General features: G+C 39.4%; 1 protein-coding gene across 1 annotated transcript; it reads left to right on the forward strand.

The window, feature by feature from the left end:
- The first annotated feature begins 12,982 nt into the window (after positions 1-12,982).
- Positions 12,983-32,285, forward strand: gpr37b (G protein-coupled receptor 37b). The gene is made up of 2 exons (XM_063501136.1): positions 12,983-14,708; positions 26,596-32,285. Exons 1-2 carry the CDS (start codon positions 13,647-13,649, stop codon positions 27,412-27,414), a joined length of 1,881 nt encoding a protein of 626 aa, XP_063357206.1. The 5' UTR covers positions 12,983-13,646; the 3' UTR covers positions 27,415-32,285.
- Positions 32,286-72,089: the final 39,804 nt, after the last annotated feature.

Consider the following 72,089-nt stretch of genomic DNA (forward strand, 5'->3'; position numbering starts at 1 on the left):
GAGCAGAGACCCGAGGCGGTGAACTGAACTTCAGGTAAGAAGTTATGACCTGCAGTCTATCTGGGTCAGATATAAACCAAGTTTAGTTTATTTTCGTTATGCTGACTTTTTACAGTCAGTTACAATAACTCGTACTGCGTACTAGCTAGCATGACGTTGTTTATATACTGCTGGTCGGGTGCTATGATATTATTGATGTTGAACTTGTTTTATCTTATTTTATTTATAAGGTTAATTATTAGAGTTTCCAACCGTCCCGTAAAAAGCGGAATCTTCTCGTATTCAGAGTATTACGCGTTTCGTATTGAGGTGAAAAGGAACACAGTTTGTCTCGGACTTCAGCTAGGATGGAAAAAGACACGAAGGTGGATTTATTCTGTCGTTACGCTGCACAGCTGCCTCTTCTCCTCTCATTCTCTCCCCCTCCCTCTCCTGTTGCTACTTCAATCATTAACCTGATCAATGATCAGCTGATCGGCTTTTCTCTCTTGTTTGTTTATCGCCCACTTTGCGCCAGAAAGAGGAAACCGCCGAATGTCACGCTAAACAACAGCAGCACGTTTAAGCTTGATCAGCTGTTGTTAGAATTTATTTAATATTAATTTCTAGTATCAGCTGATGTTTGCTGGAGCCAAACCTGGAGCTGTAAAAGCTGCTGGTCATGATGTCGGTTTGTATATCTGGTGAGAGGGAAACATGAAGATGAAACCAGGAGATGACCTTACTGAATCATCAGAGCTGAACAGGTGATGGAGAAACAGGTTTACCTTTTAGGTGACATGGATGAGTTGAAGGGAAGTTATGAACTGTTTCTGAGAGACAAATAACACCAGGATCCTTTTCTAAGTAGCTGACAGCTGGTAACTGTGCAGGGGCGGGTCTAGCAAAGTTTTGCCAGGGGGGCAGGTAGGGCATTAACAGGGAAAGGGGGGCACAAAGAAATACTTTTCTTTCTTATTCTCATTTAAAATGTCTCGCTTTTAACAAATAATTATCTGAATCTTACAACAAACGTTTTCATCTGATGTAAAATGTATAGAAATCCATTATTGTACATAGTAATTTTTTTAGGGTCCCATCATAATTTCTTCAGAAGTAGCTAAGTACTGCATATGATGCCAGTATTTTCCCACATTTTCTAGATTCTGTACCAGTACTGTGTGTAAAATGCCATCAAAAAGTCAATTAAGTTTTATTCTTTCTCACCTGTCTTTCACTTTCCTTTCACTTTTTAAAGAAAATGAAAATATATCTAAATCTGTCATCAGTAATCAGTAATGATCATGTCTCACCTCTAGTCTTCTCTGTCTTAATTTCAGGTTTTCACCATGTGTTGTAGATAGTTCAGGAGGTTAACTCGACCAAGCAGTCTACTTTCGGGTACTGTTTAGAATACCAGAATAGGGAGGATGGTGTAGGTTTAAGTTTATTAGACTGATACATATATACCAACAAGACGGTGTACATCACTGTGACAACAGCGTTTGTTTTCATTCAAAGGATTTATGGTTTTTCCTATAATACCTGGGGGGCCGGTCTGTAGTCAAAATGCCCGGGCCGATTTTTTGTCCCAGTCCAGCCCTGTCCACCAGTACAATCTGGAAAGCATCTGATTGGCAACAGCTTCATTTTTCAGCATAACAATGATTCCAAACACACTGCTACAATAAAACTATATGGGGATAGAAAAACACACAATGGAATAAAATCAATCATGGATTGGCTTCCCCAGAGTCTGGACCTCAACATTCCTGATGAGGCATACAACTCCAAACAAGTGTCAGGGCTCTGTGTGCAGGCAGGCGGAGATGAGGATCCAAACACAGGACTCGTGGAGCCAAAATTGCAACTGAAAACCACAGCTTTATTGCTGGCAATGAACAAAACATGAACAGAACAATGACCTATGAGACCGGAAACACACAGGCACAATCTGAGGGGCGTGACACTGACACAAACAAACACGGGGCTTAAATACACTGAGGAAGTCATCAAGGAATTAGAGACAGAAGGGCCTAACGAGACAGAGGAAGCAAAACTAGAAACACTGACGTGAGACATAAACCTTCAAAATAAAGCGAGAACAATTCACAAAGACACAGACCTACACTAAACATGAGACACAAAACCTAAGAACTAATCCCTTAACAAGAATAAACTGAAACATAGATTTATAATAATAATCAACAAAGCACAACAAGAGAATCGGAAAACAATCCATAATGCAAAATTAAACCAAAACATAAGAACTCAAAATGCTGGGTCAAAATGACCCAGAACCATGACAACAAGAGTTTTAAATGTACTCCAAGAACCCTGGAGAACTATTCCTGAAGACTACTTAAAGAAATTACAAGAAAGCTTGCCTAGGAGAGTTCAGGGTTTATTGAAGAATAAAGGTGGTCATACCAAATATGAACTTTGAGGACTGTTAGAACTATACAAAGGTTTTTGACTTGTATACTGTATTTCCATGTATGTTTGCATGTTTCAATCGCTGCACCCATTTCCCATGTAACTAGGTGAATATGAAGAAATGAAGGGTGGCTTAAAGACTTGTCAGTACCTTCATCGTACACAATCTCAGTACACCCATTGTGATTAGTTATATTTTTGAAATGATTATGCAGAAAACAGATGATCAGTCTTTCACAATCACTCCCTCATCTTCTGTCATTGCTTTTCTTTCTGTAGCACAGTGACATCTGCTGACCAGGCGTGAAACAACACATTGAGGAAAATATCAAAATTTGCACTTTTCATGTAGCTGCACACAAAAAGCACCTTTGCTTTCTTCAGTGTCAGGCGGACCAGCAGGTGACAGAGCAGGAAGGATGACGAGCGGAAGAAGAGCACCAGGTGTGTGGCATGGTGACCTGAGCCACATGAAAGATCACCTCTGAAAAACATGAATAATGAGAAAAATACAGGAATTCAAAGCATTAGGTGACTGAACTGTGAAGGAAAAGACACTGGCTGCATGTACACACACATATTTGCAGGACACAAGGGAATGTGCCAGTCTTTCAGTGAAACCTCTCATTTCAGACTGCAATTTTGATTGGCTCCAAAAGGGCATCAAGGAAAGGTGGCGATGGGGAAACTGATTATGGCTACATTAGATTATATGACATATAAGACAGCAAACTGTACCCAAGTAATAAAGGCAGGGACATGTGAGATGAATAAGAATTTCACTTTTGGAAAAAAGGTTTCAATTTAAATTCTAATTTCCGAAGAAACATTCAGATGCACATGGCGGACAGCAAAAGTGAAGTTTAAACTCAAAGACGTGGTTTCTTTATTACCAAGGAAAAGATCAGTTTACATTATTAGATTTTTTTACATTATTTTAGCATTTATCTCCCAGCAAATTGAATTAAAAAACAAAAAAAAAACAATTGCTCTATCACATCACTGCTAAATCAAAACACAACAAATGGGTTAAGTGTCTGCTTTAAAGTGCTGCTGAAAAATGTGGGAATGCATTTAACACTTTAAAGCCTAAACCATGAAATAATTGCCAAAAAGTCCTTTTTTATAACTGGACTGCTTATTGAACCTTCTGACAAACACACACACACACACGTCTGGTTTGCTATCCTCGTGGGGACATCCCATTGACATAATGGTGTCCCTAGCCCCTTACCCTAACCCTAACCATTAAAAATGAATGCCTAACCCTGACCCTTACCCTAAACCTAACCATAACCTAATTGTAACCCTGACAGTATAACCGCATTTTGAGTGTGAAAATTGCTTTCAACCCCGAGGGGACCTGGATTTTGGTCCCCACGGTGCAGAAAGTCCCCACCAGGATAGTAAAAGTCAGATTTTGGTCCCCACTAGGATAGTACGAACCCGTACACACACACACACACGTGTGTGTGTGTGTGTGTGTGTGTGTATATGACATTATCAGTGTGATATTTTTTTTTCACCCCATGAGTTGCAAAAAAAGAGGAAGCCATATGGAGAGAATATAATGCAAATTAAAATTCATATGCAAATTAAATTAAAATTATATATATTTGCATATGAATTTTAATTTGCATTATATTTTCTACATATGGCTTTCTCTTTTTTTGCAAATTATGGGGTGCAAAAATCACACTGCTGATGTAGAAGTTTGTATGAATCATATATGAAAGTGAATGAGGTTATATGGCTATTTTTTGGCTTTTTTCTCCCTCTGCATGTGTGGCTACATGCATGTATGGAATAGTATGAAACGTGGTTTAAAAAAAATGGTCTAATTTTTTCCTTTGTGAAAATATGTCTGTACTTCCCATATTTGTTGGTTTTTTTGTTTTTTTTAAAGATTATATTATAAGATATAATAGATTATAACTTATAATTATATGAGTAGTTTGGCTCCAACATCACTGCAAAGCATATGCAGGGATAAAACTACAGTGTAAATTTAAAGACAAGTACAGAAGAGAGAAGACTGATGAAGATAACTGCTCTGCAAAACCAACTTATCTTCTAATTGATAGCGGTTTTGAGCGTAATTCAACCACCTGTCACTTATCTCCTGCAAACCCTCCAGCATATTCGCAGGAGAACAACGAAGACACAAATGATGTAGTGGCTTGCCTTCTGCATTCGCTTATACAATTGTTAGACACTCCTCATGACAAACCACTTATCATTGATTTCTGCTTTGCTTTCAGTGCCATCAGGTGATTAAACTCCTTAAAGCACTTTAAGGATCTCAGAGGTTTCCTTCAGCAAACCTCAAGCACTAAATGTTGATAACATGTTGTCAACCACCAAAGCCGATGTCATTACCTCTTGTGGATTGTGTGCATAGCCCATTTCTTTATGCCCTCTATACAATATCCTCTGACAGCCCATATATCACTGCCTGAAATGTAATAACGCCTGTCAACAGTTGATACCTCACTTCAATAAAGATTTAATTTCCCTTTTCTAGTGTTTCAAGTGTATTCTTGTTGAGCCAGGCAGTCTGTACTTGATCACAAAACTTCACCTGGACTCACATCACCGAAAAAGCCTGGCTCTAGCAACCCTGACTCTGACCACAGAGGAACCAGCTCCTAAAGAACACACTCCTTATTAATCCAACTGCTTCAATTTCCATGACATGAAGTGGTGTTACTGTAAGAGTTTTCTACTTGCAAACCAGTCAACGGAGGCATTCTTTGAAAGAAGCATGCTTTTAATGGCTCAAGATCAGTGTCACACAAATACACACATCCAGGTTAGACTTCTATTAAAGAAGGCTGTACCCATCACAGAGTCTGTGTCAAGTGAGTGGTGGCTTTGACTCAGAAGAAGAATAAAACTGAACAGCCATAGGTCCTTTTGACTTTAGCAAATTAGAAAAAAAATATTAGAAAATTATTGTTCATTCTAATTTAATAAGACTTGAAAATAGCAGGACCATAAACTTAACATGAAAGTGGAAATGTAGGTCATAGATAAAGTGAGTCACAAGCTGTTTTGCCCATCAGCTTTTACACTTGTTTTTTGCAACCTGAGAAGATGCCCCCTGCTGGCTATTAAATAAAATGCATGCACAAGGATTCACTTAACTGAAGTTATTTCGATCCTTTGATTACAGTCTATGGTCTACTATATCTACAAAGTTGCATTTAGTAAATCTTGTTTTACTGTTTATTTAACACACAGCAGCCTTAAGAAACACATTTTGGTTTTATGATCCGTTTTTGAGCAACATGCATAGAAAATTGTGAACATGTCATGTGTGTCAATAGTAGGTTGGAAGAATTGATTGCTGGACTCGATAATGATGTGGTAGAGTGAAACCACAAGTGGTCTAAATTGTCATTATGACACAGTGAAAGCTGAAAATGAAATTGATTTCATCTCTTACTGGGAAAAAAAAACATGCAGCAAGCAACAGGCATTCCTAAAAGGTGCAGTTTCTACAACTTCAAATCAAATCATTGACAAAATAAAAGGAAATCTCTCGTATTTAGTGTCTAAAATGATTTCATGTACTTATTATGCAACCCTTCTCTAGGAAGTCATCGTCAATGGGGTGTTAGTTAATTAAATATTAGGTTCAAGAAGTCAATTGCTGCATCTTGCCTCCCTGTGAGGCTCATTCATCTACTTCCAGTGTATTAGGTACAGTACCAGTAAGAAGAGACAATTTACTGTAATTGTATCTCGGTATGGGGTCATTTACTGCAATCATATAGCAGAGTGTTTAGTTAATGTAGCCTGCAAACAATGGATATCCTGCAGCTACTGTGCTGCAAGAGGAACTTTTTGCTTTTTTTGCAGCCTGTGGCCTTATGTTTAAATGTTTGTGTGTAAATGGATGTGAAAGCACACTGGTTTATGTGGATAAAGTCTGAAGTTCTTTTTTGATCCATCTGTTTTATCAAGATGCATTCAAAACTCATCCATATAAAAAATTTTCTCACTCTTTTGCTCTTTTTCCACGATGAGATAATCACTATGAATACTTTATAAGATCACATTTCCACCTAATGGAGTCATAATGGAGTCAATTGTGTTCTCGGTCAGAAATGGAGGGAGAACGTGAGACTAATCACAAAGGTGAAAGAAAGAATGGAGCGAACTTTAGTCCCAGATAAAAAGAAACACATTAAGATGAAATTATGAAAATGATTGGAAATACGCTAGGGTAATTTGTCTGCTCCTGCATTAGAAAGAGCAACTCTTGGATAAAAAGAAGAGGAAGACACGGCAAAATAAGAAGTAAAAGAGACTCTGTCAAAAAATGAGGACAAAAGAATATTGAAAGAGGGAAATGAGGGAATGAAAGAAAGCAGGCAAAATTAAATATAGCAGGGCAGGGAGAGGAAATTAGATGAACTCTGAACACCAAAAGAAAAGGCATGCACACACACTAAGGCTGTTTTCACACATGAAAATGTAAGGTTGTCCTTTCTCACATGTAGCACACAGCAGGAGTCCCTGTCAGGTGCATTCTCACTACTGGAAAAACCAATTTCTGGCACAGGTGAGGGTGGAATGTACACGAGGCAAGACGCAAGATGAAAACAAACAAGAAGAACGAGTTTCAGCTATGAGCTCTCACCCATGCCAGTCATCATAGCTGAAATGTGTTTGTCTCACCCAGCTCATGAGATTTTACTCACATAACCACCAATCCATTTTATCCCCAGAGCAATGGCCTCACAGAGAAATCTGCACAGGCTGCCACAACACTGATGGAAAAGAAACCCTACCTGAGCCTCAAGCCAGCTTCAGAGCACCAAGTCAGCTGCTCATAAGTTGTCGATTGCACACAGTCGTATCCAGCGCTCACTGGCAACTGAACTGAACTGAGCAGAAAGTGGCCAGTCACAGAGATGTTTACTCTAGGAGCATTTACCAGGTCTCCAAGAGCAAGGCTACTGGAAACCAGCTGAACTCATCAAATAAGCTGAAACTGACCAATCTTACTCCAAGGAGTTTGCAAAGAAAAGCGTCTGGACTTCTTTAAGTTGCTTGAAGACGTTTCACCTCTCATCCGAGAAGCTTCTTCAGTTCTAAGGTCAAATGGCCGAGAGTCCCAGATTTAAACCCAGTGGGAGTATCCCCCCAAAGAGGGACAAAGGACCCCCTGGTGATCCTCTAATCACATGAGCCAAGGTGTGAAAGCGGGTGTGGGACCTAATCAGCCAGGGTTTCGGGTGAGCTCATTGTGAAACCTGGCCCCACCCTGTCATGTGAATTCCTGAGGTCAGATGGCCCAGGATGTGAGTGGGCATTAAGGCGTCTGGGGAGGGAACTCAGAACTGGATTATAGATGGCAGACAGTTGGTGTCGTAAACCACCGCCTCTGTTCAAAGATGGTCGCTCACAGTGGACATAGATGGCCTCTTTGACTACGATGACCTGGATGACTGAGAACCTTCACAGACATATGACCAATCTTACCACATACAACTGCAGGACTGCAAGAATATTGAAGAAACAGACATCATCTTCCTTTTATTTTAGTCTAAAGCAACACAATTTACTTATTTACCTGCTTGGCTGAGAAAAAGGAGTGCCAGAGACGTACTGATAAAAGTTCTGATGATGACACACAACATCACACTACTCTTCAAAGAAGACAAATAGGTCTCTTTTACCCCTCCTTAAAAGACAAGAGCAAGATGAGACGTTGAGTCTAGAGATATCTTATAAGACCAGGTGTAACTAAAAAAATAAATCATCACACTCAAAACATATTCATTCCCAAAATTCTAACATTAAAATAATTTGATTGCAAGTCAAATTTGAATGGTTTTTTTTCTTTACATAAGTACAATGTAGAGTGTTAAATTTAATATAATAATACTATAACAGTGCTTCCTGCACACAGTGGTGGCATGGTGGTTAGCACTGTTACCTCACAGCTACAGTGTTCTGGGTTGAATCCACCATCTGTCTGGGTTCCTTCCAGGTACTCTGGCTTCCTCCCAGAGTCAAAAGAAACAAAGTTAGTGGGGTTTATATATTCAGACTTATTGCTTCATATTTATGAAGGCCGAGACGTTTTTTGTTTTGTTTTTTGTTTTTTTTAGTGCATTTCTGGTTCTGATTGCAATACTGTGATTTACCTGATGATAGACCTGCCTCTCCATCCCTGCCTGTAAGCAAGCTACGCTCCGGCTAAGTGGATAAGAGACTCCACAGAAATAGCACATCAGTATGCTTGGTGGGTTGTTTTTTTTTTTTAATATACAGTACAAAACAAGAGAAAAATGATCTAAAGAACGTATTTACCAGTTACCTGTGTTTCTGCAATTCTGTTTAACACCACTAGATGGCAGCATTAAGCTATACATTAACTCGTGCTGAGGGTCTCTTAGTTTATCATGATTACAACCTGGCAGAAATCCTCACTAAGAGCATCCTGATGATGTGATGACACTATGAGAAGCTAATGTTATTCATCAGAATGAGACAAAGCTTAAAGCACAATAATGACTTTAGTGAAAAGCTCTCGAAACAACAGCCTATCGAGTTATGCTCTAATCAGCATGATAAAAGCCTTACCTTGCACAAGAGCAAATCACGACATAAGTATGCAAAGTCAAATGTTGTTAAAAGGCAATTTCCTTGAATGGCACTCCACTCTCCTACAGCTTGAGTTCATAAAGATAATTTCACAGTAGTGTGGTTTTACATATTGAAGCTAAAGGCTACCAGCCTAATAAAGTCTTCCAACATCTTACTGACTCACTGAGCTACTCATTTAGAACAATGGCTCTTCCAAAGTGCACTACACAGAAGTGGAGGTGTAACTTATTCAGATTAGTATGGAAACTGTTTACACCCTCTGGACCCTCCTTCACTCTAATCAAACCAAATCAAACTAAATGTTTCTATAATTCATTGGAGCGTCGATGCACTGTGGGATTTGTCCATGTGTTCTACTTTGTACATTTGTATGTGAGCGGATTTTGTAATTAACTCCATGAAATCTTCATGGCCCTCGCATGTTCGTCTGACTGACTTCATGCCTTACTAAACTCCAGACTCCCCTCTGTGCATGAGTGCATGGCTCCCGCTGCTGATGTGCGCACTGAAGCCTTCATTTGTATTTCATGTGTGTACAGGCACGCTGTGTGCCCTTTAATGTCCCTCTGCGTCTGAACCATTGATCGTTTCCATGCATGACTACATCTGTGAGAGAACCTCTCGTCTTTATCTCCACCCACACACGGCATCTTGCGGAGTCTCCGTGGACCACATGCACAGCAGATATGAAGCGTTGCTTTCTAGCTTATTAAAATAGTTGTGGGGTGGTGGTGTTCTCAAGGTCGCGCACACTGCTTAATTTGAAGTATTTAACTCGTGAAGCCTGACAGATGCTGAGCATTTACTGTGTTATTAACTTTGTGCACATTTTAACTGAAAATGCTTCAATTAATCCTAATAAACCCATGTGTTAAAAAGCATGTTTACAAGGAAATGTATGATGCATAAAGTGAATAAGAAATCCTGTCCTCCTCTTCACTGCATGTCTTTGAGCAAACCGCATTACTCCCAGCTGATTTAATACTGTATAATATTTGACTCACTTTCGCTACACGGATTATTAAACAACCAAAACTCTTTTTTTTTTAATAAATCCAACTCAATGTCAAATGAGGACTCTGGCATCAGCAACTCATGTGATCAATCCTGAGCATTCTACCCCCCAAGTGAAACTTGGACGAGTGTGCGATTATGTGTGCGTGCATGCTCCCCTGGATGGAATTGGCTCCACTCACCTATTTGATGTAGAAGGTCACCTGCTAGATGTCCGCTGTGTTTGCCAATTTGCTTTCCACTCTCTCAGATCCTCTTGAAAACAACATATGTTTTTTGGGGAAAACACAAACAGAGAGTAAGCATGACTGTAGATATGTAAATATTCAGAACCATATGCTTGTTTGGGAACTGGACAACACCGGTTCCGAAAAAAGTTGGGAAGCTGTGTAAAATGTAAATAAAAAAACAGGATGCAATGATTTGCAAACCTCATCAATCCATATTTTATTCACAATAGAACAGAGAAAACATATCAAAGGAAAAAGGGAAAAATAAGGCCAAATTAGTTGGGACTGCAATCACTGTATTGTGGTTTTATTTAAATTTTACACACCATCTTAACTTTTTGGGGGGTAGTACATTTGCACACACTTTCTTATCTAAAATCTCTAAATGTGCCATTTATTTCCATGCTCACATATCTGTGTGTACTCATATGTGAGCATTCTTAAGTTTGCCAATGTGTTCTGCATCTTTCACTTTTCCTACAAGGCTGCAATATGCAGTCAGTGTCTGCAGCAGGGTGAGTCCATTAACAGTACTTAGGGTACTTGAGACATAATAGGCTCATTTCATTTACCTCTAAAGGCTCTTGAATTATTGACTGAGCTACTGGACATACTCAATGAAAGGTCATGCTTTTGTGCACGTGTTTGTTTATCAGGGTGTATTTACTTGCCATAGCCGCATAACCCTCAATATTCTGTGACAGACATTTTTTTTAATCAGAAATTGTGATCAAACCCTGAATATAAAAGATGGACGTAGCCAGCATGACGTCACACATTGGTTTGTCAGCTCCCCTTCTGAAGCCTTAGATATGAGCCATCAGCATCTTTGAAACAAAAAGCAAGAAAAAAAAAGCATGATTGTGATTGAGAAATTAAGGAAACCATACTGTAGAAGCTAGTCATTTATCTTCTAATTAAATATGAGCATAATTTACAACATAAACGTTATGCTGTAATAAATAAGATATGTATGTAGTGACCATGAACTCATTAGGTAAATGATTACTGAGGTAAACTTTTTTGTTTTCATTGACTTTATCCATTTAACTAGTGGAGTCGCCCCCTGCTTGCCATCAGAAAGATTCCTACTTTTGCCTTTTTTGGTTTGGTTTCACTCAACAACACTGTTATATGACCACAAACATTTCAGATTACTATTAAAACAGATATTTTCTCGTTATCATTTGAAAGGTTTATCCGTTAGCCTATTTTTAATTATTTAAACTGGGTTTCCATTACTTGCAACACCTTGCTAATTATTAGAGATGGGTGGGGGGATCGATCCAAATATCGTTAGTATCGATACCAGAGTTGGTATCGGTATCACATGGATACTAGTTTGATAGGTTTAATACTTTATTTCAATCCTCAAAGATCAGTATGTAGCTTACTTAACTGTGTTAAATAAACAATTTTTTGGAAATGAAAAAATATACCGCAAACATGTATGTATTTTATTTATAGCCTGTTAATAGCCATTAATATATTTACATTTATTTAGAACCATTGAAACAACAGCACTGCCCCAAAGTGATTTAGAGGCAGACACATTCACACATGAAAAGATGAAAGGTGTGTTTGTTGTATCGACTAATTATTGCAGACATTCAAAAGCGATTTAGTTGTCATTAAAATGTGTTCAGAATTTGCAAACTAATGATGATCCTTTGAAATCATGAAGTATTGGTATAGCACAAGTATACTAAGGAGTTTTCCCTACATTTTATATGTATTTTCCCCAAAAAAATGATGCTGCAGAAGCATACTGCAGCTCATAATTACACTGATTTTGCAGTCACTGCTCTTTATAGCTGTTATGGTCACAATAGCAGTTTCAGTAGTTAACTCAAAATGAAGAAATTGCAAGAGAAGACAGACATATAAGAACAGTCAAGTCGAAGTGGAATTAGAGTGCATTAACACAGCAAGTGGTCTCAAGAAATGTTCCATTAATTAACACTGCAAATCCATGGAGGAAACGTTTCCTCTCGGTTAAGCCACTTCTTACAATATCCGAGTGTTTGGAGTGCTTCTTAAAGCCTCTGAGTAAAGCTTAGGGTCAGAGTCAAATATCATTTTAAAGGCATATTGAATGATTTGTGGTACAGTCGTAAAACAAGTCGCAATCAATGTTTACTGTATATATTGCCCACAGTGATCCGTTCAGGCTTTAGATGAAAGTGAAGTCTGCAGCCCGGTGCACTGAAATTGTGAAGGCTGAATTCGAATGACCCAACGGGCCAAGGTGGAGAGGTGACGATACTGACTGTGAGAGCTGCTTTTAATGGGTAGCAACTTTTATAAGTGAAATTATTTAAAGCATGAATCATTAATCTTCATGAAGTAGTAGGCCTAGTCTGAAAGTGTTTCTTTTTTAACATAACTAAAAAATGCCTCGGGGAGGCGCTTCAGATAAATTGAGCTGGGCGGATCAAAAAGATATCTTAGATGAAAGAGATTTTTCTCTAAAAGTTGGTTTTCTTCTTGAAATAAGTATAGATATTTTACCCAGCGGCAATTTGCTTCCTATTTGAGTCTAAACAAATTCGACTGGAAGGCATCTACTTAAATGCGCGTTGATATCACAGCGCCGCCTATGCGTAAAAATTAAAAACTGGGAAATATATTTATTAGCACGTCTTGTCGGGCGTGGCAGGCTTCTCTGCCGGGGGGTTGCTGTAACCGTAGCCTGCTCCGGGGCTGCTAGATGCTCCATGATGGATGGAGAGTGACAGATCGGGGTTAGCCGCCAGGGGAGTGCATTTTTCTTCCAGCGCACGGTCCTACCCAAGGAGAAAGCGAAGAAGGAAAGATACTGGACGCAAAGGAGGAAAGGAAGAGATACAGGGAGAGAAGAGACCGATTTCTACCCCTCCTCTTTCCTTCTCTCTCTCTTCTCTACTCCCGTGCATCACAGCCTGGTGGGCTTTACCCGGACTGCACCGCATTGACGCTGCTGCTGCTGCCGACCCAACCCAATGAATTAACATCATACACATACTCGCAGGGATCTGGGTTTTCGCACAGCTGAAAACTGGATGCTGTGCTGATTTGTGCGTGCATATGCAACAATTCCCTCTCTCTGGATCCGGACACTGACTCGCTGTCCTGCTAATGCCAAGACTTTGAAAACGAGGAGGAGGAGGCGTTTTGGAGATTATTGCAGCTGCAGTGCAAATAGTGCAGAAGAAGACACTGGGATACTTGCAAGTTTGCAGAGCGAATGTAACCCTGTGCTATTTATTGTACGGTTTCCAACATGGGTGTTGACTAAAAAGAAGATTATCCCCCGAGCTCCATAGAGGTGTGATGATCATGCACTCGTGAAGATTTAAACTGCGCTCAGTAATTTCCTGGATCATGCAGATTCTGCCGCCTAGGACGTTATTCGTGTTACTGGCCCATATACATGTATTGCTATCTTTGAGAAATAATGGAGGAGTTCGGATTAAAGATGAGAGCAACAGCAGCGCATACTCTGGCAAGACTTTCCAGGGGTCTCTCCGGGAGAGTCATCAAAACAAAGCCCGGGACCGTGCGCTCTTGCCCGAGTACGCCACAGGTGCGTCTTCGGCAGAGCTGCAGGCACAGCGGGCAATTATCAGAGGGACCCTTAACTCCACTCACCCCTGGAAGAGGGTAATTGCAGAAGAAATTCGGCGAAATGGACACAGCAAACGCGACTACAATAGGACTCTGACACCCGTGGAGGATCCCAACGCCGTCTCACATTGGGACTCGACGCGCCACCATAATAGGAGGATAAAGTTGAATGGCGGGTTTAGTAGTACGGGGACGCCAGCAGGTGGACACTACAATGCGGCTAAGCCATCTTCAATGGGTTGGGGAGACGGAGGAGGGGGACCCGAGGAGGGCGAGAGGCACAAGAGAGGCACAAAAGATGAACAGAAGAAAGCGTGGAAGAGGGGGAGAAACCGGTTGAACAAAAGCTCTGTAGTTTTGGCTCAACCTCACGCGTCACCGTGGGAACCCATGCCCAAACCGGTGGCCCTCACCTCCACCGAACTGCCCTTTGACCTCTTCACCAGGAGGAGTGAGTTTTTCACTTTCCGAGAGGAAAACCCCTGGGACGCCACGCCGATCACCCCTCCCAGCTCGCAGGATTTCGAGAACGAGATCAAGAACCCCTTTTACCCGGTGACGAGTGAGACTTACGGCGCTTACGCGATCACGTGCGTCTCCGGGGTCATTTTCCTGGTGGGCATAGCGGGAAACATTGCCATCCTGTGCATCGTGTGCCAGAACTACTACATGAAGAGTATCTCCAACTCTCTGCTGGCAAATTTAGCTGTGTGGGATTTTGTGCTCATCTTCTTCTGCCTGCCCATGGTGGTGTTCCACGAACTGACGAAGTCCTGGCTGCTGGGAGAATTTGCCTGCAAAGTGGTGCCCTATGTGGAGGTAATTCTGCCCAGCTTTCATTTGTGTCTTTTTTCTGCTTTAAATTTCTCACAGGTATAGTGGAAATGTTTTGAATTGATCCCTTCAGTGATATCAGATGATGAAGGGGCTCAGTCAGTGTCATTTAGGTGTCATGCTCTTCGTTGCCTGCCTATATAGAGATTTAATTTAAGAGTTTGGTTTCACTTTCAAAGCACTGACAGACCTGAAAGTACACACAGTCACAGGATGACACCTCACCCAATAACAAGGCAATCTGTTTGGCACTTGTGCACCTGCTGCAACTGGAGAGGAATCTCACTTAGCCCTGGAGGCATCAAACACACAAACAAGCACAGATACGCACCAGCATGTTTGACAGCCACTCGCTATCTGCCATTTACTTTGGCTCATACACCACTGCTTTCATCATACATACACCTGAGGAAGGCATTGCATATGCACATATACTCAGTCAGCCTCTTTCCTTGCCTTTTTTGTACCCTCCCCTTCCCACGCACCAGCATTCATAAGCAGTAGTAGTATGCTGATACCTTTCCTTTGTGTTTTTACTGCAATTACACCAGTGTCAGATTCACCCACAAGCGCAATGTCTTTTGTGTAAAACAAGGGATTCCAGCTCAGGCACAGCTTAAGCTTGTTTTGAATGGCTGTTGGCATGACCCGCCTCAAGTGAACTTGAAGGGGGGAGGTTACATATGTGTTTAAAGATGCTTGATTTGAAGACAGAGAAATTGTGGGCAACCCATCTGAGTCATGACTATGTAGGAATTATGTTGTTTGCAGCCAAAGGTAGAAAGAAAGATAAGAGTAAATGTCAGATTGTGTAACCAGGCAAGAAGCCAGAGTCAGTGATCAGAATTTAACTTCAACTCCTCCCTCCAGATGCTACAGAGCCTGCAAACAGGAAGAGCTGTTATCTAATAATATCTTACCAGCCATACAGCAAAAACCTGTTGAGATGTTAAAGATACCTATGCCTGACGTCTAATCTACACTAAGGTTTGGTTGAAAGGCCATCTGTTCAGGTCATTGAAACGGTGTCCCTTTATGTCTAAATTTGGTTTAAAAGTGAAGGTCACTTTTTTTCAACAACTCTACAAACTCCTCACATAATTGGCAGATTTAAACCTAGACTCCTTTTTAGTGACACCACTAAAAAAGTCCCCTTTCCTTCCTAAACTTTCACTTTTAAACAAAAAATAAGCCCTAAGAAGATAAATTTTCACCTTTTACATTTCCACCAAATGTATAGATAGAGAGGTCGCCTTTTTAAAGTGGTCAGATTTAGCCCAGAAAGATATGTTCATAGGCTTGTGGTGCTTGTTGGGTATTGGTATTGGTGAATCTTATATTAGCTTTCTGAAGAGTTTCCGTTGCTTTCATGAAGTTTCCATGCAACTGTAATTGTAAGGGTGTTGAGACAGAGCTGAAGGCCAATTTCTAGAGCAACGCTCGAGTTTACAATGGGCTTCTAAATCCAAGACCAGTTGGTGCTTTTTCTTCATTTTAACTCAAGTGTCAGCTTATGGTCACATATGCTCACTGGCTATTATTTGTTCAGTAAAGTTATAAAGGTAAAGGTCCACTCACACTTTCCTAGAGTCTGACTGATGGAATTTTTAAAGCTGATACCGATATTTGGTGATTTAAAAAATCCGATATTTTGATATATCAGCTGGCGTTTTTATTGCTTCTTGTTTTATTGCTGCTGGCCTCTGTGAGCTACCAAACAAATTTCGTTGTATAACTACAATGACAATAAAGTTCTTTATCTTATCTCATCTATAATAATAAATGCCGATACCAGTATATATCAGCAAAAGGCTAATATAGGCTGATGTATCGGTCAGGCTCTGCACTTTACTAGGCCTACATTTTTTGCAGAAGCTGCAAAAAAATGATCAATAATAAGTAGAGATTATATTTAGCATTGCATACTTACTCTTTAGTGTATAATAACATCCTCATATTTAGTATCAGTCCACTGTGCACCGTGTTGCAAACACCTTGTGACTGCATATGTTTTAATTATTGGGGGATCAAAGAGAAACAGGCCCCCTACCTGTGTTATTGCATATGAGCTTCCCAGGGACCACGGGATAATATTTAATAACCTGACTAACACACATCCACCGCACAGACCAAATGGTTATTTTTAATACGGAATATGTTGTTGTGAAGTAGCTGTACACACCTGTCTCCATGTGTTTATTGCTTCATTTCAAGATGTGTTTTAATATACATATGTATCAGGACATGTGCACAGGGCCCTGTCTGTGTTCCGTGTGTGTATTTGTGCATGCATGTATCAAACAGGCTGTGAGTAATGCAGCCCAGGGCTCAATCTTTCCCTGTGGAACATTCAGCGAAACACACACACTCACCCTATGGAGTGACTTCTTTCTTCACTTAACCCAAATTGAGTCACAGGGGATATTATCATTTGAAATAAGGACACAGTCTCAGTCACTGCATAAATACACAACACAGACAGACACAGAACCCGATTCAGGTATGTATTCAAATCAGGAGATTCTATAGATAATGCATGAGTGTCTGTGCAAAGAGAGGAGCCTCCCGTGGAGCTGCTTTAAGTAAATCTTGTTTTATTCAGTGCTTAGTCGAGTGTGGAATTTCTAAACCTCAAAGAGAAAGCAATTTTGGTGTGAGATGTGAGCAAACACGGCGAGAAATCCTGCACAAAATAAAAATGTGAGCCAGTCTGCCAGCCCACATCATTTCATATACAGTGCCTGTTCACACCCCACACTACCCCTCTTGGCAGTAAGGGGGCAGAGCCCAAAAAAAAGGCAAAACTAATGGACAATAATTGGGGCTTTGCACCTGGCAGTTTATTAGAATAAGACCTGAAACTAGAGTAAAATAACAAATAAATGGAGCAGTAAGCATTGTATAAGCCAGAAGGAAAAAGAAGTCATTTGTCAAGGTTGATTTAAAGCTATGCTTTTGTAACAGAGTGATTTATATACATCTTGTTAACCCCAATTAAAGAGATGCTTGTAAATCATTACAGAAAAAGGCATCCGAGAAGCTACAATGTCACAGAAACATTGATTGAATGTCCAACTCTTTCTGATAATATTGTTACTTTTTAGCATTAGGCACATGGTTTGTTGGACAAAATTCAACAAAAACGCAAGAATCTCACTAACTGAATGACTTACACAAAATTTGTACACTTATATTTATATGGGAAAAAACAGTCATGCAAGTATTGTACAACTGAACCCATATGCAACAGCCTAATGACTTCTCCCATTAGTAGACAGATAGATAATTGGCAATCATCATCATGGGATATACATCTCCCTAAAGATGCATTGTAATTAGTGTTATATTGGCAATCCCAATACTAGTGTAGCCATATAGCATCTGCTTAGAGCCATTAGAACCTGAACTGATTATATTTGCTATGTACAACTTGTGCTTTTATTTACTATATACATTTCTAAGTGTTTTTATGTGAGAACTTTGAGTGTGACAACAGTAACAGGACTTCAGCTCATAAAAAAAGAATCCTTTATGATCTGTCTGTTTATTGCCTGTCTCTACTGCCGTTCATCCAACCTGTTTTCAGTCTTTCATATTTTGACTAAAGCTGATTCTCTGACTATCATGAATTTCCTAACTTTTGGGATACATTAAGTATGTTCTAGCTTATCTAATTCATTGAAAGTTCCTTCTTTCTAACTCTAAGCAGAGTAAGTAAAAATCTATAAGGCCAATATCATCCTTCAGTTTAGGTTTAGTTTAGTTTGTGCCTTGTGTATTTGGCCTCGTTGGTATTTTCTGTAGTCAGGGCTTCAGCAGGCAGACATAGTGAAATAGACTGTTGAAACCGAGCAAGAAAGAGGCTGGAGGAAGAGAGAGTGCAATAGAAAGCTTGAGTATGAGGAGAGAGTGAACAGGGCTGCACGGACCCACCGAGGGCCACAATGCACAGTGTCGAAATTGGCGATAATGGCAGGACATACATCAGCTTGACATATACACACTCACCGTGCACAGACTGAGGCGCAGACCCTCAGGTAACTGAATCAGAATTTGGTCTGCTCTTTATGTCTGCTGTATGAAGTACAGTAGTAGAATACAGGAAGGCATATACAGTCAGTTGCAATTATGATTTTCTTTCTAAAGAAAGAATCCAAAATGATAGCCTTGCTAGTGAAATCAAAAATATTTATCTTCATTTACCATACCGTTATGGGTCGATCTTTAGAGGTCTACCAGAGGTCATGAAAAGAGAATCTCTTACTATTTACAGTTATATGTGTCCAAGCCTATGTCGGTTTAAAATCTATGTAACCATCTAGCCTGTAGACACACACACACATTCACAAAGTCAGTGGGGTGTGGTGTTTCTCCATATGGGTGGGATGGCCTTCTCCCTACTGATCACTGCCTGCGGCTGTTCTCCCCCCTCTCCTCTCTCCGCATCAGCTATCTGTGATTAGAAACAAGCCTTGGGACACGCACACTCACATACACTTAGAGACAGAATGAATATTACATTAATATAAACTGAAATGCAGATGTACACTTACAACGCGTAGACACAAACACAAACTGGATCTCGCGCCCTCTGCATTCTCAGCCTGTCAGGCATGCGAGTAATTGTTAATTGGAGTATACGTATTTGAATTATTCAGAGTATGTAATTAGCAGCTCTTCATTATGCATGATGGTGAGTCCATTCAGCCAGCTCTTTGTCCATGGATGAGTAGATTTGGTGTTTTGTATGTTCAGACAAGTTCAAATAACAGCATGAAGCAAAGATCGGGGTTGCCGTTGGACGCAGTTGCCTAAATTGGTAATTACTCATGTAAATGAAATATTCATTGGGTGATTATCATCATGAATTATGTGGAGTGAAAACAAGCAGCATATCAGCTTTACATCAACATAGAATAGGTCAGCACAAAGTCAGGCTTCATAGAAGAGAATAGAACATGAAAGCTGTTCTGTTTTGTATTGCTTTCAGTGTAACACTTCCAGGCAGGAATCAATGACCTGGAACAGGACTTTTCCAGCCGCCACTGTAGAATGAGAGCATTCTTTTTTTTTTCTTTTTTTTTTGCGTCCAGGGTAAATCTGCCACACGTCAGGATATAATTCAATGAAAGAGAAATTTATTGTCTGGAAGAAACAGTCAGGAAAAAACAGAAAGCAATGATATAGAGCACAGTTGCTCTTAATGTAATTAAAAAAAATACAAAGCAGCCCATTAAGTACTCATTCCCGTTCTTTGTGCATGTGTAATGCACAATGTAGTGTATTGCACATACACAATTTTTATATATTTGTTTCCGAAGCTTTCGAACACGTGTTCTTTCATCACAAGAGCAAAATCACGTAAGCTATTTCATCAGATCTAAGCCATCGCCACAACTACTGAGCAACGTCATCCACAGAGGAGAGCTTTGGAAACATAAATGGACCACGTGCTTTTTTGTTGTTGTTTTTTTTAAGGGTAGAAGTTATATCAACAGAAATTCAAACATCGTCCATGATATTCAGCACCGAGAATGCTGCAGGAGTCCACTATTCATGTAGAAATCCATCTTGGGTAAATGGAGTTCAGCAGCACATTGGGTGCTGCAGACTGCCGTAGTCAGCTGAGGCAGTAAGGCTCTGCTGGAGCTCTCCAGCTGTTACTCAGTGGTGCTCTGTTATAGAAGTTGATGTTAAAACGAGCTAACTGTTTGTGCTGAAAAAGACAAGTAACTAGTCACTCCTTCATTTAGAAAAAAAAGAGGAAATATTAACAAAGATAATTATTTCTTACTGTGTTTAATAAAGAATAAGTAGACCTCCAGCCTTTAGTTGCACTATGGACAGAAGTACTGGAACATCTGCAAGTTAAATCTACAGGAGCTACTCTATTGAAACCCATACCATAAAGTTTTCAGTGCACACTTTTATCATTCCTGATGAATCCTGATGATTTATTGTCGTCACCCCACCGGGCAGCTGGGGAGTGGCATGACAGCACGGCCACACTGGTCCTGACAGACTAGACAGCAGTGTTGGTCAAGTTACTTGAAAAAAGTAATCAGTAACTAATTACTGATTACTTCCCCCCCAAAAGTAATCCCGTTACTTTACTGATTACTTATTTTCAAAAGTAATTAGTTACTTGTTTACTTGGTTACTTTTTAAAAACATGATTTACAACCTGAATAGGTGATAAAGCGATAGATCTTTCAGCCCAATTCTACTTTTTCTGCATAATCCATCATATAAAATGTAATCAAATGGAAAAGTCTCTTTTTAAAACTTGTTTTATTAGTTTTAATCTTTTAACTTTATGCATCAAGCAAAAATTAAATTATATGCAACATTCTCTGACTGAAAGAAATTTGTTTAACATTTAAACCTATTTTCTGCACATTCCAGCACATAAATTAAAATATTTTTTTGTGTTTACACTCAGTCTTTCAAATAAATGCAAGTGAAACACAGCAGAAAATAAATAAAATCAGCGGTCCTGTTGCTCTATTTTCATCTGTATAGCAGGAGTGGGGCAGGCGGATGTTTGCCCTGGTGCAGGTGTGCCGCAGCGGTCAGTGGAAGAATCCGCGAGTTTCTCTGTGAATTTCACATTCCCGTGGCAGCGTACTCGGTTGCTCGGAAGTTTAGGGGATTTTTTTCGCTGTAAAAAGAAGTTTTCTTCCCACGCACTGTACAGCGGACGCCAATGTTTTTGTCATTTTTTACGGAATCAAACTCAAAGTAAGGTCAGTACTTCCACGCGTTAAACGCTGCACGGTCATATGCTCTCCTGCACTCGATATATTATCCATTGTTGATCTGCACACAGCTGTTGCCACGATCGTCGAACTCGCTTATGTCATTGTCATGAGACACTCTCCCAAAAAAAAATCACGGCTTTAGTAACGGTATTATATTTATTGCATTTCCTCCTCCAAACTGTGTTACCCCTTTGGTTTGAGAGGCTGTTACCTGGTAACAGTAGCGTCACCGGCCTTTGCCTGTGTGTTTACAATGATTTTGTCAAGTTAGGGCTAGTTAGGTTTTTTCCTATAATTCAGTTCAGTTTTATTTGTATATCGCCAGATCACAACAGCAGTCAAGGCACTATAGTCCAAAGACGTGCATATTAGATGATTCTACATTAGCATTACATTAGTGTGCCTGAATGATTGTGTGTCTCTTGTTATGTACACCCAACGCAAGTCACCAGTCTGTCTGCCAAAGTCAGCTGGGACAGCTTTCAGTCACCTATAACTTAGGAAATGGATGGACTCATGGAAGATAACAGAAAACAAGCAATAAATATTTAACAGCAGAAGCTATGCCCTTTTTTGTTTTGCTAGCATGAGCAGGTCCACAAGGTTGGATTTTGCTCTCTGTCTGCTATTACCCCCCATATACATCACCCATATAGAAAGATAATTTCAAAAATTCAGCATAAACATGGGCATGAGCAGAGGACCTGCCTTCTAACCCTGATCTATCCGCTGTCTCTGTTGCTCATGCAGCCCACCTGATGGATGGTTGCTGTCATTGGCAGGGTCTCTCTGGTTAGAGTTATGGTCTTCTGGAACCTGCACTGGGTCACACACTCCTGTAAGAGAAAAGCAATGCAGCTGGAATAACCCTTTGTCTCCCTGGCTCATTACTACCAGACTGGTTGTCTATGTGTGTGGTTGTGTTTGCGCATTGTTGTGTTTTGACATTAGCCCATTCATCACTTGATAACACCCATTACCCTCTGACAGTGGCTGTAGTCACAGTATGGCCCCAAATGCTCCACCAGTCCTTGTTAAGAGCCAATTAATAGCTTGAGCCTTTGTACCACCAGCTCACAAGACCTTTAATCAGCAACTTAATGGGCCGTTATTAAAAAACAGCACCAGGGGAAAATGTCTTTCTCACCTGCTGCGCAGATGGACTGCCAGAATTTTAAAAACACGTGTTGTAGATGAAAGGCCTTTTCATGGCTTTGTTTTTTTTTTTTCTGAGCTCTTGAAGTCCAAGGTTGAGAAGCAATTCATGATATCAAGTGGAAAAACTGCATTGACCTCTTTTGCAAATTGTCTATCATCAGGTGGTAACAGGTGGTTTTGATATTATTTGATATTTGGTATTATTTGGTAGGAAGGGGTTCCAATCACAGAACTAAAGGGAATCATAAAGTAAATTTTTGTTTCTATTATTAAATATAGTTGTGGTCAGAAGTCTACATACACCCATCATGTGCATTAAAATGCTAATTTGGGGCTTTTAATAATTTCTTTGAAGTGCTCTTTTCCAGGGTGAAGATGGTTCAGCATGCATCTTTACTGACTTACACAATAAGAAAAGTTTGAATTTATTTTGGATTTTCTCTTGGATTTTTCTCTAATCCACACAGGGCAAAAGTATACAGATGTGTTTGATGTGTGGTTCATTCTCATTGGAATACCCAACTCGGTGCAAGTTTTCTAGCTGATATGAACTTGAACAATTTGGAAGTAGTTGTCCTTTATTATTCCATCCACTTTGGGCAATGTACCAGTACCACTGGCAGCAAAACAGCGCTACCACCACCGTGCTTAACAATTTGTACAGTGTTTTTAGGACTGAACGCCTCATCTCTACTCCGCCAAACAAACCTTTTCTCATTGTGACCAAACAGCTCATTGTTCTCAATTGACTGTAAAACTTTTCTCCAGAAAGCATTTGGCTTGTTTGTTTGAGCAGCTGCAAATTTTAGTCGAGCTTGAAGTTGTCAAGTTTTGGAGTAGGGGCTTCTTTCTTGCTTGGCACCCTCTTAGTCCATGACCATGTACAACTCACTTCACTATGGACAGTGACGCTGGTGTTCCAGCAGTTTCCAGGTTATGGTTCCTGGGTTGTTCCTGATCATCCTAAATTTTGTCTCATTTGAGGTCGACAGTTTGTGCAAAGTGGTTAAACATCTGAAACTTGTACTTGCCTACAATTGTTTGAACTATAATCTTGGAATCTCCAATTATTTATAAATGTATCTAAGAGACTTTTTCAACTTGTGATTTGTCCTTCTTAGATCTTTACTGAGTTCCTCTGCTTGACTGATACTCGGTATCGGAAAGAAAAGAAAGAAAATAACTAAAAATCTCAAGCTATTCCTTTAGAAAGAGACAGGACGTATAAAATCAACAGGAGTGTAAATATATTATTTATTTGGGGGGTTTTGGATCAGAGCATTACTGTTGCAGGATTTCTGTCCCTGAAGCTAACAGACCTGTTATCTTGCCTGCAGGTAAACTGAACATGACAAGGTCAGTGCTGCTGGTTGGGATAAATGCCACATTAACATTGTTAATCATTCTGAGGATGTCGTGGGTTATTTCTTTCTTTCCATCACTCAGTGAGTTAGATTCACTGACGTGTTTCTCTGCCATTGTTCAGCTCTCATTCTCTCTCTTTCCCTTTCATTCTCTGACTCCCTCTTTACTTTCCATTCTTCTTCTGCCTCTGTTTCTCTTTCTCTCATTTGCAATTCCCCCTTCCACAAATACAGTGACAGCTTCACCCCCACCCGCCCTGCATGTTGGACTCTCTCTCTCTCTCATCTCCCCTCCAGTACAAAGCTATGCTTGTTCATCTTGCCCTTGCTCTCCGCCCTGACATGCTGATCAAAGCTCGGTTGCCTTTAAAACCAATTTCAGGCCTGTTGTTCTATTTATGAAATATTCAGCATTTGCAACCACCTGTTCTTGTGTACGGGATGGATATTTGTGTCTGTCAGAAGTGGGTCAGACACAGAGACTAATATGATGTTTCACAATAATAAAGGTAGAAAAAAATGGAGAAAAAACACTGGTTTAAACAGCAGGTTGGTGGGCTCAAAGCCAGAGGTGTGCGCCTGAGATGACCAATTAGGAATATACCATCTCACTGACTTCTGAAACTGAGCATTTAGATGAGTCTGAAGTCTGAACTTTTGGCCTCTGGCTATGTTTAATATGGGCATCCACCACTGTAACCAGTATATGACAGAAAGAAAAAAGAAAAATAATCTATACAACATATTCAAATGTTAAATAGTGGATGGAACCTTTAAATGCAATCAGCTATTATTTGAGTGCAAGAACACCTTTTTGTTCTACATCAAACATTGTGTTTTATGCCTAACATGCATCCCTGCATAGTGTGTACACTCAAGAGTGCAGTAGGGCAACAGCAGAATGCAATTTCAGTAAGTGGCATCCACACACGCATGAATCAAGCGAGCAGAGTCGCTCTGTGCCTGTACTGCAGCAACATTTGAAGGGTGTGCTTTTTTTTTTTTTTTGCATTTTGTTCATGCTGTAGATGAACAGCATGGGGCTGTCAAATCCTGCTTAAATTTCACTGCTATAACAGCTCCAGACTGACGCTCATCTCTATTACAAGAAGCAGACAGTTGTGCTGTATAAAAACTTGCAGGACTAAGTGTAAGATGACATCTGCCAAGTGCGCTCAAAATTTGACAAACCAAACCAACTAATGGATTAATCGGTTCAGAGTTTGACAAGAAATCATACACAAGATGCTCTAAAAGGAACACGTCTTTCACTACATCCTAAATACACTCAGAAACAAATCAGTGCCAGTTGCAATATTTTGGCACAACAAGTAATAAAACCTCCAGGTCCCAAATGCAGTCACATTCATCACAGCTACTGTTCAGAGAGTATACACCTCCATCATGGTTACGACCCTTTATGAGCCTGCTTAGACCTCCATGTGTATCAGGGTCAGCGTGTGTGCGTGTTCCTGTTTGAACATCTATATCTATCCAGGAAGTATGTGTTTAGAACATTAAAGTCAGCTCAATGGGGCCATCTGGGAAGCTGGCTGTTATAATTAAATTTGATATGAAGGGGCAGGAGTGGAAGCAGTGTTGTATGAGGAAGGACAGCGGGTCAGTGGATGTTTAGGCTGCACATGCTCCAGCTGCAGAGGACCATTTTGCAGGGTCCACACTGTGCCAAAACGATGGCTAATCCAACAGATGCTTTCAGGTGTTGGCGAAATTTGACAATTTGACAATTCTCATATCTAAAAGGCAGACGCAGTGCCAAATAAATAGCTCTGGTGTGCAGATTTTGAATGAGAAATTAACAGGAAAGCATAATATTTTTGGAAGTTTGCTAATTAGATTGCTATTAATCACTAGGTGTAAAGATTTGTTTGAACGAGTGACTCCAGCGACGACAGCTTTTTTCAAAATCCTCCCTTGATATGTATGTGTGGTGTCTAACTGTCTGCTTTCAGTTCACACACACACGCATCAAGGGATACTACAGTGTTAATCACAGCTTAGAGCCTTCCACTGTGCCTCTGCTGCCCCACTGCATGTAATTGTGCCACTGTCAGGTGTACCTAACGGCCGGTACCATTACACTTTGTCCTGCTGTCTTTCTATTGGTGGCGGCTGATTTTTCAGCTGGTGGAAGTTGATGTGTTTGTGTGCGATGCAGAGAAACACATTTGTTTACTCAACACGAAGCAGCCCTTCTTCAAGATTCTGAAATATCATTTCTCCATTTGAGATAATTTAGTATCTTTTCTTTGTTATGCTCGATAGCCTGGCAGCCGTGACTATAACTTTGCAGAGTGTCACAGGCGAATCAGAATTGAAAACAGATAAGCCCATCCGCCTGTTGAAATGACTTTAGATAATCACTTGTGTAAGGCCAGTGTTAGCACAAGCTCTTTCATCCTAATTTCCCCCTCATGCATTCTGTGCTGATGCAAAATTTCAAGATATGAGCAACGCTCTTGAGGCAATGCATTTCAGTCAGCTAAGGCCTCTGGATATACGCAGTGTTACGTGTCATGTTAATTTCTTAATAATGTTTAAAGGGCTTCTCTTTGTCTGTTTGCTCAGGTGGCCTCCCTGGGTGTGACCACCTTCACCCTGTGTGCTCTGTGCATCGACCGCTTCCGTGCAGCCACCAATGTCCAGATGTACTACGAGATGATAGAGAACTGCACGTCTACTACTGCCAAGCTAGCCGTCATCTGGATCGGCGCCCTCCTCTTGGCACTCCCGGAGCTCCTCATTCGACAGCTCGTGGCAGAGGACACAGGAATCCCAGATGAGCCCCCTGTGGAACGCTGCATTATCAGGATATCCACTTCACTGCCTGACATGCTCTATGTGCTGGGCCTGACGTACGAGGGTGCTCGGCTGTGGTGGTGCTTTGGCTGCTACTTTTGTCTCCCCACTCTCTTTACAATCGGGTGCTCATTAGTGACGGCGCGCAAGATTCGGCATGCAGAACAGGCCAGCGTGCGCAGCAACAAGAAGCAGATTCGGTTAGAGAGCCAGATGAACTGCACAGTCGTCGCGTTGGCGATCGTCTACGGCGCGTGCGTGGTGCCTGAGAACATCTGCAACATAGTTTCTGCCTACATGGCAGCCGGAGTTCCTGAGCATACCATGTCCGTGCTCCATCTCCTCTCCCAGCTGCTGCTCTTTTGTCGGGCCGCCGTGACGCCGGCACTGCTGCTCCTCTTGTGTCGTCCGCTAGGCAGGGCATTCCTGGACTGCTGCTGTTGCTGCTGCTGCTGTAACCACGCCCCCTCCTCAGCCACAGCAAGTGACGACAATGAACACGAGTGCACTACCGAGCTGGAGCTGTCGCCGTTCAGCACCATCCGCAGGGAGCTGAGTAACTACACACCTGCTGGGTCCAACTGCTAGACTGACATTACCATCAGGGAAGGTGATGTCACTAGCCTGATATCTGCCTGTGGCTAGTATTTCTCAAGACTCGGCTAGGAGAGATTTGCCTTACCTAGTCCACTTACATCTCTAAATGGGTGCATGAAGGAAGTTGGGTGCTCTAAATATGTTCATCCCGTTATTCAAGATCATCAACTTTACGATATTTGTATAACTGTTTTTCCAGGACATTTAAGAAAAGGCAAAGTTGTCTTTCCACTCTTGCCATGGGGTGCTTCTAAAACTTGGTCAGTACTTATTTTTAACAGTCCTGCCTGAAACCTTTAAGACTTACTCACTTCCCTTTTGTAGGCCTTGTTTAGCTAAATGTTTTGGGGCAGTTGTAATGACCTCCTAACCAGTTGAGGCCTGGTTCTTCACAAGTTAAAGAAATAATCTAATTTGGAGTTTTTACACTGTACAGTGTAAATACGTCACAACAAGTAGGGTCTTTCAGTTGTTTGTGATAACAAATGTGGATTTGGCAACCACGAAAAAAAACATGTCCAAGAAAATAATCAATGCTAATCACCTCCCAAATATGTCATAGTTGAAATTATAGAGAGTTAGCTAATTACTCATAAAGTGCACCTTGTATAGTAACTCAGACACAACATCTAAGCAGTATCACCTAAACATGTAGGCTCACACTGCCCATAAGAAGTACAGCTAAGTTTACAACCTACATCAGGTGTCAGTTTATGCTTCGTGTAATGGTGCACATATGGGAACAAGGCTTATGATAATTAAACTAGCAAAGGCCATCTCAGCAGTAATGGTAGTTTGTGAAAGGAAAACACAGGGAGGAGGTTGCACTGGAGAATCCAAATGTACACAGCCACACTTACATTGTATATTGAAAAATATCCGCTTGACTCGAGCGAAGCTGGGCTGGTCTCAGAGTACAACAAACACGGACGTGTGGGAGTGGACTAATTGAAATCAAATTAGCGTTGCATGAAGTGGAATGGGATTGAATGAAACAATGCAGACTGAATTGAATACGAATAGACCGGAAATTAATGGAACGTAACACCGTGAAATGTAACTGAAAGGGACGGACTCAGCACGAAGTGGACTGAGATAGAAGTATCTGCACTACACTGTTGTATGATGTTACGCCTTACACGTTGGGCTGTATATATACTGTACACTTTCTTTGGTGCTCTTATGATGAATGCGCTGTAAACAACAGATCCATAGGTTCGACTTAGAATCACAAGAAATTTAGCTGCATACTTTGTTTCAGGTCAAGAAGACGGATTACAGTTACCTGGGACTCTTGAATAATGTAAAAGATGAACAAAATCAACAAAGAGTATCACCGAGCTGCTACATTCAGTTACTACCTTTATTCAGAGTGACACAACTAAGAATATAGTGGCACTTTCTTTTACAGTGTAGCATTTACTGGTGTTTACAGATGAATCAAAATATTAGTTACTTAACACTGTACAGTTCGGTAGATACAATAAATAACTAGTGCACACATTTTATCATTGTTGTTTTATAACACATAACTAATTATGTAAGATATTAAAAAAGGCAATAATTTTCTGTCAATAATTCAATACTTAAACCATATAACACCATATTATTTTTTAAAAAAAATAAGTGAAACATTGTAAATACTAGGGAACTGTTGTTGAAGCAAGTATACATTTGCACCAACAACTACAAAGGTCATAGTAAATACAAAGCAGCTCTTATTTTTGTTATTTATTTACAGGTTATTTATTTACTATTTCTGAACTGTAAAACAAAGTGCTACTATTAACCCTATGGCAGGACCAGGACTAACTGACCACTGGCTAAACCCACTACCCTGACTGGTAATTGTCCAGTCATACTTCTGCATCTGTAAATAGACACATTTTGAGCTTTGGCAACAGATAAAAGATGGGTGTAGCTACTGTAGTATCACCTGTTGGTTTCTGAATGTTTCTGCCATCGTTACCTTGGTTGCAAAAATCCAGATGTGACAAAGAGGGCAGGTTTGAAACAGAAGGCTCACTGGGCTAATGACTTGTGATTGGCAGCTCGTTAGCTAATGGTTGTGCAGTTTCATACCACAGATAAACCCCCCATTTTTAAACATAGTATGACCAAGATAAAAAAAAAAGAAAAGGTTAATTTTTTACTCAGTATCACTCAGAATGAGTGACTGAGCCCGTAAATTCAACAGGAAAGTGTTACAGAGGTCAAGGCACACAGCTATTTTCCCCCACACTTTTGTAGGGCCGTAAATTTTGCTTTTTTGTATTCACAGATTTATCCCTCTGATGGCCTTCAGACAGGGTTTCAGCCACTTACGCATTAGCTTAATTGTTCTGATATGGAAGCTACATCCATGTTTTATACTATTTATAGTCATGCTCATTATTTAAATGCACTTAAGATAATAAAAAAAGATTTATTTGCCTGCAGTGTGTGTTTTTGGGTTTAGTCTTTTAGCAAGAGCAAGATCAGCTAATAGTTAGGACAGCAGTTTTTCATTAAAATGGTCAAGAAGGAAGCTGAAGACAGCATTTTCAACCAATTAGTGCTACTTACAATAACATTTTAGTTAAGCTAGCTGAGCTAGCTAGCTGCACCAGTTTTAATCTGCTAATTACAGTAGCAGTTGTAAATGGTGAGCCCTGTTACCGTTTCCAACTTGTGACCCATTTGGTGTGACATTTTGTCACGCTGGCTACCCTTTAGCAGTAGTATACAATGAAAGATTGTAAAGAGACATATTTTAACCCAAACCATGAAATTTTCCTAAATTAGGGATGTTTGTGGCTAATTGACAGGTTGCTTAAACATATCATTAATATTATCTTATTAATGAACAACGGCAGTTACATTAATAAAGTGATGTACTTTGAGTGGAAGCTGTAAAGGAGGAAAGGGGAAAGTAAATAAATGACAGCCATCTAACCAGCGCTGTCCTGCAACACTGCAAAAAGATGGGGGGAATAGTTGTATGTAAACCTTGTCAGAATAAACTGAAACTATAACCAAGCAACTGAAGCCAGATGTAACCATATGGAAGAAACCAAGTCTACTGCTGCTAGCGCTGCTAAGGTTAGCCAAGCTCATCAAAGTAATCTGAGTGTGCATGCTGCACAGCTTAGGAACATTTAAAACATGATTTGATTAACGAGGAACGTCATTTTTATATATGATTTCTAAAACACACTCAAATTTTTTGTTTTTGGCTCACGTTTAACTTCATGTGCTCAGTTTAAATGTTTTTAAACATTAGTTGAATAGTCTAATAGGTAGCAAATCAGTCACTAGAAACATCCCTATCCTAAACCTTATTAAACCTTACTAAGTACTTTGGCTCTTAAGCCTAACCAAGATTTAAAAAAAAATAAAAATCTCCTACACAAGACACAAACCACAGTGTCCTGGATGGCTTGTAATGTGTTTTTATAGTTCAGACACACAGTGACATTTGCTCTCTGCAACCTTGTACAATCTCAGAGACGCCAGCAGCTTCGACAAAAAGTTAGTACTTATTGCCAGTAGAAGGTGAAAGCTTGGTAGCAGCTGGTTAAAGAAAATATGAGAAGCTTGTTTATCTCTACCTCTGAAATCAAGAACTCAGTAAACATTTTAATGAAAATTTATTGTTGCAAATGTGATGGGAACCACCAGGACCGTAAGGAGGGCGGGGCCTAGCAACCAGTCAAATGAAAAGTGTCATGACCTCGAATACACTTTGCAGTTTCATTACTTGAGCTTTTAAGGAGAACCAATGAAATGTTTTTCACAGTGTGTAATTTCAAGTGTATTGTACTGTATATCCGTTTTCTTAATCCTACTAATCAGACCTGGGTCAAAACAAGGTTCGAACATCAATCTCATTTATTACTCCTGTCAAATTTATGAATAACTTAATAGATAAAACCCTAAATATATACTATATTATTGAAAGTGTATGCTTTAGAAGTTTAGAAGTTGGGATGGCATCCAGAGAGCGGGAGATGACCAAATAATGTTTGTATCTGTAAAACATCAAAAGTTCCATTTATTTAAATACTGAAAACTAACATTAACCTATGTGACCTGTGTGATGACCCAGGTGTGATGGTCATTGGTATACTGTATATTGCGATGACTCTTTTGCATACGACTGCACTGCCAAACACCTTCTCTTTCTCTCTGTCTGTCTTTTGTGCTCTTGTGGTAGTAGCACTCTATCTCTGGATGTCTCTTTCAGCATGGGGGCCAGTTTACTTTAAGCGCCATCACTACAGGAAGATGAATATTACTAGAAAATTTGAATCAGTTCAGGCCCATTGCCTGTAATGAATAGTTTACAAGTTCCTAGGGATGCTGCCTGCAAATCAATACCCTGCAGCCTGTTTGAGATTTTTTATTATTACATCACTATTATGTATTGTAGGTCAGTGTGTGACCCTTTTTTAGGGCTTTCCACCGTTCAGTTTTTCCCTTTCAAATCAATTTAAAAGCAAATTGGAACATGGTTTGGTATCTTGTTTAATGACTGAAAGTTCCCATTTATCTCCTGCTATCTGATGGCACTTAGATTTAAACTGGTTCCTAAACCTGACTCTCTTTTTTCTGCATATTTCTGGAAGTATAGCTCATAAGTGGCTCAGTGTGTAGTGATGTGGTTGAAACTTGATGAAGTGAGTCTTGTAAATCAGTCAGTGAGACGTTTATTCCGAAGTTTGTGAGTATCCTCTTCACTCTGAGCAAAACGTGTCTGTATTTGATACCTGAAAATGTAAGCACACAACCACTTTTGTCTCAAAGTCTAGTCACTCGTTTCTAATAGCTTTTTATATAGCCAAAAAAAAAAACTGTCCCTTTGTTTATCAAAGAACTTTATCTTGAGAACTATATTAAATTGCTAAATGTACTATTACAGTGGTGTTGATGTATTTTGTTTGTTTTCACAATAGCTGTGAGTGCTGGGAGAGATGTGAAAGCTATAACAAAGCAACAAAGGCTGAAAGGTCCTGTCATTTAATGCGTATAAGATCAAAACACTGAATCCCCATAAAGCAACCTAATACATTCAGGATAAGAAGTATTATAAATTCCCCCAGGGACTTTGGGCCCCTTGCTACAACTCAGCATTGCTGAAACACCACAGCCTACCTGAATATTGCTGTTGGCCATGCCCATCTTTTTGTGGCTGCTTCCAGAAGGATAATATGGCGTGTCACAAAGCTCAAATCATCTCAATCGGGCTTCTTGAACACAACAATGAGTTCAGTGTAACACTTTGGGATGTAGAGGAACAGGAAGTTTGCATTACGTATGTGTGTAGCTGACAAATCTGCATCAACTGCGTGATGCTGTCACATCTATGTTTCCAGCACTTTGCCATTCTATCTTTTGGCTCAGCAGTGGCAGAAGATGGACGATCCCTCGACTTAATCAGCTCTTCTCTTGCAAATGCACTGCCTCACCTCAGAGAGTTTTGGCTTCGGGCATGAATGGGCCCGGAGCCAACAGCTTAAATTGATATGGCAAAGGAGAGCCAAGGTCCTCCACCACACTAATGTCCACTTCAGGGAATTCTTGAAGGGGAAAGTCTTTTACCTCAAATGAGCCCACTGTGCCATAGGTGCCTTGGTATTCTGTGTTGCTCTCTATTTATCTGTGGCCTACAACAACTCCTTCTCAGTCAGCCACTCACCTTATTTTTAGCACTGCTTGAAATTTTGCGATGGCTGGAGTTTGGCACACAGCTTGAAGTGTAGGAATACACTACTAGGAAATAGGGAAATAATTACTCCAAACTCTCCCGCTACTTGGGGTAACTCACAAACTTTGTCTCCTCATGTTCTGATTTCTGTAAGATCCTCCTACTACTGCTGTACTCTAGCAAAAGCTGTCTTCATTTTTCTTCCTCTTCACATAACAGGGGACCATTTAAAATATTCATCAGTGATGTATCACTGTGCTGCAACACATCCTACACACCCTCTCTCCCTCTCTTCTCTCTGTTGCCTTTTCTTTGTCTGTTGCATCCAAAGTGTTATACAACGCTGACGATAGCAGCCGACGTCCCGGGTCTGTGTTTGCGATAAGAACAGAACTGTTTATGCCTCCTGTAACAGAATTAGCTGTCTTGTTGGAACACACGCGGCGATGCCAGAAAGCTTCCAGAACCACCAAAGACGTCTTTGCTCAGTCCCCAAGAGGACGTGAATCACTCCCACTGTTGTGAGGAGGTGGTCGCTTTCATTTTTGCTCTTTATGTAACGCAGTCTCATGTCAAAACAGAAAGCTAGGGGCTGGAGAGATGTGGGAAAGGTAGATGTCTTTCAGTTTGCTAAAAACAGCAGGTTGCTGTGACACTGAACAGGAAGAGAGAAAGGAGAATACAACTCACCTATTCAAATCTGATCTAAATAAATCACTCTAACAGAGCTTTGATGGTGCACAGACAAATTATTAAAATGTCTCAAGCAGTTAAAACATTATTTTAAGTAATTAAAATGCATTTAGAAGATCTCATTTGAAGTCCATTATTATGAAATCAGCAGCTCATTTTGCACTTTGAATCAAATCCACTAAATATCTGTCATTTATCTCTCAAGGCAGACAACAAGAAATTAAATGTCTGGTAAAAAGCAAGAGGAATTGTTCACTTTGAGACGGCTTTTATGTATTGTCCTCCCACCACTATCTATCTCCTCCCTCATCTCACAGAAGAAGCTCTGCAATGCATGTTCATGCGGGTGTGTGTGTCTGTCTACATTACGGGAGGGTTCCTCATCCCAGAAAAGCTGACGGGCGATGTGCCACTCAGCTTGGTAATTTTTCCCCCAAAACAGTTGGCCTCCTGCCAGTGCACTTGCTCAGGCTCAATCAGCCTCAATCAGCAACATACTTTCTAAAGTGTCTGCAGTCCTGGCTGACTGTGAGAGTCGCTCTGTCTGTGTGTGTGTTTGATGTGTGTGTGTGTGTGTGTGTGAATGCCTTTATCTGTCTTTTGTTGTCTCATTATGTCACTGTCTTCAAATGCTTTCCCCCTTCAGTTTCTTACTGTAGCAGAGTTTTTTCATGATCACACAGAAGGTCTGATCCAGTTTTTACAGACTGTTTTTGGTCTCTTTTCAGTTTTTTTTAGTTCTATTTCAGGCTCTAATGGTCCCATTCGGGGCTTGATTATGCAACACAATGAGGTGAAGAAGTATAGTTACACTGTTTACATTGATAGGACAGTTATGCAACACAGAAATGTTTAATGAATAACTGATTATTTTGTGACTTGGAAAATTTTAGATATTTTTCTTTTGATTGTTGGTTTGCCTCTCTTTTTTTGCAACTAAATATAATACACTGTATCATTTTAACCACGTGATAAGTCAGCGCATAATGTTTCAGTCTACTGACATCAATTAAGGGTGACATTATAAGTAGGTTTACATTACAGATTTGTAAGGTTTCTACAGTTTTCTTCCAGTAAGGAAAATTCTCAGTTTACCTCTGGCTGTGGCTGACATCAGACATCAGGATCATTTGATATTACTTGTCAATCCATCCACATATACAACATGGTATATAGCTTTATATTATTGCTTCAGATATAGCTAAATCTTCCTTACAAACAGATAGCAGGAGATCATTTAGTTTGCAATGTTGCAATAAATGTAAAATTAACTTTAGCTTAGAGAGAAATGCACACTGACAATAGAGTAAGATTGTTACCAGTGTTTGTGATGGGTTGTTTATATCTAAGTTCATTATTAGTTTTTAGTTTTGGTTTTATATCAAAGTAACAACTGTGTTTCTTAAGATGGCAACACTGTACATTACAGTTGGTGTAATTTCAATGTATATACATCTTCATTTATGGAGAAAACACATGGTTTTCAAATGATATTCTCACTTTGTCTTGGGTTGTAAAAGGTCTTTTCTTTACAGCAGCACATTTCACCAAGATCTCATTTCCTACCAGACTGCCTTGTATTTAGTTTGGTCAGTGTTTAAAGTTCACCTGAATCTTTTAGTGTGTATTCCAGACACACCCCTACATTTTCCTTTTATTTCCTTTAGTGTAACTGGGCATCAATTAAAAGAAAGAAAAGGAGGTGTGGGGGGGGAAGGGGGGGGATTTTCAGCCAAGCAATCTGGTCAGAGTAAGGTTGCTTTTCTGGTTGTGCTTTATGAATGGTTGCTATGGCGACCATGGATTCAAGTTACCATCTTTTCTAAATTTCCCCCATTTCCTTTTTTTTCTGTCAAGGCAATAAAATCAGTTCATGAAGGCGATGCTATCTTTGACTATATTTGGAGACAGCCCAAAGGTATTCTTTCTTTGCTGTGATTTTCTAGCATAATGATGAATTACCTTTAATTTAAAATACAGGCTACATTGGTTATGCAGATCTCTTAGATTTCAAGGTTTCTCATTTGTGTTTGGATACTGCTTTAACTCAAAGAAAAACAAAAGAAACCATTTGCAAGGGCTAAATAGCAGGCAGACAAAAGTTAGAAACATATTCAAACATTTAGCTGCTGTTTGTTTCCAGACGTGGTGGAGACCAAAATATAGCCAAAATGAAAAACTCTTAGGTAGCAGTAAGACTTCATATAACAATTTTTCCATCTACTTGTTAGTAAACATGCTATGATGAATAGTTTGGTGTTTAGAGGACAACAGAAATGAAATAGAAATTCAGAAATATATAACCACAGGATAATTAACCACAGGAAAACAATGGATGTAGCTTTCACATCACAAAAATAAATGCATAAGTAGACTCAGGTTCTATCTGAAGGCCATGAGAAAGTAATAGCTGTGGTTACAAAAAGACTTCCAGTCCTGTTGAAGTCTATGGCAAAATGATTTTCTGTCTCGTCCTCATTAAACACATTCCTGCAAAATTTATGGGCTCATTCACTCATCTTGGATCATAGTCTGTTTTGAAAATCTTGTTAATATTATATTTCAAAAACAGTGGATTGTCTGTGATCATTGGCACATTATTGGCTCACTTCAGTAACCAATATATATGTGATTTCGCAGCCAGACCAGTCTTTTCTTTGTCACATTCCTTTTTTTCTTGCAAGATGGTGATGGCAAAACAGGTCTTAAGGAACCAATGTGTGTCATCACAGTAGCTACATTTATCTTTTATATTGTACATGGAAATAATCCAGAAAACACCCCAAAACAACCCAGAAGACAAAAGAATATAACAAGCACAACGATAACTATTAACAAACAGAGGGTGGCAGGGTTATTTATACACACTGGGCTCATTAGGGAGTGAGACATAGGTGAAGACAATCAGCAGTTACAAAAGAAAAAGTAGAATTGGTGTAAGGCATGAAATAAAAGTAACTTTCAATGTAGAAGCTGAAATAAATAAAAAGAAAAATACTAAACAGAGTCAAGAAGAATAACACCAGACATCACAGAGGCTAGCAAAAAGACGAGAGAGAGGAACAGATTGGGAACACTGAGGGAAGTTACACTGCTAAACATTAAAATACAAACCAACACACTGGATTGCAGAGCTGCTAGAATAACAGAGTGAACAGAGGACAGAAGAATCTAAACTTACACAGAGGAATAACAGGACAGCCTCAACAGGCCAAATCTGAACATAAAACTGAATTCAATACAGACATTAAGGATGAAAACTAGGGACCATGACACATGCTCGCCTGAAGAAACTTTTTAGATGACAATGTGTAGAGTTCTTTTTTGTGGAGTGAATTAAATTTGGTTAAATTCCCTGCAACACCAACCTTAGCATGGAAAATATGTGAGTTTGCAGCCTGCAAGCTTAACCTTTTGTGTGTATTAGTAAGCTTAACATATATTTGAATTTGACTTGAAAAATTAGTCAGATTCATAATTTTCTTTAACAAAACTGCAGGTTGCAAAATAAATAAGAAAAATGCTGTTATTCATATGATAACTTTTATCATTATGATTGTAAGGGGGTTTGTACAGACATCAGCAGTACAGCTGCTGTTTTTGCATTAGCCTACTACATCCATGCAATGATAAGTAGATGGAAACGTGATAATTTTGACAGTCAGCAGTACGATGCACTGATGTGTGTATGCTGCATGCATCCACACACACATACACAAAGGAATTGGAGCTTTAAACCAATATGACATTTCACAATTTTCTAAATTAGATTTTGGAATTTGATTGCAAGGATATATTGAGTTTATCCAACTCCACAGTATCTACATCTATCTAGGAATTCCTTCACTTTCCATACCTTTCTGCCTTCTGCCTCCATATCCATTCTTTCTCATCTTCCCTGAGCACCCTGGCTTCTCATACATTTTAATGGCAGCAGTTTGATCTGAGTGGTCAAAAAAACATTCAAATGTGTCAGCTCATGTTGAATAAATACATAATTTAGCAACACAAGTCAACTACTGTTCAGCGTTGTGGAAAAGACAAGATAAATATTTCACTCTCTGAAGAATGGGTAGGACAGGATTTAGTAAGAGAAGAAACGGTGAGTTGAGTGTGGTCACCAACTCTAATTTAAGAAGTGTTGAATCCCTGCAGGTTCACTGCTCGTCAGTCATTTTTATTCACTGGAGAAATAGTTGGATGGCTATTCATCACAGGTCACAAGGAAGCTGCTTGAAAAAACATTGGGTATTCAGAGGATTAAAATGATGCTGTTCATTCAGTAACCACAGAATAAATATGAAAAAAAGGATGAACCTTAGGAACAAAATAGCTGATTAGCTTAATGCTGATAGAAGGGAATTGGAGACATTTTTTATTCTTGTCCACACATGTCCTTCAGCTGATGCTGGGGATTCCCATGGCACTCCCATGCCAGATGGGATACAGTCAAATTATAATTTAAAAAAAAAAAAGCGTGCTATGACTTTGCCCTGAGGGGCAAGGAGGTATGTGAAGGCAACCTAATCAAATACCTATATGCAGTCCTATGAAAAACTAAGTAGATCCTTGAATCAGTAGCTTGTCGATGTGCCTTTAGCATAACTAACTGGAAGTAATAACTTTTGAATGTCTTTATCTCTCATATAACTATGGAGAAATTTTGGCCCACTCTTCTTTACAACATTGCTTTAGTTCATTGAAGTTTACAGGCATTCATTTATGCACTGGTCTCTTAAAGTTCTGCCACAGCATTTTAATCAGATCTAGGTATGGACTTTCACTGGTCATTACGACATTTTAGTTCCTTTCCTTTTCAGCCATTCTGTTGTAGATTTGCTGGGGATCATTGTTGCATGACCCAGTTTCAGTCAAGCTTTAACAGCCTCAAATCTGACCGCAGAAAAAATGTGTATAAAGAGCAGTTCATGGTTGACTCAGTGACTGCAAGGTGCCCAGATCCTGTGGCCCAAATCATCACCCCATCAACACCTGCTGGACAGTTGGTAGATCCCCATCCCCATCCCCATTTGTGGTCTCATTTGTTCTAGAAGTCTTGATGTAGTTTGTTTACATGTAACTTTGGAAATCTAAGTTGTGCTGCTATATTCTTTCAGCAGCTTTCTCCTGGCAAGACTTCCAAACAAGCCATAGTTGTTCAGTCTGATTACCTCTAAAGCAGAGGTGCTCACACTTGCTGATGATCAGCTAATCGGTTGCATTGGATTAGCAGCACCTGGTTGCTACTTATCATCCTAAGTGCAAATTAACAAATATTATTAGCATGATGAGATGCTTGATGTGTGATGTAATTGTTAATATAGGCACAGGGGCAAGATTGCATTAGCTTTTAACTCAAAGGACATGTTTAGATTTCTAAACAGAGCAAAGCTTAATCTTTTCACCACGTAAGTGTGATGACACTTACTTGCAATGTCATACGTTTGTTCATTTGAAACCGAGTTACATATGAATAGGAAAAGTCATTTCTCTTGGTGAAGGAGTCAGCAAGAAGGAAAGAAGCAGCCGATTCTCATTACCTGAGTCCTTTGGCACCTGTGCCTTGATGCACAGAGTGGTGGTTTCTCATTCCCAAATCGTCACGTATATGGATGGTTGTAAAGGTGCACTTGATGTGAATTTTTCAGCATGCAAGGTTAATGTGGAGGGCTGGATTTAAATCCCCAAAAAATCTTTTCCTAAACCTAATCAAGTTAAAACATCATTAGAAAAGCAGGGGCATAAGAAAGTCATCAGTGAGGAAAACTAAAGAAAGTTGATTGCTGATGAGCTGCAGTTTCCTGGCTGGCAAACTTATTTTTAATAAATATGCTAATAGTAAAGATTAGTCAGTACCAAGGCGATGTGCTGAAGATAAAGTTATTACTTTATTATCACTACAATCTCTAAAAATGTGAGTAAAAAGTACAGTGATGCTATATGATGAGGTGTCAGATCTAATAGACTGACATTTTAATCAGTGATTGGAAAATTAGGTTTTCATTCTTCTTTCTAAAAGAATAGAAAGAAGAATGAGTGCTGCATAGTTTTCTTTTTAAAGAAAAATATCACATTGCAAAGTGAAAATATAAACTATCACATTTTGAAAAAGAAAACCCCCTTTCTATGTCACGGAAAGCATTTAATATGCTCATGAAAAACCAAGGCCCTCCCTCAGACGATCGCACACAAAGACAGATTAGATCACACACACATACTTGTGGTTGATCATGTTTATGCATAAGACAGAACCAGTCACGATGTGACTCAGTGGGTCGAAACCTCATCTCCGAGCCATTTCCAGTCTCTGTGACTCGACACGTCAGCTGGATGTAAGTTAACGCGGGTGAGAGGCAGGGCATGCTATGTCGCTCTGTTTCTCTGACTTTTGATCGTCTTCTTTGTTCAGCTAAAGACATTTTTTTCTGGGTCTGACTGAGAACATTTTTTAAAAGACTCACTTTTAAAAAAAAGTCTCAGTCATTTATTTTCTAAATGTTATAAAATTGTAATTAAGATTGTGTTGTCCACTATATAATGTTTGCAAAATGATCAAAAAAGAGGTTGTAAACAAATAAAAAGATGGGTATAGTATAATTACCATATGAATTTTTTTCATAATTCAGTGTTTATTCTTAATATCGTATCGTCTTTGGTGTTTTCATGTATAATAAAAAGTGTAGGTGTGATAAACTTAAGCTTCAACTTACACCTTTTAGGTAAAATGTTTGTATTTTTCTCATTGAATTTAATTATTGATTGTCAGCATTTATTAATTTGTTCATAAAGGTATGAAAAAGGAAGGTATGTGAAAACAGTTTGTCTTCGGCTCATTAGTACAACATGCAGGACGGCACAAATGTTTGCAGAAGACAACGTGCTAACAAGACTGCACCCTCATCCATCATTCTGCAGCTGATTTTTGTATGTCTCATTCATAGGTAACCCACTTGTATATTTCCCTTTAATCACTAAAACCTTAGATTTGTTCAACACATACACATAGATTTCTCTTTTTCGCCATGTCATTGTCCCAACAGTTTCATATAACAAACTATGGCGTAGTTGCCACATGTAAAAAGCTTCATCAAAGTATACTGTGTATTTGCACTTGACTACCTCCATCAGTATTTACCCACTGATGCTACAGTCTTTGAAAAACATGTAAAGATTGCATATAAAGTTAAAAAGATGCAATATGTGTTTGTTTGATGGCTGGATGCATGACATTACGTTACAATATTTCAAGCCTACACTGAAATTTAACTGTAGGAGTATAAATGTTTGAACATGCATGCACTGGAAAAATTAACTGAAATGAAGTGAGCTGTCTGAAAACACGAGGTCGCTACAAGTGCCACGGTAAGTGCGTCATTTCTGAATGTTTTCCTTAAACTTCAAATACCTGTTTCTTATCGATACACACTTTCTGACTGATGATAGGATTTATAAACCTGGTGAGGTGGCTTTTGTTTGTCTTGCCATTCATTTCTAGGTCACTGGGAGAAGTGAATGCTTGGCTGAGCTTGAGACGTGCTCAATGAAGGATCTCTGCATCGCTGTTTCCCATGTGTGTGTGAGGTATGTGTGCATGCATGCGTGTGCATTGAAGCAATGAACCTTTGCCCCAAAACTCAAAAGAGACACACACCCGCGCACATATGCACGGAAATTTCTGCACTAGTCGTTCAGCTTTTTCAGTTTCCACGTCTAAAGCTCAGCACATACCGAGAAATAAAAAGTATCCTTTCTTTACCTGTTCATAACTCAAAGCTTTTGAGCTTTGAGTTTTGATTAAGCTTTGTTTAAGCTCTGCAGCTGACCGGCATCTTTTTTTACTTCAAACATTTTTCTCTTTTCACCTCCTCCAGGGCTGAGTCTGAACTGTTGGTCAGCACATTAACCCTATAATGCCTGAATCATAAAATCATTGCCAGAAAATTCAATTTTTTTAAAACTGGAGTGTTTCTTGAACCTTCTGACAAATTAAAAAAAAAAAAGAAGAAAGAAATAAAACATCAATTTGCATGCATGAATTCAAATTTTTATAAGTTTTGCTACATCTGGCATTTTTGTGCAATTTATTCCTCACAGTAGCACTGCATGTGTCTAACTGTACATACCAGGTTTTACATATTTAGCAAAGCTATCCAGTTTTTGCTGGGCTGATTCAGGACCCCGGGCTTTATATTTGGCATGCCTGATGCAGAGGTCTCAAAAAGTCATGTATCAAATATGATACACTTGGCACTACAGGGTTAAGAATTGTTCAGAAGGGTTCTGTGTGTTTAGGCACTGCATTTCCTAATAGCTTATTCACAGCAACTCCTGATATTCAATTTCAGCATTCAGCATATCGTAGCGCTTGAGAAAAAGATCTCATCTCTGTGTCACCATATGACTCTGCACGCGTCACACATGCCATGAGTCAAATAATCAAACAACATATAGAGAGCTGTGGTTACGGCAACAACCTATTATTGAGCTGTCATTGTCTGGCCATTTGCCATAAGCGCAACTTGACGCATTAAGAGTGACAATTCTGAAATGATAGCTAGGATTTTGTTTCACTTCACTGTAAGTGCAGGGCAATCACACTACAGTTAGAGCTGGAAGTGAATCACAGTATGGAAACAACATCAAGAAATATTAACATCTAGTGGGAATATGGGCCAATTTCAGCTGTCTGAAGTGGCATCAATTTATTTAGCAAAAGATAGATGGTGTATCTTAGCAATAAGCCAGCTTCTACCAAATTTCTGTTTCGAATAATTAATTGCAATGGCACAATGCTGTATGTGCCCATTACACATACAGCATTGTGCCTAAACATAATATCTGCTTATAGATAAAAAATAGCACATGTTTGAGGTGTTGGTTTTCATACTAAATGTAGGAGAAATGGATGGGTGTAAAGCTTTCAGCAGCAGCAACATTTGATTTAGTCAAAAGGATCTCCAAAAGTGCAAGAGTTGTTTCTTGTTGGCTGTGGTCCAAGGAGGAAGAAACTATAAAGCAGTAAAGGTTTTCAGGAATGAGCTTGAATAAGTCTGATCTATGGTCGCTACAGGCCTTAAATGATCTGCTGCTAATGCAGCTAACACCTGACTGTTACATGATCTGGTCTTAGAGAGTCTAAGCTTTTGATGTGGCACACAAAGGACCGATATCCTAAGTACATTTTTTTTTTTTTGTGGCGGGGGGGGGGAATAAAACAAAACAAAATAAAGAACTTAACTCTTAATAAAGAGTTAAAATCAAATAGTGATGTGTTGCCTTACATTACTTGTCTGATGAACATTTGCTTAATGCAGTTTAAAATGTTTAATTGTGCCTCAGTGCTTAATCAAAGCAAAGCTGTTAAATCATGTTAAATCAGCAGTTTATAATGGCTTGGCTCATAGCAAACAATGACATACCTGAATTTGTACTCCAATCCAAGATTTGATGGATTGTTACAGAGTCGTTTCAAACCATGAAAGCCTCAGTTCAAAATTTGGTATTTACTAAAAAATAATAAACTATTTCAAAGTGACTGTCACTACAAAACATAAACCAAATCAAGGCAAATCATCTCATGTCATCATTTGATTAAAAAGTCACTCCAAAATCACAAAACAAGCAGAGTCAATTATGACTTGATTTCACATCTTGTGTAAAACAAAACAATTTAAAACATGCTATTCCTGCTCTTGCAGGAAATGTTTCCTCTGCAGTGCTCATAAAATTCATCCAGTTGTAGAAAGTGGAGATACAACTTTGAAACAAAATGTGGTGCTGCGTGTGCATCAGAGATGCTCACAGGTGATAAAAAATGTAATATTTGTGATATTTGATTATCAGTGATTAGAAAATAAGACAACTGATTGTCACTTCAGACTCAGGTTAGAGTGGGGGAGAGCATAGTAAGTGTATTTTCTCTTGAGTCAGTTCCCAGTCTACATGACGGTCTAACACTGTGCTCTAAACTCCTTATCTAGTCTCTAATGTTCTTTTGTGGGGAAAACTCATTTTGACCACTTGTATTTACCTCATCAGTCTTTTGGACATAACTCAATCCATGAATTTGGGTAAAGTTGAAATTTTGATTTGATTGAACCACTTTTCCATCCAGCTCACACAACGGCCCACCTTAGTGCTGATTTCTGTCAGTCTCATGCTACAATGTACCCTCAGTCATGAACAAAAGCCCAAGATCCTCAAACTTTTGGGGTGTTTTTTGTTACTTAGGCCAGACAGAGTGACTTGAGCTTGAAGGTGCTCATCAAATCATTTTACTCTGGACTACAAACAGCTGTTGAGCAGGGCGAAATTTCTCCAAGCTGGACTAAAGTAAATTACCTTGAAATGTTCATTCCTTTGGCACATTATCCTTAGTTAGTTCAGAGGGGCAGGCACTATGAGAGCTTTGTCTGGGTTTAGCGCCAATTAGGCTGTCCTATTCAAGATTAAGAGATCAGAGGCAAAACTCCCCCAATATCCCCCAGGTTTATGTCAGAGACTCCAGGTTGTACATTAAGTCTCTCAAGACAAAAAGAGAAGATTCTGGAAATCCTCTTAGAAGTAAGTGACAGTCGAGGGGTTTTCTGCCTGGAGAAACGCTGAAGTAATAACTGTTTATCTGGTGGACTCAACAGACCATTTTTAGAAGAACTGCGAGTTCTACAAACTGAAGTGCTTGATTTGTTTTTCCAGTTTCATGCTCATTAATGTCATGAATTACACCTGCGATGACTCACAGTGCAGTGAGAGATGCCTTTTGGCAGCATGACTTCACCTGGTGAGTCGACAGCACGCCAGCTGCCACTGTTTGATAATCTAGTTACTCGCAGGCTGGTAACCACTTAATCTATGTAGTAAAAAGAAGGAGTGCCCTTTAAGTAATTGCAGGGAGTGCTTCCTGCCAGAACAATCAGTTATTTAAAAGTTTGTTGTTGTTGTTTTGCTCACCTTTCCACAAAGTTAACTGACCCAGTACTAATCTAAAGCCAGGGTTTTTGCCAGTATACTACCAGTCTGGTGGCCTGTTGGGCCTTAACTGACCTCCTCCCACAGGTCTTAGGTGGTAGGTTAGCTTATTAACTAATGTAAACTGTTAAACTTGTGAATATTTACAGTTCTCTGCTAAAGTTATTGTTTTGTTTGTTTTGCATATTTGCTATACTAACATGTTTCAAATTATTAAACAAATTAACAGTGAAAGACAACCAAAGTAAATACAACATGCAGTTTTGTATTTAAATCATGAATTGACAACATTTTTTGGAAATCTGCTTTCAGTTTTCTTATCCACACCCAGGCTTAATTACTGCCAGATCAAGAAATTACTTAAACAGAACCTATCTCACAAAGTCAAGTAGGCTACAAGATCTCAAAGCCATCTAAAGAAACTCACAGAAAGATAAGAAACAAAGTCACTGACATCTATCAGCATGGAAAGAGTTACAAAGCAATTCCAAAGGCTTTAAGACTTCAGGAAACCAGAGTGAAATCCATTGTCCATAAACGAAACGGCATTGACCCTTCCCAGGAGTTTCTGACCTATCAAAATTACTCCAAGAGTACATCAATGACTCAAAGAACACCAGAACAACATCTAAAGAACTGTAGGCCTCACTTGCCTCAGTTAAGGTCAATTTTATGATTCAGCAATAAGAAAGGGCCTGGGCAAAAATGGCATCCATGGGAGAGTTCTGAGGTAAAACCCACTGCTGACCAAAAATAACCTTTAGGGTCATCTCATATTTGCTAAAACACAAATCTTGATGATCCAAAAAAATATTTAAGAAATATTCTGTGGACGTTGTTGAGAATAGATACCCTAATATACATCAGAGTTAACAAGAATATAGTTTGTGATTGCTTGCAACATTATAATATTGTGGTTAATGGGTGTAAGAATACAAAATAGAAAATAGGCCTGGAATGGGAACAAAGAACTGGGGTGCAGGGCAGAAGGACAATCAACCCCCACCCCCAGGGCAGGAAGCAAGAGTTACTGAGGGTGAGAGGCAGACAAAGGGCAAACGGACACTACCTTAAAAGGAGATGGGGGTCAGGGTGTCAGCACCCTTGGCCACTGTACTAGTGTTCATTGTGGGGGTGTTTACTGTAGGGGGGATGAGACCAGAGGTTATAACTGTAACTGTTGTGTGGAGTTCTTTAGATCAGCCTTTAGCATAGGACTGCATAGGAATGCAGTGTGTTGATCTCCAGATGCATCTGTAAGAATAATGGGTAATAAACGGATTGTGTAAAACATAGAAACATCAGAGCATGATGTCTACCAGGACCAAAAGAATGGCAGAGACCGGCGTTGTCTCAACAACGTACAAGACAAAAATGTAACGTTTTGGAAGCTTTGCATCTAATTATATCTGGTGTAAAGGACCTGGATGAATTGCCACAACTCATGGAACCTCTGAGGGTTTTAGAAAGGCCTAGTCAGAGTCTGGCCATGTAAATTAGGTTTTTACCCTTAATACGTTCAATCATCATTGTGTTTCGTGTTTACTCGGGTTATATTTGTCTAATATTAAAATTTGTTGGAGGATTTGAAGAATGATAAATATGCAAAAAACAGAATTCTAAAAAAGTTAAAAACAAAAATGCAATAAATGCCAAATCTTATGATTTAGTACTGTTCAGCTAATATCCATCCACATATTCCCACGAGTAATGGTAGGCTAAAGTCTTCACTGTTTGTTATTAATGTCAGCTGTGATTCAGTGCTCTCCAGGCCTACATGCACGAGTTACTTTCTCTTGATGCTGAAATGTAAAAAATGAAAATAAACTCCTTCTCCTCCCTTGTTGCTCCTCTGTCCTCCTGTGTACGGAACGGCACACACCCAGGCAAGCTTGCTAATTAGCAATTAGCGTAACTGCCAGGTGAATAGCGCTAAGTGAATTGAATACCGCGTCAAATTGTACTGAATCACCACAGCATTTAAAACCAACCTCCACCGAGGCGAGAGCTGAGATGGAGTCATTAGCAGTTAGCTGTTGGCAGAACGATGCCAGCTGACAGGACAAAAAAGTTGCACTCTCTGCTTTGTAACTTCTGATCAAGTTTTAATGAGCCATCTCAACCTAGTAATGTGAGCCTACCACAGTGAGATACAGCAGGCGTTCAGCAAAAGATGTAAATTGGTTAAAAGACCAAAATTACTGCTCAAAAAAACATGTCCTATAAGCAAAAGATGCCAGTGTCGTTACAAAAGTTAAGTGTTTACCTCATTATCTTTAGTCACAGTCATAATATGCTGCCTTCAGAAGCCGTCAGACTCCTTGTTTGATTCACAGTTAGACTTCTCGGGGGAAATCACTGAATGTATTAACCAGACTTAAAGATAAATCGAGGCTTGCATACAATAGGTAGAAGGGATGCTGTATTAAAATTGTCAGCACATCAAACTCGGACTCTATCCACATTGCCGCATCATTGGGTTGCACTGAATTGAAAACATTTGGAGGGGAAAAAAAGCACTTTCTCACACAAGGCCCACAGGATTAGATTTTACTGGCTCACTACCTCTTAAGCAGCAGGTATACACACAGCTCTGTCTTCGCTGACTTAACAGTTTTCACAGTGTCTTGTAATCAGTACTGATGTCTTCTTCTGTCCAGCTGTCTTATGGCATGCCAATGTTTGGTTCCCTTCTGCAGCATCCACTGTGCCTCTAAAAAGTAAGGATTCTCACAGGCATGAACAACTAAAGCAGACATTCATGCATGAAAGAACACTGAGATTGCAAAGCGCAAATCCGACATACGTGCAGCTATAATTACCACCATTGTTTAGAAAGCACACTCATATCTCTGAAAGGTAATTACTTTGTTTTCTTCAGTCATCTTACCCTTTGATCCCTAATATAAATCTTCACACTAAGACAAACTGCTGCATTTATTGTTTGAGGCACACCATCTTAGTCCTCTTAGTATGGAGCTCTGGAACTGGAATATATGGCTTGAAATTATGCTCAGGTAGTGGGAATCATATTGTGTTGTAGAAAATCAACTCATTGTAGATACTTTATCATCCCTAAAGACATGCGTTTACGGCATTCGGCTGTTCTCTCACCACTGCATCAGCACAGCAGTACAGTGTTATTGTTGTTACTAGTCTTGAAAAATCATCCTTCCGCTCTATACTTAAAGGGTACAGAAACAACAAAGAAGCTGTGTTCCGAGCATCTTTCCTATGTTCACTGTTCTCTGATTGGAAGAAGGATTTGTAGTTTTGTGTGGAACATGGCAAGAATAGCTACTGCTGTTTACTGGACCGAATGTGTTGTATGAACTGAAGATAGAGCTTGTTAGTTTCTTTGGGTGCTGTGCAAGTAGCGTTTATGAGTCTAATACAGTATAATGTAATATTTGGAGCGTCTTTAATTGCACTTGTAGTGTACACAAGTACATTATACATTAAAACAGATGTATGAACTGCATTTACTCTAGTTTTTTAACAAGTTTCACCAGATATTCAGTGTTGTTCGAGGTCTTTTCTAAGAATATGATTTCTTAAAGCACGGCTTCACAAAGACTAAGGTAGGGAAACGGGCTGCTTCAAATAGCAGCACAAAAGCACTTATTTTAATAGAGTCGACAACTCACTGCAAAATAACATGTTTGGTATTTCTTGTTTGTTATACTACTGAGCTGGATCAAATAACAAGGCCGTCCTGATCTCGTTTGAAAGGGGGCAGTTCAGAGCAAATAACTAGTCCACCCACTCAGGAACTGCCAAGATAATAGGACATGGTTGTAAGAAGAAATGGGTATTCTTGTGTCAATCTGCATTTGTCTCTTTTTTTTTTCCTTTTTGTCCTTGTTTCAAATCAAGTTGGGCAATGTGGATTGCATACAAAATCACAAGAATTCCCCTGCTGTTAAAGACAGAGAAGCTGAAGACATGATGGCATGTTAAATGTTACATTTTTGTTAGTTTTAATGTGGCAGAGTCCTCGAAAGTGAATCATATTTGGAATATTCTTGGCATTGACAAATATTGTGCTCTTGGCAAAGACTTCTGTATTGTGTAAGTTCTGGAGTGCTTGTTTCGTGGAACGCAAGCCAGACCGAAGCTGGCATTATGCTCAACACGACTTCAAATTTGGACTGCTGGCAGTGTGAACTATCACAGGAGTTCCTACATTTGTCAAAATGAGCATTAAAACAAAACAAAAAAAACCCCAAAAAATAAATAAATAATTCTATTAAACGTTTATTTGCCTTTGTCATGGCGAAGACAGGACTCAAATACAGAGTGTGAAAAGAAAAAGACTGAAATGAAAGGGAGCACTGGAGGATGACGGCATGAACACAGAAAGATAACATAGGAGGAAAAAGCCTGGGAAATACACAGGGAATTAAACACTATTGAAATAACCAACTCAAAATGTAAGCTAAAGCTAAATATGGACCAAAACCCCTAAGCTAGAGTTATTAAACCCTAGAATATTAAATCCTCTAAAATGCATAAATACTAAATAGTACCAAGAACTCATGCAGTACAGTTCAAGTTCGGTATAAATTCAAGCGACTGTGTGTATATATAAAAAAAACAAAACAAAACGCTGACAACAGGAAGTGGGTGGGACACAAGATTAACTTTTCTCAACTTTCAGACAAGCATTTGAAGCGACTGCCAATGAGAGTGATTGGCATATGATCTGGTAGTAAATACATTAGACGGTCACCTAGGCAACCGGAGCCTGGAACGTTGCAAACAACAAGCCGGCAAAGTGATGTACAATGAGCAAATCACTTGCGATATGTACGCTGCTAAAATCTCAGCATTATGAGAATGAAAGAAGCGGCTTTGGCTCAGGAGCTAAAGTGGATTGTCTGCAATTCCGAAGGTTGGTGGTCTGGTGGCTTCTCCAGTCTGCATGTCAAAGTATCCTTGGGCAAGGCTAAATCCTTAGTTGCCCATGATGTGCATGTAAATGCTGCACAAGGTATTCAGGTATAGAAAAATAAACTTGTATGAATGCTTGCGCAGATTGTGCTTGTATAAATGCTTTTATCTATGATCGGATGAATGAGGCTTGTAGTAAAAAAAGCACTCAGACATTCTCAGTCAGAGTAGAAAAGCGCTATAGTAATACCTCAGGGCAAGAATCAACACTCAGTCTACAAATCTTTCAAATCAAAACTTCAAAGACTAGAAAGAAAAGCCAAAAATAATATATATTAAGAAAGTTAAAAAACAAAAAACAAAGATCCAATCTAGGAATCATGACAGTCTTATAGTCCTTCCATCTATGTTATTCCAATCCAACTCAGGGTCAATCGCTTATCCCAGTTGTCATGGGCAGGAAGCAGGGTACACCCCTACTAAAATACCGGCACTGACACTTTAATATTGGGTTGGATAAAAAAAATATATAATATAATTACAAAAGTGAAGTGAACCTGAATAGGTCTGAGTAGAAAGTTAACAGTTAACCACAAAAAAAGTGATAAATAGCAACAATATAGGTGACGAAAAGGAATGCATAAGAGATTAAAAATTATATACAGTTGAAATTTGTAGCCAGAAGTTTGAATTAACAAACAAAAATTTGAGAAACATAAAAAATAAAGTGCTAAATTGGTCACTAAAGATAATGACTATAGTTTTAATATTGGTAAGAATGTGTATCTTTAACCATTATGCTGATTATTGGTTATGGCTACACAGTTGAGACAAGTTGCTAAGCATAACTGATACACGGTAAGCTGAAGGGAGCTTAGATTGAGAGATTGTATGGCAGCTAAAAACGACTGGAAGTTTTAAATCCCCTGAATCTAAAAAGTAGTGTACAAGCAATGCAGTGTTGTACTTTATAAACTAGCACACTTAGGCACACACACACACACACACACACACACACACACACACACACACACACACTCTCAGTGTCCCCTTTTCTCTTAAAGGGCTTTATGTAATGAGAGCCCAGATGACTTGGAAGGAGTGTGTTCACCAGTGCTTCTCTTTTTTTTATTCCACCTCTTTCCTTTCACAGTTACTGGTCTCTTAAAAATAGACGTGGCACAGGTAACACTAATAACGCACTTGTGACCAATTACAGATTGACTGATATATATTTGTGTCTGGGGCTGGGCCACAGATGGACACCTGCTGCTTGACTACTTGATGGACCGTTTCCAACGAGCGGCACTTATCGCCATGGAAACTGCCCAACACCCTTCCACACACACATACGCATATACACACTGAAGCCTGCAGAGTGATCATTAGGGTCTAGTGATCTTTCTCCTCTGTGTCCTCTTCTACCCCCATCACCCTTCCTTTGAGATCCAAGCAAATTGCACCCATCCCTTTATCACGCCCTTCCTCTCTGCCTCCCCCTACATCTTCTTTCTCCCTTCATCAGCCACCCCGTTTGCCTGTAATAGTTCTCCCTCCCTCCCACTCTCCATTTTATCTTATACCTCTAGACCTCATATCAGTTTTTATTATCTCCCCCCGTCATCCATCCATGGCTCTCTCAATTCCTGCCACAGCCTCCCTTCATTCCCAGCCTTCCCCTATACTCAATCCATCCATCCCTTCATCTGCCTCCTTTCCCCTCCTTCCACCCCTCCGCCATTCCATCTCATCCAATTACTACCCAGTTGGAGGTTTTAATTAGAAAGGGAGGAGGAGCCATTTGGTGTGGTAGACCTTTAATTGAAACCCCAATTAGTCTCCTGTGGACGTCAGTATGCCGAGGGAGCAGCCAGTCTTGCAAAAATCACATTTCCATCTCAAGGTTATTTTTCTGAAGTGATTACTCTGGCTTTTAATAAAACGTTTCAGGGTGGTAAATCAAAAGTGCAGACAAGAACAGCCTGTTATTGCAAACGTTTATAATTGACTCAAGCAATCTGCCTCAGTCTGCTTTGGAAATTAACAGCAGGAAGCTGTGGCAATAGGAAAACACAATCAAAACAACAAAAAGTCGCTAAGGCAACTTGTTGCCTTGGTGATTACCATAGTGATGGCGGAGTCACTTTGCATGGAGAAGGAGGGAAGTGTGTTACAAATTCAGGGAGTGAAAGTGTTTTGTGTGTGTTTATGTGTTTCTAAGAACCTCAGCTTCACCCTGTCCCATCAGTATGGCTAATATTTACAATAGCTGCTTGTCTCAGCCCCAAAGTCAAAGAAATACACAGACATGCATACATTCATTCATCGCACAATAACTACTGGTCCTTCTTTGCATTTAACATTTTAGCCACAATATCTATGTGAAGCTTTGAAGGGCAAAACACTATTGGGACCATAGACCATGAAAAAGATGGACATAGTTACCACGGCATCAGCAATGTTTTAGAGACGTCCTGTTTTGATGCCTTCAGATGAGCCTTTTCAAAACACCATTGTTTTGTTTTGTTTTCAAACACTGTAGTTTTTTGACCACACAAACTCATTGGCTAATGAAATGTGAATAATCTTCCTTTGTGAAACGTGTGACTTTAGAATGACCAGAATTTTTTTTAAAAAGGACTCAATATTTTATTTAGTATGGCCTAAACTGAGGGATTGAGTTCATACACATACTATGAAAGTGATTACAAAAGTTCAGAAAGCTGTTTTCCCAGCTGGTTAGAGTGGATGGCTGCCCAAATGTTTCTTCCTGTTAAAAGGAAGATTTTCCTTCCCACTGTCACCAACTGCTCACAGGAGATCATTTGATTGTTGGGGTTTCTTTTCAATATGTGCAGGTTCTTTACCTTATTATATAAAGAGTCTTGAGGTTAATGTTGTGAACTGGTGCAATATGAATTGAATTGATAGACTTCTATAGGACTACAAATCTTCATGAAACCGCAAGTGTTACCCCCTGGTAAAAGAATACAGGCTTAAGCACTTCCATACTGGCTTAACTTTTGATAGCCTAAAAAACTATCACCCATCTTTTTTGCAATGGTCACTCCATGTAACTGCAGAAGAAGCAAAGCAAGCCAAATTTCCCATTTATTTAAAACCAAAGACATTTAGATCAACTTTCAAAAAGAAGAAGAACAAAGATTTTTAAACAAACTCCAGGCACTGGACATGTCTGATCCACGTACTGCACCAATGACAGCATTTAAATTCCAGTCAGATATGTTTTATAGTTTATACAAGTGCAGACAGCTTGTTTGTATTTTCAATTCAAATTGGTCAGTAATGCTGCTTGGATTTGGGAAGTTAAGGAGGAGTGGTTTATATTATTTCATCCTTCTATTCTCACCATAGTCAGCTGTATAGGACAGTGGTGGTTAACCTGATGAATTACTGCATCTAATGACAGAAATCTAATCTAATATTTTCTTGCTTGCTGTGAAGAAGTAGGTATTGGTGCACTGATATATATTGTACAGTTGATTGTGTAGCATCTGATTTAAGTGCCAATTTTGGAAAATAAACTCAACAGAAGTAAAAACAAAGAAGAGCCTTTTTTTCCCTCCATTTGAGAATTCTCATGATGATGTCAGGTCTCCTGGAAATAACTGATACTTCCAAATAACTCCCTCACATAAAAAAGAACAATTTATGCACATTTTACTCTAAATCCACCATCTCGGCATGGCTAGCTTTCATTTTTTTGTTTCACATGTCAAAGCAGAAGGACTTCTTTTTTCATCCATGAATTGAAAGTGTGCTGTGGGACAATATGAAGCTTGTCAGGCTTGGCAGCACCAGCGTTCAGTGTGTTGTAATGCACACTGCATCTACCTGAGTCTAGAATAAACAGACTGTAGATCAAACCCATGTTCTGCCTGATTGACACAAACACTTTCCTCTACTACTCTTGGTGACATCCGGCAGCACATGCATTCGAATGAACTGCTCGTCTGACGCACACACACACACTTATTAAGCCTTTCCTCTTCCTCCGCCCCCTGTTGAGTCCAGCCCAGACAAACCCAGCTCAGTCCTATCTGCCTCCGGATTTGGCTGCAGACAGCCGCAGAGCAGAGCGCACCCTGATAAGCTCCCATTGATTGGCTTCAGACTGGCTGAAAGGCTGAACACATTGTCACCCCCTCCCATCTCCACACACACACACACACACACACACACACACACACACACACACACACACACACACACACACACACACATATATATACACTAACATGCAGACATACTCGCTGGTGATAAAAGAGGAGAGGCGAGGGGGAGAGAGGTAATTGAACTGAAACAAAATTCACAATGACAAAGGGGAGGCAAATCAAGAAAAAGGGGGAAGCTGAGTTGTTTGGACAGATACGGCTGCTGAAAAGACGAGGTAGGGAAAGAAAGGAATGAGGCTGCAAATCTGCAGGTAAAAACAGCTGAGAATAGGATGATTAGAATTTTACTGCAGCTGAGACAGAAAGACGTGAAGAGAAGGAAATAAACAGTCTGACGGACGGCTAATCAGAGCCCACAGACGTGAAAAGTATGGGTTTTGAAAACCTTTCTGAAACAGAGACAGCATCTAATAAAACCATCATGCCAACACTCACGAAAAATGCAGGTAAACTTAATGATGAGTCTTAGATCCAAATCTGAAAACGGGTAATTTACCCCCTTTGTTTCAGAGAACAAACAAGAACTTGTCATTCCTGCAATCACTGGAACATTTATGTCCCTAGTTCTGATCATCAATTAGCACCATCCTTTTAGATAGGCTGGTTGGGTTTAGCTTAATTGCTCTAACAAGTGAGTTTATAGTGCAAGAGAAGAAGGGATCAAACAAAGCCAGCTTCCAATCCTCCTGAAAATTCATTCTGTGCTTTACCCTGCTGCGTCACAAGGACACCGCCAACCGGGAGGGGGCCCGTTCTGTTCCTGAGGTGTGACTTCATGATTGTTCCACTCGACTACAAGCTGTGGCAGCCAGAGACCTCAGTGATAGATAGCAGCTGATGGAGGGACAAACTGAATGGCACTGTTGCCCCAGAAGGAGAGGACGAGGGAAGGATCATGGAAAGAAAGGGGCAAAACTCAGGATTTGTGATGTCATTTTTTATACCTTATTGCACGGACTCATTTTGGGCCGGATACAGCCCACTTTGATCTTAAGTGGGCCAGATCATTGAAACTACATGATAAATGTGTAAAATTATTATGATAGTTCCCCAAAAGTTGATTCTGTTCATCTGGACGTAGCGTTTTCAGTGGGAGAAACGTTTCCTCACTCATCCAAGTGACACAATGGCATGTTAACAGCAGTAAATGGTCACACATGGCAAACACATTAAACTCTACAGTTCCTTCTAGCTCTTTCTTTCAGCTTTCAGCTCCTTTCTTGTTGTTCTGGTTTCACAGCTCAGCTTTGCTATTTCAATTAAATCTCTCATCAGTATCATCTCCTCTTACAGCAGGCAGCTGATTTCGATTATCACCACAAACACGATGATCCTATTGGTTGTTTGTTCCCAATGTCTTAAACAACCCATGAAAGCATTTCTGAAATAACAGTGTTTCCCTTTTGGGTGCACCAAAAAAATCTCCATTAAGAGGCCATGATGGTAAAGGCTGAACAAATATTGTAAGAAAACCCATGTTTTATTTTTCTTTTTTTATATTGCGTCTTCTAAATATCGACTGTGTTGTACAATCTCGAAAGGCTAGATGGTGAACACAGCAAAGTATTTAGCAGATAAAGAGGCACATAATTCAGTTAGGGAGACTGAGCAGAGTAAGAAAAAACTAGAGTGCAATCCTATATAAGTTTTTTTATTTTTCAAGACAAATGGGAAATGGGTGAAACTATTTATTGAAATATACAAAATTACATGGAAACATACATGACAGTTAGCATTTTTAATAGATTGAACTAAAGAAAAACGGTGTGTTTTTGCTGCAGGGTACTTGTAACAAAAGTGCCGAAAGATACAATTTTAAATTAGTTCTTTGCTATGTGTGAGCACAACACTGATTCATCCCTGTTTCCTTTTCTATTCATATCCCAAAAGGTTGATTCCTGTCATCTGGATGTAGTGTTTTCAGTGGTAAAAAAAATGCTACGTCCAGATGAACAAAATCAACCTTATGGGATTTGCTTACCTGGATGATTGAGCATGCATCAAGACATTTTCTATGCACAGTAAAAAGTGGCTTAACAAACATTCCTCTGAATATGCTCAAATACAAGGACTAGACTGAAAATAGGTGAAAAATGAACTAATGTCCTAAAAAAAATTTGAATTTTGACTTTCAAAAACCCTGAAGAACTATCGCTCAAGATCCCTTTAAAATTTACAAGAAAGTCGGGTCCATTTGCACTAAAATATAAATACATAAGGGTGGCTCAATAGTTTTGCACATTACTGTATGTTTAGTCACTGTCCATGCAATTTGAAATTTTGCAGTGTCTGCAGGATAATACAACAGGAAACTGTTTGCTAACAAGTATTCCATATCAGCTCTATGCAGTGATAATGCAATATATGGAGGGTTAGGGTAAGATAAGACAAGAGCCAGTGTTTTTCTGGCTCTTATCTTTTTCTTCCAAGTAGCATACTGGGGCATCTCAAGCTCCTTTGCTTATCAGAATTGTCGATGAGGTTCACCTGTACAAATACAAAACTGAAATCAAACAACGTGATCATTGGCTCCGAACCTGTGTGTGCTTTCTGACATAGAGAGTTGTGTGTTCATTTACAGTCAATAATTCAGGTTACAGTAGCTTCCACTGAACCACTATTCAAAGCTGTGTGTGTGTGTGTGTGTGTAATAAAACAGAAGCATATAGAGAGGAAATGCAGGTGCCCTCTAGTCAGAAAGAAAACAGCAGGGTACCTTGGCATCTCTCTTCCTTGCTTTCCTCTCCTCCCCATAAGATTTCCTCTCTGTTGTTCTTCCATATCTCCCTCCCTTTTTTTCCTCTCTCTTCCCATCCCTGCCTTCCCTGTCAGACAAACATACTTTCTTGTTGTTCTTGCCGGCATACAGAATCTCCTAAAGAAAGGCAAACCTGCCAGTAGGTAGGAAGAAAAAATTCCCAAAACACCGCCAATGCACTTGACAGACTCACTGTTTCTCACTGCAGTGCTATGCTGCACTGCACTGGGCTGTTTCTTTTCCACTGTCGGTTTGTGTTGCAGTCGTGGTTTGAGGACTACACCGGATTGCCCTTGACTGTCCTGCTCAACTGTCCCCATTTTCGATTCCAGCACAGCCTGCAGGGCTTCAACAGTTTTTAATTAACCACAAAGCTTGTTTATTTTAACTTGTTTCCTGTATTAGCAATCAGTTATTACAGCTGCTCTTTTACACCAATTTTGTTTTTTTACATATTAATATATTTGGTCAGGTTCTATCAAAATCTTACCTTGAGGGCTTTCAGATTGTAGGTATTTGAGAAAAAGCCTGTCTAGTTTTCTCACACATCCCACAAAGCCTTGCGGCACCCCTGCAGCACTTTCCTGCATTGTAATGTGTTATATGCAGTGTCATGCATCGCAGAACATGAAGCGACACTCAACTTCAATTTGGATAAGTGCTTTTTAATCCACTTACACATCAAAATGAATCATAAAACTCAATTTTTTGAGCTGTTCTTTTGGCACCTGGACGAGTTTGGCATTTTTGTATGCATGTAATTTCTATAAGAAGGTGAGCAGTCTGTTGTGTCCCATTATTAAGGTGACAGTGACCATCTTTTTCTCTCCTGTCAGGATGTTTTCTTACATTTATCATGCCATAGGGATATTGAATTCAAAGCAATATCAATGTCCTCTGTGTTATCTTGTTATAATTCTAGATTTTATGCAGACAAGCATTAAAAAATAATGTAAAGCTGATATTAGAAGCTAGTTTTAATAGTCATCCTGAATAGCTGAAATGTTAACATTCATCTCCTATCTTTGTAGTACTATTTTTATTCACAAAAGGGTATAAAACACTTTTTTAAAAAAAAAAACTTTCTTTTTTTCTTTTTTTTACACTTTTTACAGCTCAAAGTGTTTGCAGACAAGTGGGTGTGTTCTGTGCAATCTACAGATGACTGTGTTAATCTGCTACCAACCAAAATTTGCAACACCTTGCAACTGCCAAAAACCCTCCAGCAACCACTCCCCAATCAGTTAGGGTGTATACATTTTTCCCTCGCAACATGTGGTTGTCAGAGGGTCAACCAGGTTGATCTTTAGGCCTGTGTAAACGAGGCGTTAGGATAACTCTAAAGAACTACCTTTGTAAACAATCTACAAACTATATTTATAACTAACTAAATGTTAGATACAGTTCATGTTGATCAGCTGTTTATTCTTGATAAATAATGTACTGATTCTTGTCATTATCTTTATAATAGTGTGGACTTAATATACAGTAACTCAATGTTACACATTACCAAGATGGTATCTGAAAGAGAAGAGTAAAAAGCAAATATAACTTTATGTCAAAATATCACAAGCTAAAAAACACTGCTTACTGAATTACTCTGCTTTACTGCTGAGCTGTAATCCCTACAAATATTGCTTGAGCTTCCAAACAACTCAGTGGACCATGAACATGACAAGGAACCTCTTAAATTGTCCAAAATATGTGCACAAAGTGGGGCGATAGCTGCATTTTTCAGACAGCATACATGTAGGAACAGGATGCTTTTGCCTCCAATCGAGCCTGCTGTATCTTCTCCCTCATTGCTCTTTCTTTCTCTTTGCTTCCAGGCTTCCTGTCTTCGTATGTGCACACCCACAAGGACACAAGCGCACACACGTGCACACACTCGCCCTACCACAAATGTCAGCCAATATTTCACATTCTCTTCTATAAAATGTCAGTGCCTTGGACAAAGCATGTCTGCCTTTCTGGTTTCCCCTACCTCACTGGCTGTCTGCCTTTGTGCTTCCCTTCTAAATCTGTTATCATTGCCTGACATTTCACATGCTCGGGGGTCACAGGACAAACTGAATATTTCTAAGGTGTGTCACAAAAGGTTAGAAGTTCACTATGGCACGAAAGTCATAAAATATAAACAGCACTTTGTAGTTTCATAACGTGTGCCCTAACGTGAGCCCTTAAAATGTACTAAATCCATAGTAGTAGCAGATTTCAGAATAAAGGTGCATTCTATTTCAAGTAGGGATGGAAATCGAGAACCAGTTGCCAATAGTTCAATTCCCTGGAATTTTTAGTCTGCTACTGATTATTGACTATTGATCCTACTTATTGGTTCTACTTGTACCGTGCAATAAGCTGATTTCACTTCGTGTGCTGGAAGATGAAATCAGTGGCGCAGTCTACAGCGTGGCTATGGTCATTACTTTTATTTTTATTGCACAAAATGACAAGAGTGCGATGTTAAAGTGGAAACGACTTTGGCTCTTTGCAAGCATTTGCACAGACAGGATGCTAACGTTAAGCTAGCCAAGAACCCAGAGGAATGTTAAAGCAGAGTGAATGCCAACCCCAGCCCAGCAGCCAGACCCCGAACTTCAACAGGTAACAAACTGACAAGCAGTCAGGTTGAGCCTCCGTTTTTACCTCTTCATGTTTCTACAGTAGAATCACCGTGGCAATCGTTTTAAAGTCTTTTTGTGCTGGTTTTCATCTTTGCTTTATGGTGTCAGCTTTGTGTTCATACCTAAATACTGAGAGAAAGATCGTATTTGTGTCCCAAATCAAAGACAAATCAGTAGATTACAGATCGTGACTGCTATATTTCACAAAACAGCTTTGAACTATGTTGCTATGTAGTATTTTTCAGCTTTGATGAATGCCAAAAATTTCAGATTTTTTGATCAAAACTTTTAAATGAAACTCACTGATGTATATTTTTTAAGACCATAAAAATACCAACTTTAAAGGTGCAAAAAATAGTTTATTGATTATACGTATTGTCTGGTTATCTTTATATTTAAATACATATAGTATGCTGGAATAAAATTTCAAAAAGAAAGTTTGGATCTTTGTTCTATCCCACCCTGATTTGATAAATTAGTTTGCAACATACAGTGGAAGCCTACTTCCAACCTATTTCACCTTGCAAGTGCAAGCAACCATTCACTAACTGGTTGGGAAACATACATTTTCCCGAGGAACGTGTGGTTGTTAGGGGTCTGATCGACTGATCTCTTGGCTTGTATGACAGAGGCCTTAAGATATGTCACTGAAACTTGGAACATTTAGTGAGTAAGGGCCCATTTATGCTCGCTGCACTGGTCGTTTCACAGCAAATGGCGGCGTTCTTACGGCTCTGTGCCATTTACACCAGCACTGAAAGCACAAGTACTCGTTGGTATTCTCCCAAACAACAGGTGTCACCGCTCAGACAAAACCTTTACATTGGCGATAATATAAGAGGGGAAGAAGTCAAAACCAGAAGTGAAGAAATTGCTGCTTTTTTTGTTTAGTTTTTTTATTTTTCAGCGATTTTTCCAAATTTTCTAATTTTGTAACATCTCCCTCTGTATAATCTGTGTGTTTTTGTACTTATATATTATAAAAAATTATTCACTGGTGTCTTCAACCCAGTCCAAACAACACCAAAGTGCGATTTGTGCCAGGCGATGTGACGCCGCTTTTGTCATACAGCGACATTTGCCAGGGCAAGAACAGAGAGTATAAATGGACCTTAAAGCATCAGGTACTATGCATTCCTAGCATAACTAATTTTGTGTCTGACTAGCAAAGCTGTTGTGAATTGAGGGTGTTATTTATGCTAATAGTTACACCAGTGCTTTTCCTTGCTATGATTAATCAAAATATATACTGTAAAAAGGTCAGGTCAGGTCATTTAGTGTATTTGATTTCTAATTTGTGTATTTGTGCTCAAACTAACAATGTTTCTAGTTGGTGGCCTTTCATTGTTGCGACTGAGATAAAAGAAACAAAGCTCCCAACTGATCAGCTTTGTGTTGTCAGCTGTTTATTCTTTCTTTATTACATAAGATTAGATATTTTTCTTCATATTGGGAAGAAAAATAAGGCTTCCCATAATCCTGCATATAAGTCATGAGGGATGGTTGCATAATCCATTTGATTGATTTTCCCCTCAGATCATTATAATGAATGGTTATTTTTGTTCTGAGAACAGACACAAGCTTGCATAGTTCTAGAGGAATGAAGAGGTAGGCTGTATTTTTTTAATATTCTTTCTTAAGACCTAAGTTCCTTTGCAGTGCAGTGTTTGCAGTAGACACTGATTTCAACTCTAATACAACTCTGTTTGATTTAAATTTAGCTGAGAGATGCATGACCCTGCTGCGCTGCCTGCAGACGCTGTGTGTTCCAGACGGTGATTGTACAGGCTTCTTGTTTTCACTGTCTCTGTCTTGCTACTCTGCTGTTGCTCATTTCATTTCTCACTTTGCTTAGTTTTTCCGCTTGTTATCATGTTATTGTGATATTGCTAATGTTTTAGAAAGTAGAAAAGATAATACGGAGCAGAATGAGGGCAAGCAAACACAATCTTCCTTTCAGGTCCCGTGTGGGCAACGATTAATTAACGTGTCAAGAAATATAAACAGTGCGCATTAAAAAACACCATGAAGGTCCAATTAAAAGTCTGATTATAATTTTGATGCCAGCTACAAAACCGTGGACTCTTTTTTTTGTTGTTGTTGTTGTTTTGTCACAGACCACTGAAATTATTTGGAAAATCAGCCACATCCCCTTGACTGAGTAACAGACACAAATGAAAATTACCACTGTAGCTTGGAAAAAACATAACATCTTTGCAGTGTTGGCACCAAAACAAATTAACCCTAAGGGTTTTGGAGGGTCAATGTGTGAGTAGAATACTAACAAAATCCACAATATTCTGGGCTTACAGCAGGTACGTGACAAGGATTTTTAGATGAGGCTTTTTTTTCTGGAAAGGTCCCAAAGGTCCAAGCCTAGGATCTATCCTCTATGTGATGAGTGTACTCTAGTGGTGGCCTCTGAGCCTTTTTCCAGCATTGCCTCGCTTATGTTTACTTCATTATGCTGATAATTGAAGGTTAAAGCTGAACTGTGGGCAACAGAGTAGAGCATCCCCATGTGGATAGAGGGATATACATAAACTATCTGAAGTATATGAAGTAATCTGACCTGTAAATCTGAGTCGCCTGATGCATTCTTCCAAACCAGGCTCATCCATAACAACTGGCGTTTATGAAGGTAAGTGCTATTTTACATATTTTATTGTATATTTTACATTTTCTTTCCCCATATGTTTTTGACTGAATCACAAAAAAACTGTGTTATATTATTGAAAGTCTCGGACAATATCAATGCAATGAAAGTGTCAGAGCAGCAGACCTGGTAGCTAGCTGATCCCTCTGGAACGTTGCCTGAAACAAAAGTGCAGCACAAACTTCCCAGAGGATGTTCATTAAATTTAACAGTGAGCAAAGGAAACAAACAGTGGTTTATCTCAGTGCAGAAAGTCAATGGTTTATCTTCTGTCGGCCATTTCAAAATTGGCAGTGTGTTTGTGTGTGTATAATTTCCACCACAACACACTAAACCTACTGTAATGTAACATCTAAGGCTCTTATGGTTAAGTAAAACTAAACTAAAAACACTTTTAATTTTAATTTGCAATTTTAACTTATTTTATGTATTTTATAACTATTGCCCCTTTTATTTTTTTCTTTTGTAAGGTGACCTTGGGTTTCCCTCAAATAAAATGTATTATTATTATTATTAATATCATTATTCTTCTTATTATTGTTATTATTAGTTAACTAAAGTACAAAGAAAACAGTAGAGACTGCACTTGTCTATAGCCAAGAAAAAAACATTTGGAACGTCACAAACAACTAGCTGACCTGAGAGTACCGGATTAAGTACCAGATATTGGTATTGGTATTGATATCTGTATCAGTGTTAAAAAACCAATATCAGTCAAGCTAAACTCAATATAGTCTAATATAGTTCCCTTGCTCCACTTCTAAAACGGCCCTTGGCATACCAAAATGTGATTGCTGATGCTTGTACGTGTGTTTTAATGTCTAATATCCTTTTTTACAATGTAGGGTGTCAACTGGATTTATCAAAAGGTTATATATGAAATAAGAAAGTAATACACTTTGCAAATATCCCAGTGATTCTATTTGACAGATTACAGGGCACTGAGTCATTTACAATTATCTAAATACTAAAAACATATAAAATATAATTGGCCTTCTTCAGTTACATGTACATTGGACTGGTTACCTTCCATTACATGGTTATAGTACAATACCATAAAAAAGGCTGAGATCAAGTCAATCAAAAGAGCAGGAGTCTTTCTGGGTGAAATAAAAGGCATACTTCATACTTCATGTGTGACAAACTCCAATACAAAGAGCAGTCATCAGTGACAACAAAATCAAGTAAAGACTCTGCACAGTTGTTTTAATGCATGACAAGCATTTACCTTCCAGGGTGGTTGACACCCTTCTAATATTCACTTGAATGGAAGACTTAAATGTATTTTGGCTCTCAGGGGATATTAATTTGGACCTTGAGCGCATGTAAAAGTGCTTCGTATACAACTAATTTATGCAAATGACAAGCAGTATGTTAGCCACCTCAGCAGCAACTGCTTTCCACTATAATATAATACATAAGCGTTTTTATGCTAGTCTTAAGATAAAGGAAATGCTTTTTGACTGCACAGTAACAGTTAACGAGACATTCATATCATTAGAACCCTTGCTGGACACTGTAAAGGGCTTAGAATTTTACATCCTGATAATGCTTATTGGCATCCAACAACACTCAAACACGTACATATGAGTTTAACATCCTTTAATGGCTGCTCCTCATCCGAGTTATCTTCTCTGCAGCCCACCTGTATTTTCTGTTTTTTCCCCCCTGGGCACATATTCAAAACTCCATTTAATGGCTCAACCTCCTTCTGTTTGTATACTCAGGTTCTCTTCCTCTAACTTTAAGTCGCCACAGGTCCGTGTAATCCACACACGCACTCACACGCATACGCACAAACACACGCTTTTACTCACCCCCACGCATTAGTCTAATCTCCTGTTCGTACCTGCCAATATGACTCACTGAAAATGGATCAGGGAATGAGGGACTTTCTTATTTCCTCAGTGCCAGTCCAATAAAAAACACTTCACAGCAATAGACACATACGCCCACACACACACGGCTCAGTGAGTCAAATGGTTATCCATTTTTAATGACATATGGACAGCTTGGCCTAGTATTGCTGAGCTCTGTCTCCGGGGTCGGTGTGTGTGGTGTTTTATAGAGGCAGAGGCAGGCTGGGGACAAACTAGTGTGTGTGGATGTCTAGTCCTGCAAAATCATTTTCGTGTGTGCACCCTAAATATAGTTTGCATGTGGGTGAAGTGATTAACATTTTGTAATGTTTTGCAATCAGTCACACCACACAGGTCAAAAACATTGATGGTGTCTGACTTAATAATCTCACCTGTGCATATTTCCCTCCCTGTGTGTTTGTTAGCAGCCTAGCGTCCACAGTTTTCAAGATATCATTTTTAAATTTTGTGTGATGGTAGATACCAATGACAACTCGAGTGATAATTGGGGCCAAGGTCAAATTCACACCAGATTTGAAAATCAGTAAAAATTTTATTTTATACACAATTTTTCATGGATTGTCTTCAAACATCACAACAATATACTAGACCTTGTGTGACATCATACTGTAATTAAACCAGGCTGACGTCAGCATGTGGTAATAAATACATAATAAAGCATCAAAGGTTTATTATAGCCCCCACTCTTTGGGGGGAGTTGCGCTCTCTGAGTGCTGTTGTTGGGTTTTTCTCTCTAATACCACTGGATCTTTACCATATAATATTGAGCGCCTTGAGACAACTGTTGCTGTGAATTGCTTCTATATAAATTAAACTATATAGATTATGTTTTTGGAGCAGGTTGCTGGTAGCAAAGTGCCTAAAGATTCAATTTCAAATAGTCAAAAAGTTGTTTGTTGTCTGTGTAGCAATAACAGCGGTGCATGTTTTATGCTTAATAAAAGCTTAAGATAGACTTAAAAAAAATCACAAGTGGAGCGGAGAACAGTGGAAAGGTGCTTGAAACACACCCAGACAGTTGTGTATGCACTTCTATAGCAGTATTAGTCATTCAACCATGCACTCTCACCACATACTTTTCTCCCTGTGCCCTCGGTGTGACCTTGGCTTCTATCCTCTCTCTGGGTCAGCATTCATCTGTCTCAGACTCTCTCTGTGAGTTTGACAGAAAGGTCACCCATAGAAAAAAGACTTACAAATTTTTAGTTCACTATAATTACTCATTACATGTGTACATTTATTGTCAGCAGTCCGGGACTAAGCACAGTATTGTCTTCTAATCTTTTTTTCTTCAATTCTCCCAGTTAAACAATGAGTCATCTATTGCAGCATATATTGTCTCTGGGGTATATTTTAATTTATTGTTTCTTATTGTTTTCATTGTGCAACACCAATGTGTGTGCTATTTGAGCAAACCGAAGCCCTAACACAATCAGACATCATAATTTAAATATGAAACGCACATGAGTTCCTGCAGTATTTATAGTGGTAGTTATTAGACATGAAACAAAAACTAGTAGCAGTGGAACCTTTAAACTTTCAGTTTTCATTAGATAAATTTAATGTAGCAGTACTGGCTATTTAAGCTTTTCTGACAACGTTTCCAAAGAATTAGATGAATAAAATTTTTTTGAATAGGCTCCCTTTTCATGTGCATGTCATCTGAATGAATGGAGAAAGGTCAGAATATATTCACAACCATTAAACACACAAAGACTAACAAACTTGTACATTTAATCTACATCACAGAACCGTGTATGAGGATGAAACTGTTGTGTGCAGAGCACAAAGTTATCTGACTGTTCGGCCTCCTGGTTTACCCAGAAAAAGGAAACGGACACGTTATTTACACACAGATTGACTGTGCGTGCATGTGTCTGTGTGTAAGCCTCAGAAAAATATGACTCACTGTTGTCATGGGGAAAGAAGAGCAGTGAGACCGAGGAGAGATTTACTGAACCATGTAAAATACACACATCAGACACATGCGTGCAGTAATGTACAACTTGAATCGAGTACATTAATGAAACTGTAGCACCTATAAATCCCCACACGCTGCTGTAGCAAGGTAAATGTGCACACACATGTAAATGAATAACATCAATTTGGAAAGAAAAAAGAAAATATGAATTTAAAGAGAGAATATTCACAGCCCTGTAAACACACTCGCTCACATCGACACACGCTGAGCATCTGTACCCGGTTATTTGGAATAACAGTGCTGAGATCACAAACACAGATGCGCTCACCAGAAACTAAACAAACCAAGCTAATATGCACAGGCGCATGCGAGACCATCCAGACATCTCTTCTGTTTCCCCTTTCATGTCTGACCCGCATGTATGAACACAGCATAGTTCACAGTGATTAAAAAAAATAATTTCCTTAGCATGACACTTCATAAAAACTCCCATGCAGAGTGGAGGAACCAGTTACCTCATTAGTCTGGGCTGCCAGTCAAAGGCACTGCAGAATATCCACAGTAATTCCACTTTAGTGGTGCTTTGCGGTCCCTTATATAAATGAAAAGGTCTATAATGCTCCTTCTGGTGTATGAGGAGTATATTTCATTATCCTATAAAACAGCGGTCCCCAACCGGTATCGGTCCGTGTGTCGTTTGGTTGGTCCACAAGAGTTGAGGCTCGGGTGTGAAATTTATGGTTTTCAGGGTTTTTATCGGTTTTTAGCGCTATTTTTTTAAACCATTTTTATCGTTAACTTGGTTTCCCTGGGTCTTTTCCACTGTATGAATAAATCTTCGTTTTTTTGGTACTGGTACTGGTTTTATATTGTTTTATTTATCCACAACATCTTAAAGGCTGGTCCGTGAAAATATTGTCGGACATAAACCGGTCTGAGGCGCAAAAAGGGTTGGGGACCGCTGCTATAAAATACCAAAAATAACAGATGAACTGCATTATCATTTCGATAAAGAAAAAGTTTGTCAGTGACTTGCTGTAGTTGCTCACTTGCATCCTGAACAACTACAATCTGCCTAATACTGAAAGAGCAGTAGCCATATTCATAAAAGGGCAAACGTGCCCATTGAATGACACATATGACCTTGAACATCAGGATGGTTAGAGTGAAGATTAAGTGATCATTGGATCTAACTGTAAGTTCTTGAGGAGTAATTCTCATGGACTGTAGGTGGATGGACCAATGGCTTCCTATCAAATAAGCTCACTAGACCTTCCAGGTGCTAATGGATGAGTTGAAAATGCCTAATTCATTTTCTGTCAAAAAGAAATAATTCTTAAACCTTATTTTATGAACCTTTGGCCTTTTAATTATTTTTTTAAAATAGTTATTAGTCTCACATATTTAAAAAATTGGTATATTCTATCACCATGTCTCTACTCTAGTTCCGTTTGTATTAATGGTGCCAATTGTTTGTTGGCCTCCGAAGCCAAGATAGCAGCCACGGACACTTTTTAATCATTTGAGTACAACACACAGGTACTTGTAGAGCGCTTCTTGTAGCCATACTTGACACTATAAACAACATATATATTCAAAATAGCGAGAATAAGTATGGAAGTATGTGATTTGATACACAGCATATGAATTTTGATATTTTAAATAGCTAGTCAAAACCATTTCAATCACATTACCCTACAGCAGAACACATCCTCCAGTTATCCATCTTTCCCCCCCTCTAATTAAACACAAATAGAAACAGACGAGAGGGACAAATTGGGAGGCCACAGAGCGCTTGGGCAGCCATGTGATTTAGTGTCGACATTGATTCGGAGTGATAGACAGAGGGAAAAAAAGAACAAAGATGGAGGAAAAGAAAGAAAGAAAGAGTTTATTGTTAGCTACTTTGATGTGAACATAGATACAGAGAAGGAGAGGTGGATGACAATGGAATAATAAGGACAAGAGGCAGACAGAGTATCCATTGTAGGAAAGAGTGACATGAATATGTAGAGCGCTGCAAAACGTTCTGACATTTCACAACTGTTTCTGGACACTATTCTGTGAAACATGTGCTTCTTTAACTCCTCTCAGTCTTTATTGTACAATTTCAGCAAAAGTAGTGTGTTTCAGCATCGTAATTCTATGGATATAGGCCTCAGAGGAGCAACACATTTCTCGTCTGCAGCCCACACCATAGCAGGAAGGACAGAGCCACACAAAGACAGTAAGAGAGAAAGATGTGCGATGATGGTTAGAGACAAAGCGCTGCAGTACAATGCAGACATAGGCTTCCCTCCGTCACAGACTGCTCATTGTGCTGCTCTGTGTGAAGTGTTTGTGGTAGAAAACTAACTGAGGAAAGAGAAGGGGATGGAGGGGAGGACAAAAAGGAGAAAGTGTGTGTGTGTGCTCACACTACTACATGATGGTTGAGCTGGTTGTGTGAATAGGCTGCTGGAAAATGTGTGGCTGTGGTTTGTGTGTGCCCACTGGTCGGAAGGGAGGGGTCACCTTGGGTGTCATCGTTCGTGTTCCTGCTAGATGTAAAAGTACTTTAACTCAGTGTAACAGGCGACCATTTGCCTGCAGCCGTACAAAAGCCTCTCCGCAGCAATGATTGTATTCAACACAGTGGTATCTACACAGCCTTGACATTACAGCTTTCCCATTAAGTCAAATGAAAAGCCAAACTGGTAATAAAGCATACAGATGCTAACAGACTATGTAAAATGAAATTGATTGCTATGAATGGTACCTGAAAGATAAAATTTAATCTCTGAATTTGAAAAAACTGAATATTAGGTGTGACAGCAAAGTGATATTGTGTGATTAAAACAATTAGAATCAGAACTGATTACATTTTCACATTTTCTAAAAGCCTATGGATCACTCTTCCAGGCAAAACAATGCCCAAAGGATCTAAAAACCTTAGGATAACTTCAGTGAGAGCTGAAATGTAATGTGCATAGATATCCTTTGTTTATTTAAATCCACTCTACTTGGTTTGGGAGGCTTATGTTATTACTGCGAATATGCTGAAGTGTAGCAGGTATAGTGTTTACCATTCTCACCATGCAGCATGGAGCTAATGGGAATGTCAAACTTTCTTTAATGCACTTGGAAAAGGACGCAGCTGGAGGAAAGGGTTAGGGCAAAGACGTTATGAGGCTCAGACACAACACTCAAAGAGCCAGCCATCTGCTTTATAGCAACCAAACCAGTAAAAACATGAGCTAATCGATTGTTGCAGAGATGTCATGACAGTTTCAGCTGTGTGGTGGCCGGCGTATCTACTGATGTAGGTAAGAGTGCTAAGCATTTTTGTTGGCTTGCTTTCCAAAAATGTGTACCATTAGCATGGTATGTGTTTAGTAATGATGGGTCAATCTGATACCAATAAATACAGGGCGAGTACTGTTGATTCCAATACTGATACTGATGCTTTTAACCAATAAGGCCAGCTTATATTGGGCAGAAAGCTCTGTGCCTGGATTCACACAGATGAATCATCATCTACTTGCAAATTCGGAATACATTTTAACAAACACAAAAATCACTGTGATTTTTACTTTCCACAATTAATACAATAAAATACAGCGTTCAGCTTTTCAGATATTTTTTTAAACTGAGTATTTTAGAGAGCTGGAATGTAAATGGGCCTGTCTCTAAAGCACTTTGATTCAAATTCTGTTGTCTAAATGTGCTACAGGCTACACATAAAATATATGTGACAGTCAACACAAAAAGGTTCCGGCATTGTTCATAGTAGATAGATACTATCAGTATTTGGATCAATCCCCCCCCCCCCCCGGAGTGTTTAATGCTGTGGTGCGATACATATAACATGCACGAAGGAGCTTTTTAAACTTCTTTTGTGGCAAATTCAGCAAACTTTTTAGGCATTTTTAATCAGATTTGATTGGTGATTCACCACATGCGTTTTTTCAGGTTCCACAGACTATTGAAATTAAAGTTATGCCTCTCTCATTGTTCATTTTGATAGAGGATTGGTCTTGAAACCCATAATAACTGCTCAGGCATTGCCAAGATGACTTCTGAAAAGCAGGACTTGCTTCTAAAGGAACTTTGGTTAATTCATTCTAATTTATTCATATAGCGTCTGTTGCAAACATTGAAGCGTCACCAAGGCATTTGACTTAAATCACTGATCCTACAGTTTGTATGAGGCTTAGGCCTTTGGAGAATATTTGTACTTTTAAACTAGCATCTTCCTGGGTTATTATGCTACAGATGAAAATAAAAAGGAAATTTCTTATTGGCCATTTCTAGAGGCACATTGTGTACAGACTCTGTGATACTGGCCTGTGCAATGTTTCTGAGCACACTGGCAGATGGAGAACAGAGCCTGGAAGGGAAGCAGAATCAGATGTTATCGGATTAATAGACAAATATTACATCTTTCCCCAACTTGCATGCGGCGTGCCCTTCAAAAGTCTGATTTCCTGGCACTTGATGCGAAGAACGTAATCATCAAACAAAAAAAAGGTTTTTAAAAAGTGCCACACGCGTGACATGAACCGCTACTTCTCATTATAAATGTATTAGATATTCTATAACATTAGAATATTATAGTGTGTGAGCAACATGTAGAAATGGCTGTCAGATTTCTGAGACATGCATTATATGTCTCACAGTGTGAATTCACACTCAGCTGCAGCCATTTCTTAAGGTGGCAGGAAAAAAAAGTGTCATTTCCACAGTCACATGGGCAAGTTGGAACAAAAGTTGCTGTGTGTGTGTGTGTGTGTGTGTGTGTGTGTGTGTGTGTGTGTGTGTGTGTGTGTTTGTGTGGTGTGATGTGATGTGATGTGATGTGAATGTCGGTTTGTGTGTGTGCGTGTGAGTAGGGGGGATCCGAATGAACCAATGCTAAAAGCATGTCTGTCCAAGAAAGTCAACCACCTACACATTCTAGCATTCACACACACTCACAATAAAGACAAAGGAAGAGAAAAATGCACACATGAACAATCTGTTAATCAAAGTCAGTCTTGTTCATTCAACCCCCACCACACACACACACGCACAAAAGACAAAACAGGAAGGAAGTAAGGAAAGTTGGAGCGTTCAGTTTAAGCTTGGACCCCCTACAACAGTTTCTCTTTAGTGGTTTTCAGTTTGTGGCATGCATTGTCCCGTGTGTGTGTGTGTGTGTGTGTGTGTGGTGCCTTGTGTCCTGCACGTACGTCAGTGTGAATGGATGAATTGGGGAGGTGCGACCAAGGACAAAGTGGGCGGCGCTGGACACACAACAGCCTTGCTCTCTGTCTTTTTTTTGTATCATTATCCCTCTCCTCTCACTCTGTCTGTCACCTTTTATTATCGTACGTTCACATTTCTGGCTTTCATCTCTGTATTTTGTGTCTTTATTTCGTCTGTTTATCCATTCACAGTTCCCCCTTTTTGTTCTTGCTGTCTTTTTTTCCAGAAAGCTCAGTGGCCACACTGCTTCAGTCATTATTTCTACTCCCACTGGGGCTACAAATGGACAAAGTCTTATTCCAGCAGCCACCAGCCAATCAAAGAAATGCCTGGAGCGCGCGAGCGCCGCCAGCAGACACACACACAACAGGCTGTGGCTGGAACTGTGTAGGGTGTTCTGTAGTTTCTAGTTTCATGCAGGGATGAATAATTAGCTAAAAATATACATAAATGCTGGAGTGCATGTTAATGTGCAATTCTGATCTGTAAAACTGGGGGAGTGGTGACATAAGATGTGAACTCCCTATTATGTAAAATCCCCTACTATGCCTAAATAAATTATACAGCTACTATTTGCCAACAAGGAATTTTATTCAGTGTAAAATTGTAAATCAAGAATATTTTTTTCCTTTTTATATTGTAATGAAGTTTGTATAAATTGCTACTGAGAAAATATGTAAATGATAGACTGTGAATTGGTGTGTGATTATTTGCATTCTGCATATTGGCTTTGTTCATCAGAGCATCAATATACTAATTGGTGACTGTGAGGAAAAAGCTTCAGAATGAGGCCAGGTACCATTTGAAAACACAATAGATTATTTAGAAATCCACTAATTAAACGGTGAACCTTCTTTAAAAAGGAAACCCCACCCAAATTAAAAAGCTTACATTCAAAGCTCCTAATTGTCACCACTCAGGTTTGTATTTACCAAATGTGAACTGCTTTTTGAAATGAAAAGACTTCTGTTTTGGACCAGATCCAGATGTAGCTGAGCAAGGTTGGCCATATTAAAGCAAACAAATATTAAACAGCATATCCAAGCACACGGACACACTTTAGTACCTTTAGTTCCCTCCCTCATTAACGTCATGAAAGTGTGAAGGCATATGGTCTCCCCAGATGGTCCCTCAGTTTTACTCTTCAAGGTGAAAGACAGATTTA

Source organism: Pelmatolapia mariae, linkage group LG17, assembly GCF_036321145.2.
Source record: "Pelmatolapia mariae isolate MD_Pm_ZW linkage group LG17, Pm_UMD_F_2, whole genome shotgun sequence".
NCBI lineage: Eukaryota > Metazoa > Chordata > Actinopteri > Cichliformes > Cichlidae > Pelmatolapia > Pelmatolapia mariae.

What these genes read in the sequence shown, in the direction of transcription:
- gpr37b (XM_063501136.1), top strand. Translation starts at nt 13,647, where the DNA reads ATGCAGATTCTGCCGCCTAGGACGTTATTCGTGTTACTGGCCCATATA. An exon ending in AAGTGGTGCCCTATGTGGAG is followed by an intron (nt 14,709 to 26,595) that starts GTAATTCTGCCC and finishes CTGTTTGCTCAG; the next exon opens with GTGGCCTCCCTGGGTGTGAC.